The 60,948-nt window shown below is 46.2% G+C and overlaps 1 pseudogene; it reads left to right on the plus strand.

Annotated features, from left to right (window-relative positions):
• Positions 1-1,242: 1,242 nt before the first annotated feature.
• Positions 1,243-43,413, plus strand: LOC147115894 (uncharacterized; annotated as a pseudogene).
• The last annotated feature ends 17,535 nt before the right edge of the window (positions 43,414-60,948 follow it).

The following is a 60,948-nucleotide window of genomic DNA, read 5'->3' on the forward strand; positions in this document are numbered from 1 at the left end:
TCTCCCTGGGAGTGGGAACAGCCATAGCCATCAGGGGATTCACTTGCTTGCAGGTCGCCTCAAAGCCAGCAATGCTGAAAATAAGCATCTGCACAATGATGCAACCTTCCCTTTAAGAGCTGGAAGGAACCAATGTGAAGGATCATTGCTGAATGCATTGCACCTGAAATTCATTAGCGTCCGCTGGTAGCACCCCTGTAGCGCCCCACTGAGGTCATCAGCACTTGATTTAGTGCCCCACTTCCTTCCTGGGGCGCTAACACCCAATTTAATAGAAGTTCAGAATCCTTAGCACCTGGCACTAAATTTTCAAAATTTCAAAAGTTTGTACCCCAAACGGGGCGATACCCAATTTCACCCCCAATATATCTTTAGGCAGGAGGAGTTGATGAAAACTTGTTGTTACTTTGGACGGTGGAATGGGATTGTAGGAATAGACGTATTCCTAACTAATAACTGAGGTCGACTCAGGAGAACAATCAAACAGGTCTTTAATGTAGGATTTGACGAATTCCAGAAAACAGCAGAGATCGACACAGGAGAGCCATTGTACAGGTCTTTACCGAACAGGGATGCCACGAGGACTGGCTAGGCAGTCCCGTGGTTCGCGTCGTGACATCATCGCGTTTGCCCGCGTTTTCCCACGCTTGGGTGGTCACGTGATTTGCGACATGATGTCATCGCGTTTGCCCGCATTTGGGCGGTCACGTGATTTGCGACGTGACGTCATTGCGTTTGCCCGCGTTTGGGTGGTCACGTGATTTGCGACGTGACGTCATCGCGTTTGCCCGTGCTCTTAAAGGGGCCACGCCCCGTACATGCAAACTCTGTATACAAAACCCAGTAATGCCCAACTGAATGGTACAGGTTAAGGCTGGTGTTAGAACATCGTTAAAGGGAATTATATACAGTTAGTTAGCTTAACCCAGTGGTACCACCACAGGATCCTCTTTAAACATCCAAGGTCTGGATGTCCACAGTCCTAATTTTGGTACTTTTTTAAATGTTGGTTTGATTTAATCTGTTCGGAAGTTAGTGTCTTCTTGTAAGTAAATGTCATTTCTTAGGAAACAAAACTGTAATTATAATCGAGAACAACTTTGCAGGCTTCAGTCTGTAGACCCTTCCTATAAAATATGCGGACAGATAGTCGCTCACCCTAGCTCAATGAATTAGTTATAATCGGTACTTTATACTGGGAACAGTGCCGGATTTATCACATTTCAGGCAGAAAATATTAGGATGGGCAGGAATGCAAAGAAAAACCAAAAGGCAAAACGTACGTATACTAAATGTTCGTTTTGGAACAGTTAATAATAAATTAGCAAAGCCATCCAGTAAATTGTTCCTGTCTTTGTTTTTTTTAGGGAAAACGGAAGAGAAACAGTGTAGTGTATGTAACCGTTCCACCTTTAAGAGAACTATTTTAAGGGTTGCACTACTTTATCTTGGCTGCTGTATACTGTAATACCGGTGGTGACCACACTGGTATATAAATGCTGTGTAATGATTTATTGGGCAGTTCCACCCTGACCTTCAACTAGTAAAGACCTGTTAAAGTTTACTCTTGTGGTCTGTGTAGTAATTCTCAATATAACACACAGACTTAACAGTGGCGACGAGTACGATCTTACCCTGCGGCAGAGATACATCCAAGGCAGTTTAACGGGCGTCGAGAAGAGGCATCCGCCCTCATCATTCTGCTGAGAGAAGACTCGAGTCTGCAGAGCAAAGGAAGAATTCTGACACGAAGCCTTCCATCAGCAACAGGCAGTGATCATCCCTTCTATCACGGTGGTGGGTAAGCCGATCAGCGATGAGCAGCAAGTCGGCCACGTTGGCTGTGAAATTGGGGAGGGAAGACCGGAGGAGATAAGGGTGGAGAACTCGACCACGGCCGGGGGGGAAAAGAGCCGGACAGAAGTCGGGGCCAGAGGCGCTGAGACTGGGGCAGCGTAAGGCACGGAAGCCGCGGTGAATACAAACGCAGCCGGTGTGAGAGACCGGGCTGCAAGTGGGCTGGGAGACGCAACAGCGTCGAGAGAGAGCTCGACCGCGACCGGTGAAAAAGGCCGGGCAGCTACCGAGGCCGCGAGGCGCAGCGACCGGGTCAGCGTAAGGCGCGGGAGAAATTTTTTTTAAAAACCGCGGAGAACTCAGCCGCAGCCGGGGGAAAGGACCGGACTGCAAGCTCGACCGTGACCGGTGAAAAAGCCGCGAGGCACAGCGACCAGGTCAGCGTAAGGCGCGGGAGAAAATAAAAAACCGCGGAGAACTCAGCCGCAGCCGGGGGAAAGGACCGGACTGCAAGAGGGGCTGGGAGGCACGATTTGAAAACCGCTGGGGAGGGCGAACGCAGCAATACGGCAATCGCCATTACAGCCAGCGGGGGAGAAAGGCAAACGCGGGAAGCCGCCATTTTAGTAGGCGGGGGAAGAAGACAAGCGCGGGAAACCGCCATTTAAAAAAAAAGAAAAGAAAAATTTCCTTTTGTTTCTCAAGAAGCTTGCGAGGATGCCTAAGCATGGTAACATCAACGATTTCGATCCCGATGTTGAAGATTGGGCCACGTATGTAGAACGCATAGAGATATATTGTAAGGCAAATAAAATATCAAATGAAGATAAAGCACTAACCTTACTAAACTCAATGGGTGCGAAGACATACGGGCTATTGAAGCATCTTCTATCACCAGCTAAACCGGCGGATCAGACTTTCGCTAATATTGTTGCTGTCCTGAAGGATCATTTGAACCCCACACCGCTGATGTTAGTGGAACGATTTAAATTTTATGCGAGAACGCAACTGAAAGAGGAAAGCAACGCAGAGTACTTAATTGAACTGCGTAAGTTAGCAAAATACTGTCAGTTTGGGGAAGGACTGACAGAGGCACTGAGAGACAAATCCATGTGCAGATTGTCGAAAGAAGGAACACAAAAGCGGCTGCTTGAAGAGAATGATCTTACACTTGATAAGGCTGTCACTGTTGCAGCATCGCACGAAGCCGCAGCGAGAGGCACTGCGGAAATGCAGCTGAAGGCAGCGGTACTCAGCGTAGATCAAATGGCTTTGGGTACAACGAAATGTTATCGTTGTGGAAAGACAACACACGATCAGAACCAATGCTGGTTTAAAAACCAGGAATGTAGAAAATGTGGCAAGCTTGGTCACATAGCTAAAGTATGCCGGTCAGGAAAGAAGACCAGCAACAAAAAGTCACCGCAGGAAAAGTGCAGCAAGGTACACAAGGTGGCTGAGAAGAGTTCGGATGAACAGAATTCGGATTCAGACTCCAACAGCAAGGAACTGGGTAGTCTGAGAATTCACAATGTGAGTAAGGAAGCTGACCGACAAACTATTTGGGTCACCCTGCAGATAACAGGAGTCCAAGTGAAGATGGAATTGGACACCGGATCGGCGTTGACGGTCATGAATAAGCAAGATTACAAAAGGTTATTCATACATATTCCCCTACGGGATATGGAGATAGTATTAAAGACATACACGGGGCAAAGAGTATACCCCATCGGAAGGATAAAAGTCAAGGTGGTACACAAGGGCAAAGAACACCAAGGAATGGACATATATGTACTACCTGAGGGAGGTCCACCACTTCTGGGACGGGAGTGGATCAGGAAAATAAATATGGACTGGCACTCCCTAAAAGCAATAACGGGAGATTCCGGAAAAAGAAAAGATGTCAAACATGCACGATTGTCCAGAATATTGGATGAGGGCATATGCAGCAGTGACAGTGACAAAGCAGAGAGTGAGAATTCGGTGAAGACAATCAGCTCAGACCCTGGAACTGATGATGGTAAGACCAGCCCATGTGCAAAAGACAAGTCTAAAATGGACTTGCAGACTAAGGATGGAAAAACGAAGGAGTGTACAAATGCTTCAGGAGAGAACAAAGTATCAGAACAGAATTCCACTGAACAACAACAACATAGTTTGACAGAGAATTCTGAGTCTGTCCAGTCTACAGACATGCACATTTCTGAGGAACATCGGGCTCGAACTCGACTCAATCTCAAACTACAACAGCAATTAGAACAAATGATTCACCGTTTTGAGCAAGAGATGAATGCAAAGAAAAAGTTCTTTGACACAGAGTTGGAGAATCTGGGAAGACAGCAGAAGCAGCTGATTGAGAAAATGGAGCAGGAACACACAAACCGTCTGCGCGAGGAGGCCAAACGAATCAAAGCTGATTCAGTTTCTGAAGGTGCGTGCCCTAATCTGGTGGAGCAGGATGTTCAGCAACTGAAGGCGCTTGTTAGCAGGTTGCAGGCAGGAAAGGCTGATTTGGTTGCCATGAATTCCGAGCTCCCACTGAAGTTGGGTGCAGCATCACCGAACGATTCATTTGTTGAAATTCGAACGGTGGAGGCTGCGGATGATGGCGAATTAAAAGCAACAAAGGACCCCCAGTGCAAGGTTACAAACAGCCCTGCAGCCTATACGTCAAAAACACATGACGACGATACTGGGAAACGTCTGATGTCAGAAGAGTTAACGGTCAGCCAACTCCTTCATATGCTGAGGGACAAGACTCTGAAATTGGAAAAACTTGAACACGAGCTTCAATCTTCAAAGGAAAGGGCTCCGGAGCTCTCAAAAGTTATTGAAACAGCTGAGGTTGCAACACAGACTGAGAAGATTGCAGCAGAGCAGCCCTTGGATGCCAAGAGTACGCTGACTCACGTCAATGTAGAACAACAGAACACTGAAACAGCTGCTCCAGTAGAGGGATTGAATAGTCCGAACAATCAATCTCTGAATGAAGTTGAAGTATTGAAATCACAAGTGATGTCATTAGTAAAAGACTTGCAGGAAGCCCAGAAAAAGCTGGATGAAGCTGAACACATGAAGAAGTCTCTTCAGGAGAGATGTCTGGGTGTGGAACAAAAGCTGGCTAACGTCCAGCTGGGCATGGAGGAGATGAGGCAACTTAAGTTTTCCAATGAAAAGCTGAAGCTGCAAGTGGAAAGCTTACAGTCAGAACAAAAAATTGAGCAGATGAAATTAGCAGATGAAAAATTGAACTTAGCAGATGAAAAATTGAAATTGGCAGAGGCAAAAGCTGAAGTGATGGAGGAAATAGAAGACAATAGAAAAGAAGCAGAAGATGACGACTCATCTGAACCATTATCACCCCTACCAGGTCACACACGTGGTCCCTCCGAACTGAGCCAAATCAGTCTGGAAGTAGAAAAACTTCCCAAGGTACTCGAGCCTTTAGAAGCCAGCAATGCTGGTTCTGAAGTTACGAAAGTTCAAGCTGTTAAGTCCAGTGAAGGACTATTAGATGAGTCAACCCAGCAACGAGAACCTACTACACCACCGAGAACTACTACACCACCGAGGCGTTATCCGGACCGAGTCAGGAAGCGCAGGAGGCGCCTCCGCAGAGACTGAATCTGTGAACTGTTTTTACATGAAGTTGTGTATATATGTTATGATGTTATGTTTAATGGGAATATATACTGTTAACCTAAAAAGGGAGGATTGTAGTGTATGTAACCGTTCCACCTTTAAGAGAACTATTTTAAGGGTTGCACTACTTTATCTTGGCTGCTGTATACTGTAATACCGGTGGTGACCACACCGGTATATAAGTGCTGTGTAATGATTTATTGGGCAGTTCCGCCCTGACCTTCAACTAGTAAAGACCTGTTAAAGTTTACTCTTGTGGCCTGTGTAGTAATTCTCAATATAACACACAGACTTAACAAACAGGAACCTAAATCCAATAAAAGGAAGAACCAGAGGGAGCACAGACAGGATGTCGCCATAAAGAGAAAGAAACAGGACATGGGGAATGGAAACAATACTGGAATAGGTATTCAACGTGTAGCCTATATAGCCCCAGCACAACAGTTTAACCTTTTAGAATAAAAATATCTCGAATAAAATAATGTCCGCGAGACCGACAGCAGCATTTCAGCACCCAAATAAAAAGCGCTTATTGCGCCTGCGTGCATTTTTGTTACAGTAATACTAATCGATTTCCCGTGGTTATAAAGGGGAGTGAAGAACCAATTGCAGTCTTCAGGTGAAAGGACAGGGCAGGGCGTAATTGGATGAGGGTGTGCAGATGTAATTCAGGCTCAATTTTAAAGTCAGACATTCTGTCCATATTTATTATTTTTATGTAATACTTTGACAAAACTTACGGCCATTGGGGAAGCAGAGCAGAGAAGGTTGCAATATAGGAGTTTCTCTGCGGCCCAGGGTTAGATAACAGAGGCGCTGCAACACCGCCACTGAAACGGTGCAATTACAAGGTGACAAGTTTACATGGGCAGTTTCTATATAAATGTGAACATAGGAATTTATAATGAAGCAAGTTGACATAGGAAGTACGTGCCTATTTTTATTTAATATAGATTTAGCGCATGGCATTCCCCAGTTAGCACACAGCAGATTGACACTACCGATTTAAGCCTAAAAATTACTGTTGGTTATATTAGTAGAGGAACAATTGTAATACATTTGTATAATGTTCCTCAATCCATCATTTTAATGCAGGTTTTAAGCCATTTATTTTAAATGGGTTAACGCCAATGCTAAAATAGTGAACAAAGCAATGTTGTATCATCCGCATTAAGCTAATAGCACCAACAGTGCTTTCTAGACTTTAAACTCTCAATAAGGATATTATCACATGGTCTGTACTCGAAACCTTAGCCTATCTTTCCTCTTTTTGGATGCTGACAGACGTGTGCTTCCAGAATTCTTTGGTTTTATTTCCAGCATTTGCAATAGGTCCTTTTAATACCATCACACTTCAGTGGAATAGTGTGTCCTGTGTCAATGTCAACCTACCCATTATACCCATTTATTTAATGTATCTTTTTTCTCATTAGTACTTTTTTAAAACAAGGTGCAAAATTGATCGAGCATAGCTTGCCATGCTTTCCCCATTCAAACAAGAGTGACAGATGCAATACTGAGCTTTTTCCTGTTTCTCCCCAGTTTTTTGCTCTCTGCTCCACAAATCACTGACTCTTGTTCGGATGTGGTTCCACAGGCAGTCCTCTGGAACCTAATCTAAATTGTCCATTCTTCATCTGTGACCCCAGATAATGAGTGTTTTCAGACTAGAATAGTGATTAATATAATGAATGGACTGACCTGTTCAATTCAACCCCAATTAAAACAAATGTTGCTGTTATTTTATTATCCATTAATGATCGCAAAAGAAGTACAATATCATCTGCATTGGATTTGTTGCACTTGCATTGAGTTCTTTCTTTGACTGCTGTGGTTTTACTCTACTGCAGGTTATGTTGGGCTGGTTAACCAAGGAGCCACTTGTTATCTGAACACGTTGCTTCAGACTTTCTTCATGACCCCAGAATTCAAGAAAATTACATGCAGGTTGGTGCAAGTATTATAAGTAAAGTATGCCTGAGTTCATTCAATGCTTTACTTCTTTGGCCCAATATTTCATAAATATCAAAATATGTTATTGCCAGCAATGAAATTTGGTAAATATCTGACTGTAACTCACTAACTCAGGTTACCCTGTAAGGTTGACTGGTAGAGATGTTTGTCATATCACACTGCTGGCCATGGGAGGAGCTCTAGCAAAATATTAAAGAGTTTCTGTAATTCTTGAACTAACTCCTGCTCATCAAACACAACAGACTCCCTGCAGAAAAGAAAAGGAGCTCAAGCATCTGTTACCAACTGCAGAAGCTGTTTAAAGAGATGGAAGAACATCGTGGATATGCTGTGACTACAGATGGCATTCTTTTAAGCCTGGGGATGAACAGACAAGATGGTAAATAAATGTTAAGATGTATTTCTTAATAAAATGTTATTAAGAAAATTACATTGGATTGCGAATAACATCTGACAACTTATATAACACTAAAAAGATTATTTTAAAGGAGTAGCGTAGTAAGTGTTGCTATCGGGGGAGATGTTGAGTGGAGGCTAATGAAGACAAAAGTCAGAGAGAGAGTCATTGCCAGACCACTTTTGTATACTTTGTCACCACAGAGTAACTTTGGTGGAGGCCTGGGAACAAGTCATCTGCACACCGTGCAAGCTGCAGTTGGTGCTTGGCCCAAAGGTATAGCGACAACTTACAATTTTGTAGTGTTTGTTAAATAGAAAGAGACTTCTCAGAGCACTTTACAGGCTGACGGACCCTACCACTTGTACCTGGGTATGTTTGTAGAGCAGTGACTGAGCTATGGCATCTGCTGTGTCATGACTCAGAGACAACATAAACAATTGGCTCTTCCCATTGCTGTCACAGTCACAATGGCTTTAAACTTCTACGCCCGGAGCCTCAGTCCACATCTGCCAGTCCTCAGATCGTATATCAGTATAAAGCAAGTGAGTAATGCTATGTATGCCAGGGGAAACACCTTTATCTCTTTTCCTATGGAAAAAAGACACCCGTTGCAAATGGCACATAACATTTTCTGCTTCCCAAGAGTCCAGGATAGTATAGCTGGAACACATCAATCTGACTTATACCAATAAATATGGGGAAAAAAAGGAATAAACACAACATTGGTAATTATGCCATTAAATATATTAGTTATTTTTGTTTAAGTTTTAGAACAGCAAGACTTAGAAGAATATTTCCGACTCATATTGAACAAAGCCGCCACTGAGCTGGATGGATCAGACATATTCCAGGTATATTTATATCTCTGGCACTTTGGTTCACACCAGACTTGGAATGAATGATTGTTAATTCCGCCTCTATGGAAAAAAATAAATATTTTTTAGAACATCTTATCACGTCTTTCAGAAATGCTCCTAAACATTTCACATGAATTACTTTGAAATTAAGTAACTGTTGCTATGTAGGGAAACATAGCAGCCATTTTGTGCACAGCAAGATCCTACAAACAACAATGAGATTAACGACTGGTTAGCCAATCATTCATTTATTCGGGTCTCCTGGTTAGGTTGGCACTGTCAGCGTGCCACTGGTTATGGCCCTGATAACGGGCCATAACCAGTTCCCATGCTATTATTTGTTTTTTGATTTCACTGTTAACAAGAGTCAGAATAGAGAGATGGTATATCTGAGAGTGATTGGGTGAAAAAGATTTTTGTTTTGATTCTCACTGGATGTAAGCCATCAAAGTAAGAAGTAAAATCCAGGTCTATGGTTTTGCTACCAGGATCAGAAAGCTGAATTTAGTAGTGTAATTGTGGAGAGCCAGCTCACAGATGCCAGACTACTGAAACCCAAACTAAACATGCACCAATGTAAGAAGTCACACAACACCAGGTTATAGTCCAACAGCTTTATTTGAAATCACAAGCTTTCGGAGCGCTGCTCCTTCATCAGGTGAAGTGGAGAAATGCATAAAGACACAGCTTATATAGTCAGAGAATAATGTCAGATGTTTACAGGTAATCTTTCCAACTGCCATTTATCACACCTCGGCAGAGAGATAATCACAGCAATCAAAGGTGTGAATGGTGTCCAAACAGGTCAGTCAGGAAAACATTACACCAAAGAACAATGAGGTGGGGTCACAAGGGGTCAAATGTTGCAGATGTTGGGGTCTGTATGAAAAACAAAAAAACAGACAAAAAACATTTTTTCTGCTGGAAATCACAGCAGGTCCAGCCACATCTGTGTAGAGAGAACAAGCCAATGACGACTCGAGTCTGGATGACCCTACGTCAGGTGGGGTTACATGTAGCGTGACATGAACCCAAGATCCTGGTTGAGGCCGTCCTCATGGGTGCGGAACTTGGCTATCAGTTTCTGCTCAACGATTTTGCGTTGTCGTGTGTCTCGAAGGCCGCCTTGGAGAATGCTTACCCGAAGATCAGAGGCTGAATGTCCTTGACTGCTGAAGTGTTCCCCGACTGGGAGGGAACACTCCTGCCTGGCGATTGTTGCGCGGTGTCCGTTCATCCGTTGTCGCAGTGTCTGCATGGTCTCGCCGATGTACCATGCTCCGGGGCATCCTTTCCTGCAACGTATGAGGTAGACAACGTTGGCCGAGTCACATGAGTATGTACCATGTACCTGGTGGGTGGTGTCCTCACGTGTGATGATGGTATCTGTGTTGATGATCTGGCATGTCTTGCAGAGGTTGCTGTGGCAGGGTTGTGTGGTGTCGTGGTCGCTGTTCTCCTGAAAGCTGGGTAATTTGCTGCGAACGATGGTCTGTTTGAGGTTAGGCGGCTGTTTGAAGGCGAGTAGTGGAGGCATGGGGATAGCCTTAGCGAGGTGTTCGTCATCATCGATGACATGTTGAAGGCTGTGAAGAACATGGCGTAGTTTCTCCGCTCCAGTGAAGTACTGGACGACGAAGGGTACTCTGTTGGTTGTGTCCCGTGTTTGTCTTCTGAGGAGGTCTATGCGATTTTTTGCTGTGGCCCTTTGGAACTGTCGATCGACGAGTCGAGCATCATATCCCGTTCTTACGAGGGCATCTTTCAGCATCTGTAGGTGTCCATCGCGTTCCTCCTCGTCTGAGCAGATCCTGTGTATTTGCAGGGCTTGTCCATAGGGGATGGCTTCTTTAATGTGGCTAGGGTGGAAGCTGGAGAAGTGGAGCATCGTGAGATTGTCCGTGGGCTTGCGGTAGAGTGAAGTGCTGAGGTGTCCGTCTTTGATGGAGCTTCGTGTGTCCAAGAATGAAACCGATTCTGAGGAGTAGTCCATGGTGAGTTTGATGGTGGGATGGAACATGTTGATGTTATCGTGTAGTCTTTTCAGTGATTCTTCGCCGTGGGTCCATAGGAAGAAAATGTCGTCGATGTATCTGGTGTATAGCGTTGGTTGGAGATCCTGTGCAGTGAAGAAGTCTTGCTTGAACTTGTGCATGAAGATGTTGGCATATTGGGGTGCGAATTTGGTCCCCATGGCTGTTCCGTGTGTTTGGGTAAAGAACTGGTTGTCGAAGGTGAAGACATTTTGGTCAAGGATGAAGTGGATGAGTTGTAGGATGGCGTCTGGAGATTGGCTGTTGTTGGTGTTGAGTACTGAGGCTGTCGCAGCGATGCCGTCATTGTGGGAGATACTGGTGCAGAGTGCTGAGACGTCCATCATGGCAAGGAGTGTTCCTGGTTCAACTGGTCCAGCTGCTGACATCTTGGGATTTGTGGAAGAATTCCCGGAGCCTCATTCTCCTAATGAATTCCTCTGTGTCTGCCGCGAGACCGATGGGGTCCATTTTGGTGGTGGGGCAGAAATTGAGCCCTCGGCTGAGAACTTCAAATTTGTCTGGTTGAAGGGTGTGGTCGGACAGGTTGACGATGGACTTCCCTGTGGTTTCATCCATGGTACCGGGGGAGGCTTGGTTGCTGCTGCTGGTGATGCCGAGTTTCTCAAGCTTCCTGTTCTTGGTGTGCATGTAGGCAGCGTAGTTCCGTTGCCTCGTCTGTTTAGCGGTGTCTCATAGCTGGTCTGCTGTGTCCTGAGCACAGGCTGAGAACATGGACTCCATCTTGGCTTCGAGGTTGCGGCGTCTGCTGTAGAGCTGGTGTACGAGATGGAATTCTTCCACAAATCCCACGATGTCGGCAGCGAACCCAATGAGACAATCAATGATCTGGAACAGCAGACAGAGGGATCCGCAGTGCAGCAACCGAAGAAGAAAGAGTCAAATTGGACCCCTCCGGAGGGTCGCTGCCCTAAGCTTGACATGTATGCTCAAGCTGTCAGGCGATGCATCAATGCCAGATTCATCAGCTGCACTCACAAGACAGTCCAGAATGTCACCCAAGCACAATGCAACGCCATCCACGCACTCAAGACCAACCGCAACATCGTCATCAAACCAGGAGACAAAGGAGGAGCCATCGTCATACAGAACAGAACGGACTATTGCAAAGAAGCATACCGACAACTGGACAACCAGGAACACTACAGACAGTTACCCGCAGATCCAACCAAAGAACACACCCGCCAACTCAACAGACTGATCAAGACCTTCGATCCAGACCTTCAAAGCATCCTACGCGCTCTCATCCCATGTACTCCCCGCGTGGGAGTCTTCTACTGCCTCCCAAAGATACAAAAAGCCAACACACCCGGACGTCCTATCGTATCAGGCAACGGAACACTGTGTGAGAACCTCTCTGGATATGTCGAGGGCACCCTGAAACCCATCGTACAGGGAACCCCCAGCTTCTGTCGTGACACTACAGACTTCTTACAGAAACTCAGCACCCACGGATCAGTTGAACCAGGAACACTCCTCGCCACGATGGACGTCTCGGCACTCTACACCAGTATCCCCCACGATGACGGCATCGCTGCGACAGCCTCAGTACTCAACACCAACAACAGCCAATCTCCAGACGCCATCCTACAACTAATCCGCTTCATCCTTGACCACAATGTCTTCACCTTCAACAACCAGTTCTTTACCCAAACACACGGAACAGCCATGGGGACCAAATTTGCACCCCAATACGCCAACATCTTCATGCACAAGTTCGAGCAAGACTTCTTCGCTGCACAGGATCTCCAACCAACGCTATACACCAGATACATCGACGACATTTTCTTCCTATGGACCCACGGCGAAGAATCACTGAAAAGACTACACGATAACATCAACATGTTCCATCCCACCATCAAACTCACCATGGACTACTCCTCAGAATCGGTTCCATTCTTGGACACACAAATCTCCATCAAAGACGGACACCTCAGCACTTCACTCTACCGCAAGCCCACGGACAACCTCACGATGCTCCACTTCTCCAGCTTCCACCCTAACCATGTTAAAGAAGCCATCCCCTATGGACAAGCCCTGCGAATACACAGGATCTGCTCAGACGAGGAAGAACGTGATGGACACCTACAGATGCTGAAAGACACCCTCGTAAGAACGGGATATGACGCTCGACTCGTCGATCGACAGTTCCAACGGGCCACAGAGAAAAATCGCATAGACCTCCTCAGAAGACAAACACGGGACACAACCAACAGAGTACCCTTCATCGTCCAGTACTTCCCCAGAGCGGAGAAACTACGCCATGTTCTTCGCAGCCTTCAACATGTCATCGATGATGACGAACACCTCGCTAAGGCTATCCCCATGCCTCCACTACTCGCCTTCAAACAGCCGCCTAACCTCAAACAGACCATCGTTCGCAGCAAATTACCCAGCTTTCAGGAGAACAGCGACCACGACACCACACAACCCTGCCACAGCAACCTCTGCAAGACATGCCAGATCATCAACACAGATACCATCATCACACGTGAGGGCACCGCCCACCAGGTACATGGTACATACTCATGTGACTCAGCCAACGTTGTCTACCTCATACATTGCAGGAAAGGATGCCCCGGAGCATGGTACATTGGCAAGACCATGCAGACACTGCGACAACGGACACCACGCAACAATCGCCAGGCAGGAGTGTTCCCTCCCAGTCGGGGAACACTTCAGCAGTCAAGGACATTCAGCCTCTGATCTTCGGGTAAGCATTCTCCAAGGCGGCCTTCGAGACACACGACAATGCAAAATCGTCGAGCAGAACCTGATAGCCAAGTTCCGCACCCATGAGGACGGCCTCAACCAGGATCTTGGGTTCATGTCACGCTACATGTAACCCCACCTGACGTAGGGTCATCCAGACTCGAGTCGTCATTGGCTTGTTCTCTCTACACAGATGCGGCTGGACCTGCTGTGGTTTCCAGCAGAAAAAATGTTTTTTGTCTGTTTTTTTGTTTTTCATACAGACCCCAACATCTGCAACATTTGACCCCTTGTGACCCCACCTCATTGTTCTTTGATGTAATGTTTTCCTGACTGACCTGTTTGGACACCATTCACACCTTTGATTGCTGTGATTATCTCTCTGCCGAGGTGTGATAAATGGCAGTTGGAAAGATTACCTGTAAACATCTGACATTATTCTCTGACTATATAAGCTGTGTCTTTATGCATTTCTCCACTTCACCTGATGAAGGAGCAGCGCTCCGAAAGCTTGTGATTTCAAATAAAGCTGTTGGACTATAACCTGGTGTGTGACTTCTTACATTTGTCCATCCCAGTCCAACACCGACATCTCCACACCATGGCTACTATCGACACCACAAACATGCACCAGTATAACTGCAACAAATAATCCGCTTGACTGCTGGTGTGGATGTTGGGTGAGAACGAGATGAGGTCTGGCTATGATGCCTCTCCAAATGGTTCAATAGCCTCACAACACTCACTCTCTAGGCTCACCGGTGAAGGATGATTACTTGGGTAAGGTACCAAGGTCTGCTGTTGCCTGTGGGATCAGATCCCTTCTAGAGGAGTGGGGAAAGATTAAAATGGCAAAATAAACCAATACTTACAAAAATAGATTTAGTGAGGAGTGCCAGGCACTAGTACAGAGTGCAGATTTATTTGACAATTCTTAATCCAGATTATAAAGAAAGTCTTTCCAAATATTTGTTTGCAGTTGTACCAGAGTAAAGTGACTCATTCCCTGATGTGCCTGAAATGCCATACAGAAAGCTCAGAAGAAAGTTTACTTTTGGACATTCCTTTACCCATTCAGCGCTTCGGTTGTTCTGTGGTGAGTAATAATGTTACTGGTCTCTTTTATAGGCTGCAATTTTCAGGAGGACGGCGGGTTGGGGGTGTGCGGGCTCCGATGCGGTTGGGAAACCTAGGAGGCCAGGTTTCCCAAGGCCTCACATGATTTGCATGTGAGGCCTCGGTTTCCTGCCCGCAGCCAGCCAGATTGAGAGACTGGCTGGCTGCGGGCGGGTAGGCCTGCGGCCGCACAGAACAAATAGAGAGGGTTCACATGTGGACCCGGGGCTGGGCAATGGATCCAGGAGGAGGGAAGAGAGGACCAGCGATCGAGCCAGGCAAACGATCATTGTTGGCGGGGGGGGGGCGGTGAAGAGAGGACCGGGAATCAGGGCCGGGGAAAGCATCGGGGGAGGGACGGTCGGGCAGAGATGGTGGGGGGAGAGTGAAGAGAAGAGATCAGGGCCAGCCACTGGAGGACCGTGGCCGACCTCAGCATCTTCGTTGGGGATGGAGGGGGAAGCCTGGGGGGGTGGAGGGGGAGGCCTGGGGGGGTGGGGCGGGGTGGGGGGGAGGCCTGGGTGGGGCGCGGCGGGGTGGGGGGGAGGCCTGGGGGGGCAGGGTGGGGGGGAGGCCTGGGGGGGGCGGGGCGGGGTGAGGGGGAGGACTGGGGGGCGGGGTGGGGGGGAGGCCTGGGGGGGTGATCGGAGGCCAGGGAGGTGGATCTCCGATCGTGGATTGGTTAGGCAGGGTCTCTGGATCCAGGAGGTAGGTATAAAGCCACTTACCTCCTGGATCCACCAGTTCCCACCTCACTTTAATGGCAGGGTTTTCCAAATTGTGTGAAACCCGTCCACATGCAGTTAAAAACAAAATGGAAGTTAAAAAATAGGCTTCCAGCCTCATTATAATATTTAAATTTACGTTCTGCCTCCTGGGAGTGGGCTGGTCTCCCGCCCCCGTCCAAACCGGAAGTGGGTGGGTTGGGGGCGGGTTCAGGCCGGAATCTCATTTTTAACAATTTAACTACCTCTGTGCTCCAAACCCACCCTTTTTTTAGGTTAAAATTCCCCCCTGTCAATGAAGCTTGTAAAATGTCTGTCAGTGAAAGTTGCTATTTATGCAGACATTGCCCATACCGACAAAGCTTCACTGCATTTTCAATAACTTTTTATTCATTGAGAACCTAACATGCCTTATCAATGTTGTAGTGTATGTACCTTTAAGAGAAAACTACTTTTACAGCTCCTGTATACTGTAGTATCGGCAGTGACCACACCTGTATATAAGCTTTGAGCATGCCTCTGTACTGCAGTCTTGAGACTACCCTACTCCAGTAAACACCTGTTGATTGTTAAGTTACAGCCTCCGTGTAGTTATTGGGAAACATCATACCCTAAGAATCACGGATCTAATAGTGGCGACGAGGTCGATTCGAATCCACCTGCAACTCTGCATTTCCCTTCAAGGATTCGCTCCGGAGGGCGGTGGAAGAAAGTCGAGGCCAGAAGCACGGGCGTCAACCACGAGCAACCGCCCAGTCGTCCGGCAGAGAGTGAACATCGCAGAGGAGGCTCTTGAGAGCCGGGCTTGGTTCCCCAGCCACGACGATCCAGCAACAGACTGGCAACAGGTACAGCACACACCCTTCCCGAACAGCGGCGGCTCGAGCCGACCGACGGCAGAGAAAAAGCCGAGCAGCGTCGATGGGGTAAGAGAGAGGGTGAAGCGCACAGGGCACAGCCGGGGGTTGAAAACCGAGCGGCGTTGAGGAAAAACATAACAGAGAGAGAGAGGGTAAAACAGCAGCCGGGTTCAGGACCGAGCGGCAGAAACGGGAAAGGCGCACAGGAAGACGCGCAGAGCACAGCCAGGGCTCAAGGGCTGAACAGTGTCTGCGGGGAGAAGAAGGGAGAGCGCGGGAGACGCCATTGAGCTGCGGAGAAGAAGGGAGAGCACGGGAGACGCCATTTTTAGAAGCCGCAGCGGAGAAGAAGGGCGAGCGCGGGAAGAAAGGAAAGCGCGGGGGACGCCATTTTGTGCCAGCGGAGAAGAAGGGAGAGCGCGGGAGACGCCATTTTTGACAGTTAAATCACACCCAGGGATGCCGAAGAGTGGCAGTATCTCTACGTTCGACAATGAAGTCGAAGATTGGGTGACATATGTGGAACGCATTGAGGTGTACTGCCAGGTGAATGAAATGCCAGATGCTAGGAAAGCACTGGTTTTGTTAAATTCCATGGGTGCAAAAGCTTATGGCTTACTGCGAAACCTAATAGCCCCAGAGAAGCCCGTGGATAAGAATTTCGAAAGCATAGTAGAAATCCTACAGGACCACTTAAACCCCACACCGCTGCTGATAGCAGAAAGATTTAAGTTCCACAAAAGGAACCAGCATAAAGATGAAAGTAATGCTGAGTACTTAACGGAACTGCGCAAGCTATCGAAACACTGCCAGTTTGGAGTGGGACTAGCAGATACATTAAGGGACAAGTTTTTGTGTGGGCTTCAAAGCGAAGGAACCCAGAAAGGGCTTCTATCAGAAAAGGATCTTACGCTGGACAAGGCTTTCAGCATGGCAGTATCACACGAAGCAGCCGCAAGGGGCGCTGCAGAGATACAACGGAGACCGCAAGAATATGGTACCAATGAAATGTCATATGGAGCAGGGAAGTGTTATCGCTGTGGCAGAACAACACATGACCAGAAGGATTGTTGGTTCAAGGACCAAGTGTGCAGACAGTGTGGAAAAGCAGGACACATAGCAAGAGTCTGCAAGTCAGGGAAGAAAACCAACAGCAAGAAATCTCCACAGGTAAAGTACAAAAAGGTACATAAGGTGATGGACAGTAGTTCAGATGAACAGAAAAGTGATACAGACTCCGGAAGCAAGGAGCTGGGTTGTCTGAAACTACATAAGGTAACCAAAATGGAGGATCACCAGACTATCTGGGTCACACTCAAGATAGACGGAGTCCAAGTGAAAAAGGAAATGGACACAGGATCAGCCCTAACAGTCATAAACCAAAGGGACTACAAGCGGCTATTTTCACATATACCCTTGAAAGCTACAGAGATTGTCTTGAAGACGTACACGGGGCAAAAAGTCTACCCCAAAGGAAAAATAAGGGTGAAAGTGATATACAAAGGCCAGGAAATACCTAAAATGGACCTATACGTATTGCCAGAGGGAGGACCACCACTACTAGGACGTGAATGGATCCGGAAGATACAATTAGATTGGCATTCCATACAGGCACTGAAGGTTGAGGCCATAAAGGATGACGACGTCACACCTGGACGACTGTCAAAAATGCTAACTGACGCACAAGAAGTGTTCCAGGAGGGACTCGGAACACTAAAAGGCATAACAGCAACGAGTAAAATAGAGGAAAATGCAAGCCCAAAGTTTCTTAAGGCCAGACCAGTGCCTATGCGATCCGACCAGCCGTCGAAGCAGAGCTGGAAGGGTTGGAACGTTCAGGAGTACTGTCCAAAGTAGACTGGAGCGAGTGGGCTACACCCATCGTTCCTGTAATGAAGAGGTCGTTGAGTAATACGCCTGGGGAACCAAAGAAGGTCTGCATCTGTGGGGATTTTAAGGTGACAGTGAACCCAGTCCTTCACACGGTACAATATCCACTTCCACGGATTGAGGATATTTTCGCCTCGCTATCTGGAGGTAAACGCTTCACCAAAATTGATCTAGCCCAGGCATACTTGCAAATGGAGGTAGAAGAAGCCTCGAAACAATACCTCACGATCAACACTCATAAAGGTCTCTGCCAATACAACTGGCTGGTGTTCGGGGTAGCATCAGCTCCGGCTATTTGGCAAAGGGCGATGGATCAAGTCCTGCAAGGGATTCCAGGGACCCAGTGTTATTTGGATGATATCCTGGCCACGGGCGAAAATGACAGTGATCACCTCGCCAACCTGGAGAAGGTGCTCACTAGATTAAAGGAATATGGGCTATGAGCTAATCGCCACAAGTGCGAGTTTTTCCAGAAGCAGATCTCGTATTGTGGCCACGTTATTGATGAAGAGGGGCTACATAAGTCCCCTGAAAAGATTGAGGCAGTAGTCAAGGCTCCAGCACCGGAAAATGTGTCACAACTGAGGTCGTTCCTCGGGCTGGTGAACTACTACCATAAGTTCTTACCAAATTTGTCTACAGTATTACACCCACTGAACACCCTGCTGCAAACGGGGGTACCATGGAAGTGGAATGACGAATGTAAACGAGCTTTCCAGAAGTGCAAAGAATTGATCACATCAAAAGAGGTGTTGGCCCATTTCAACCCGGCACTACCAATTCGTTTGGCATGTGATGCATCACCCTATGGTATTGGAGCGGTGCTGTCGCACAAATTCCCAGACGGGTTGGAGAGGCCAGTTGCCTTTGCGTCTCGGTCGCTAACCTCAGCCGAGCGCAACTACGCCCAGATTGACAGGGAGGCCCTCAGCCTAATATGGGGAGTAAAAAAATGCAACCACTATCTGCATGGGCAGAAGTTCACCTTGCTGACTGACCACCAACCACTGGTCCCCATCTTTAATCCAAAGAAGGGCGTTTCGGTGATGACTGCACAACGGTTAGAAAGATGGTCCCTTTTTCTAGGGGCGCACCAATATGAAATAGAATATAAAGGCACGAAACAGCATGGAAACGCTGATGGGCTGTCATGCCTGCCACTGCCTACTGTGGAGGAAGCACCAGCAGTGGACCCTGTCGAGATATTTTATTCGTCAATAATTGAACGATTGCCAGTAACTAACGCGGATATAGAGAAGGAGACCCGCAATGATCCGACACTGTCTCGGGTATATGATTTGACGGTGAGGGGATGGCCAACACATGGTGACTCACTGTTGCCAGCATTCTCATCCAGAAGAGAACAGCTGTCAGTATGCCAGGGGACAGTGATGTGTGGATCCCGAGTGGTAATTCCACCCAAGTTAAGGGAAAGAGTGCTAAATGAGCTTCACGAAGGTCATCTGGGAGGGGTGAAAATCAAAAGCCTTGCTAGGGCTTATGTGTGGTGGCCGGGGATCGATCAACAAATCGAGGACCTAACCAAGAGCTGCTCAGGATGCCAGAAGGTCCAAAATGCACCACCACATGCCCCTCTACACCCATGGGAGTGGCCCTCCTCTCCATGGCAATGGGTGCATATTGATTTTGCTGGTCCATTTATGGACTCAATGTTCTTAATAGCAGTGGATGCTCACTCGAAATGGCCTGAGGTGATAAAAATGTCCTCAACCACTACAGAGAAAATGATTGCAGTCCTACGGACCATATTTGCCAGGAACGGCTTGCCAGAGCAGATTTGCTCTGATAATGGACCACAGTTTGTGTCCAAAGAGTTTCGAAAATTTATGAAAAGGAATGGGGTAAGGCATTACACATCCAGTATCATCCAGCCACAAATGGATTGGCTGAGAGGTTCGTACAAACCTTTAAAAAGGCGATAAAGGCCATGTGCGATGATGAAATTCCATTACAGCATAAGGTGGACAATTTCCTGTTAGCCTACAGAAATGCGACACATGCAGTTACCAACCAGACCCCGGCCATGATGTTCTTTAACCGAAGGTTGAGATCTCATCTGGATTTGCTCAGGCCAAATGTGCAAAGAAATGTTGAGGATAAACAATTCCAGCACATCAATGAGAAACCGACAAGGAGCTTCAATGTAGGACAACCAGTCTTGGCCCGTGACTACCGAACAGAGAAATGGCAACCCGGAATGATATGCACACGGCAGGGGCCATTAATGTACACAGTGGATGTCGGGGAGAACATTGTGAGACGCCACGTCGACCAGATCTTAGCGTCACAGGAACGAGTCAACCCCATGTCTCGCGTACCTGGGGATGAACCCGACATACCGGTAGCATCTACCTCAGAAACAGTAGCAGTGGAAACTGATGAATTAACCGACGAAAGGGGGCCAGAATCGCCTCCGCACCAAGAACAAGAACCTCAGGAAAGGCGCTATCCAGAAAGGATCAGGAAGCCGCCCCAAAGACTGAATCTATAAATGGACTATTTCTGTTTAATGTGCATGTTAAAGTGTTAATTGTTATTTGAATATTATGGTTACTGCTAATCTAAAAGGGGAGGAATTGTAGTGTATGTACCTTTAAGAGAGAACTACTTTTACAGCTCCCGTATACTGTAGTACCGGCAGTGACCACACCTGTATATAAGCTTTGAGCATGCCTCTGTACTGCACTCTTGAGACTACCCTACTCCAGTAAACACCTGTTGATTGTTAAGTTACAGCCTCCGTGTAGTTATTGGGAAACATCATACCCTAAGAATCATGGATCTAATAAATGTGAAGTCACATGTTGCCCTCTATGTCACCTCTTCCCACTCTCTTTTCCCATACTCACTTCTTCACCCCTTCTGCATATCATTCTATGATACACTATAGATGCCACTACAGATGCTATATATTCATTATCAGCATATTTGCTTTTCTAGTTTTTCCAAGCAAATTCTACAGTGATGAGGCAGCTGCATTAACATGCTGCTGAAAGGACAAATTTATTGACACTGTCTGGGTCAATGATTGTGGCTTAAAAATTCTTTTTGGATGTAGCATTAGTACAGTCTGGGCATGGGTGGGGATTGTGGGGGAGAATATTGGACCCATTTCTGCTGTGTTTATACCTCTTCCTGGCCTTTATGGGAAATTCCAACAGAGTTAAATGTCTGCAAGTGGTGCCAAATATTTATTTCAGCACTATCAAGCTTCAAAATCAATTTCAGATATTGGTGGACCTTGGCCAAGGCTTGTGGGTGGGGAGTGCGAGGGGGTGGAAAGGAGACCAGTGTCAGCCATAAATCAAGCGAAAGGAAACCCAATGTGGAACCATAAAACTCATACTGTGAGCAAGTGACTGAGTAGAACAGCCCCTGCTGCCCTATTTCAGAGATGGCTAAATGGACATGCAGCTGCCTGCAGTGGGTTGCCAAATTTGGCATTGCAGGGCATCCTGTCCAGAGGTCACAAGACCACCAGAGGTCACAGGTGATAAGCAGGCTCCATGCGTGTACTGTACATGTGGAATATGGGGCCAGATGAAGAAGAAGACAGTGTAGAAAGGAATCTGTCAAGTGAACAGCACACAACAACTTGTATCTTGTGAATGGCCCAAAGATTGCTTGCTGCAAAGTGTTGCCTGTTCCGCATGTACTCGTCACATGGCATAGCAGTTCATTCTTTGCATCTGTACATATCCATATCTCAGGAGGATGGTTCAATGATGCAATGTTGAATTTGTAAACCAGATACTAGTGAGAGGAACACTCAGAGTTCTTGTCCCTGATTACCTCAACTAATTTCAAAAACTATCTGGCTTCATGATGCACAAATTCTTACTGACACTCAGGTTGGATGCAGGTTGTGCTCAGGTATGTCACTCTGCATGTCTCCTTCAACTACCAACCTCTCAAGTCCACTTTTATGCTAGGACAACCAGATACCACCTTGAGCACTCAGTCTCAACCTGGGGAGCAGCCTCTTCATCAAGTCCGCTATGATGTGCCCAAGAAGGTCTGACGGCATCTGTGGATCAGAGTGTCTGGGTAATAGTGGGTCTGTGCTACCAGCCTTAAGTACAAGTCTGATAAATCATATGGGGTAGCCCTCCTTCTCCTCCAGCTCCCCAGAGAAAAAGAGGAATTCCAAAGGAATGTCCTCTTACCAGCAGGAGCTGTTGGACAAACAAACACCCATGACTGGTAGGTGGTAACAGGGGTCAAGTAACTGGAACTGAAAAAGACAAAATAACAATGCTTCAAAATTAGTCTGACAGAAGAAAGCTACAAAGTAATATATATATAAAACCAACTGGAGGGCAATACCCGACCATAACTCCTCCCACCTGCTCTGAAACTCTGCCCCAGTAAATATCGGGGTTGATAATTCAATGGCTTGAGCTGAGGAATAAGAGGGAAAATATGTTGTGCAGGAACAGCAGCTGAATTTCAATTGCACAGATTTTTGCCTCGGCTTTATTCTACAAGCTGAAACTTTTCAAACTCTTATTCATTGGAAATTCAGAAGGTTCCTTTCATGGACATTAATATTATACAAGCTTGGTCACAGGCACGATGAAAAGATTTTTTAAAGGGAACATTTGCTCAGGCACACATTGTTTTCTAATGCGTTGTTTGCAGCAAGACCGATAAAAAGGGGAAATTCTGCTCACTGTTGAGGTGTTTCTGTTAAGAAAGGTCTACTATATTAATATGTGCAATACGGCTTTAAGAGGTACAGGGAGGCACTTGAGGTGGCTGTGTACCAACAGGCCTGCCCTCAGCTTAAATTCTTTATGGTGCACCTGGATGAGTTTCAACCAACGGCTCAAAACATCAGAATTTCCAGGGCACACAAGACACAGCCCAAAATACCTCAAATACTGATAGTAATGAGACTTCTACCATGGAGCAATACATGCCTCTTGTACCTACAGCAAAGATCCAGCAGAAAATCCAGGGCTGGTACAAAACTGGTGCAAGGACATTGTCCTGGTTTTCTGCCTCCCTGCACCAGATACCTGCCTATGCTGGAAGCGTACAGGAGCAGAATTTGAGCCCCATTGTTGGCAAAGTACAGCGAGAACTTTCCTCTACAGCTGTCCTAAACTTTCCCTGATTTGGGAAAGTGGAAATGTATTCTATTCCCTAGTGCTAGTATCTTTTACAAAAAAAGTTGAACAACCAACAGAAAAACACAATTACTAATCATTTCATCAGACAAATGTCTATTTTCCAATCATTACTCATGAGATCAATCCTAATCTTTTTATTTAAAGGAAAAATCGTTTGAAGAATTTTTGAAAGCTGAAATCTTGAATGGATCCAACATGTGCTACTGTGACAACTGCAATGTGAAAACTGAAACCAAATCAGTAAGTTTTGTTTCTCTAGCTGAAGCTATGCGTTCAAGGAAACAATTTCACAAGAGTTTGTATGTCAACAACAGTTAAAATGAAACCTGTTGCTCATGACATTGTCCAGATTTTAAAAAACTAATCATTTACTGAATGTGAACTGCAGCTTCCTTTCACCTGATAGAAAAGGAATCACTGAGCTCAGGATAGTACATGGTGACAGTTGCCTCTTTGGAGGTATTGCTCATTGCTCACTATTTAATTTCATAGACTCAGTGGAGTAGAACAGAAATAGATGATAACACATCTGGGGAAGGTTTACACAAATTAGTCTGTTCCTAGTGCTGTTTCTAAAGAGTAGTTAATTTAAAGCATAAGTCATGGCAATAATGGGGAGGGGAGCATGATTGATTGAAAGCCATTGATAAAGTCAGATGATTCTTCCTTTGCAGATTTTGGATTATGTGACCTTTACTTCTCCTTAATTGATGAAGTTCAGACATGCAAGCCACAACAGCTTCGTGTACTTGTAGGACATTACTCAGTCCATTACTTTTAGGACATTGTTAATCAATTTAAAATAAATAGGGTAATGCACATTTTAAAATAGAGGAATATCATAGGAATAGGTTAAATATTCATCCACTATTATCATCAATAGTAATTTCTAGGCTGTAATGCCTTAACCTGCAGAATGAAACACTTATTTAGATACTAAGGAAATTGATTGCTATGCATTTTGTAGTCTGGCAAATGTCTTGCAACATATTTCCAAACCAGGGAACAGAGCCCGTCTTAGGATATTGGGGGCCAACAGTATTCAACGGAGATTATCTTTGGGTACCCTCCTCAACTTTGGATTGATTCCAAAAATTCCACAGTTTTTTATTGGAGGGCGTCTGTATCACATTGAGTTCAGTGTCATAAATCAGTTTCACGTCTATTTTATTTCATATAAGAATGATTTATACACTGGTGTGATTTATAATCTAGATTGTATGGTATAACTGAAATCCTACTTTCATAATTCGAGAGCCATTTGTTTTAAGAAATAGGAGTAGGCCATACGGTCCCTCGAGCCTGTTCCGCCATTCAATAAGATCATGGCCGATCATCGACCTCAACTCCACTTTCCCGCCCGATCCCTTGATTTCCTTGGAGTCTATCGATTTCAACCTTGAATATTCTCAACGACTCAGCATCCACAGCCCTCTGGGGTAGAGAATTCCAAAGATTCACAACCCTCTGAGAGAAGAAATTTCTCCTCATTTCAGTCCTAAATGGCCGACCCCTTGTCCTGAGACAATGCCCCCTAGTTCCACACTCTCCAGCCATGGGAAACAACCTCTCAGCATCATACCTGTAAAAGTTGGATAGCCAGGTGGTGATGGACAGAACACTAGATACACATACACACATTGCCCTGTCAAGTCCTCTCAGAATCTTATATGTTTCAATGAGATCATCTCTCATTCTTCTAAACTTCAGAGAGTATAGGCCCAATCTACACAATCTCTCATCATAGGACAACCCCCACTTCCCAGGAATCAATCTAGTGAACCTTTGTTGCATATCCTCTAAGACAAATATATCCTTCCATAGGTACAGAGACCAAGGCCTAGATTTTCAGTGTGCCGTGAGGCAGGCTTTTAGGCGTGCGGGGGGCTAAAATCCCGAATTCGGGGGTTCCGACACCATCCCGCCCAAAACCCGCCTCCACGTAAGTTTTAAAGGAGGCGGGTACCCGCCCCGCACTGGGACCTGCCGACCCAAGGCGGGAAGGGATTAGTGCCAATTAACTACCTGTTAACAGGTAGTTAACAGGCAGTTTTCAGCCTAATCCCTATTTTGAAGGGTGTCATGTGGGATTCCCGACGGCTCCAAACCACGCCAGGTTAGAGCAGGCGGGCCATCAGGTTGAAGGACTTGGCGGGGTCGAGATGTCAGTGTTCAGGTGAGTGATGGGTGCATGAGTGCAAAGGTAAGTGTGTTTGGTGTGTCTAAAGTGTGTAAAGAAGTTTAAATTACCTGTACTTACCTTTACAGCCTTTCTTCCTCTAGGCTTCGGGAGTCCATCATTCAGCCGGCACTGAAAGCAGAACGGCTGCGAGCTGTCATAAGTGACAGCCTTCAGCTTTCAGTGCCGGCGAGAGTTCTAACTGAGTCTGCGTAGAAGGACTCAGGTTAGAAGTCAAACTGTCAGTGTTTGACAGCTTCAAACAGCTGTGAAACACTGATATTTCATCTGTCAGCACGTCTTGACAGATGAAATTTCAGTCTGTGACATCACCTGTTGCCGGGTGGCCCTTAATTGGCCTGCTGAGCCCACTGGGCGGGCTCAACAAGGTCAATCAAGGGAAAATCGCGTGGATTGGCCGGACGTTGATGGAGGCGGGACTAAAACCCAAAAGTTGTAGTCCCGCCTCCTTCCCGACTGCTGAATGAAAATCCAGCCCCAAAACTGTACACAATACTCCAGATGTGGTCTCAATTACAGCAAGACTTCCTTATTCTTGTACTTCAACTCCTTTGCAATAAAGGCCAACAAACTATTTGCCTTCCTAATTGTTTGCTGTACCTGCATGTTAACTTTCTGTGTTTCATGTATAAGGACACCCAAATCCTTCTGAACCAACATTTAATAGTTCCTCACCGTTTTTTTTTAAATTCTGTTTTCTATTCTTCCTATCAAAGTGAATAACCTCACATTTCCCCACATTATTACTCCACCTGCCACCATTTTGCCCACACACTTAACCTGTCTATATCTCTTTGCAGATTCTTTGGGGGTCTATTTTCACATAAAAAATGGGTGGGTTCGAGGCGGGCAAGAAAAAAATCTATAACCCGACCCCAACCCGCCCACTTTCACCTTTTACTCAGGTATGATGGGGGGCGGACAGCCAACTCACTGCCAGGAGGCGGGTTGTCATTTTAAATATTATAATGAGGCCTTGAAGCCTCTGCTTTAACCTGCTGTTCCGGTTTAACTGAAGGCCGCTAGGAATCCTGGAGCTCGGGACTGGTGATCGGACCCCCCGGGATTGCGACTCAGTCCCAGGGTCGGGGATCAGACCCCTCCTGTGATTGCCACCTGCCCGCCGCCCCCCCCCCCCCGCCCCCACCAGGGTCGGGAACCGGACTCCCCCGGGATCACAACTCAACCCCAGGGTCGGGAATCGGACCCCCCGGGCTTGGACCCCCACCTCCCCACCCCCCCCCCCGCCCATCACCACCACCACCTGAACCCAGCACCTACCCGTTGCTGTGGTGTCCTGGTCAGTGTTCACCACCTGACTGGAAGCCAGCCTGTCAATCAGGCTGACATCCGGGTGGGGAACCCATCCATTACGTCACACATAATGTGACGTAATGGGCAGGTTTCCCGCAGTCTACCGGGTCCCCCTGCTCCGTGCGGGTGAGAAACTGGAAAATCCCAGCCTTTGTATCCACCTCACAGCTTACTCTCCCACCTAGCTTTGTATCGTAAATGAACTTGGATACATTACAATGTCATTAATATAGATTGTAAATAGCTGAGGCCCCAGCACTGATCCTTGCTGCACCCCACTAGTAACAGCCTGCCAACCTGAAAATGACCTGTTTATTCCTACTCTGTTTTCTGTCCTTTAACCAATCCTCTATCCAGACTAATATATTAACCCCAACCCCATGAGCCCTTATCTTGTGTAGCAACCTTTCGTGTAGCACATTATCGAATGCCTTTTGGAAATCCAAATATACTATATCCAGTGGTTCCCCTTTTATCTACCCTGCTAGTTACATCCTCAAAAAACTCTAATAGATTTGTCGAACAAGATTTCCCTTTCATAAAACCATGTTGACTCCGCCTAATCATACTATGATTTTCTAAGTGCCCTGTTACCACTTCCTTAATAATGGATTCCAGCATTTTCCCGAGGACTGATGTCGGGGTAACTGGTTTTTATTCTTGCACAGCAGCCAACTCCTTTATTATGAATTTAATTTTCAGAGATACTATTTTGAACAATTGCCAAAGATACTGACTCTGCATCTGAAAAGGTTCATGTATGATGCCTACAGAATGAATTACATAAAGCTGAATACTTCCATAGATATTCCAGCAACATTGGCATTTTTGAAGAAAAACAAGGTATTCTGTTTTATATAATAACTGATTATGTCTGCCTTGCTGTTCCATGTCCTTCAGTGGTTGCTTACCTAATTTGAGTGGGAGAGTAAACAAGTCACAAGACACTAATATGATTTCCACCTGCTATATAATTGTCTTGTGATTACTGTACTGAGATAGCAGGTGATATGTGCATAGATTAATGAACTTCGAGTTTATTACTGAGACGCGTTCATTTCCGTGGGGTTTTTAAGCATAAAGGTGAGCCACTCAATGAACCAAAATGTTACCTTGCTTAGTTTTCAGTTGTATTGATTTCACTAAAATTGCCAGTAGCTCTTCACAGTCCACCAACATGTCCAATATTGCAATGGACCAATTGGGACAAACGGCCTACGTTATTTGTGTAAAAGGCAATTAGAAAATAATGTCATTGTTCTTTCTATCTGCCAGCTAGTCAGTTATTCAATGCAAACCCATTTCTTAAAAAACAAGAACACAAGATAGAATATATTTCTAACCAACTTCCAACCTTATCCCTTTGTTATGCATAGAATCAGAATGCTGGCAAAGCAGAATGGTACCTGAGTCCTGTAGCAGCCCAGGTAAGATTGGTAGCATCTACCATCACCTTTTGTCATCAAGTTCCTATTACTGTGCAGTACATTGCTGCCATTTGTTTGTGTTAAGTCAAACGATAATATTGTCTGGTTGCACAGTTGCTGTGTAATTGAAGTTAGGTAGTTTGATTGAAGGGGGAGACCACAGTTAAATTATTTCAGTCAAAATTCTGAGCATAATTGCAACTTTATGCATGGCTTGAATTTTTAAGTTGCAATCTAATTGGAATCGCTTTAAAAGGTGAATATATGTAAAATAAAGGGTTTGTGCTTTTAAAAAAATGGTAGCTTTATTAATTCTGCCAGTAACTTATTCAATTGTAATATGACAAATGATTATATTAAATAAACCAATTCCTGCAGTTTCAGTAAACTTTCCATTTTACACTTCTGCCTCTGAGTCCATTGATCTGTTTCAATATTTCTGTGTAGCAAATCGTCTCCCATCAGTGGGCAACACTGACCAGGCCACATCTCTGATTGTCCTGAGGAGGTAGTGTGCTGATTCTGTCGCAATTGTTTTTATGACTGAGTAGTTTGCTAGAACCTTTCAGGAGACATAAAATGTGGGACTGGAGTCACATGTAGGCCAGTCTGGTTAGGGGCAGTAGATTCCCTTCCCTGAAGGACATTAGTGAACCAGTTGGGTTTCTACAATGATACAGCCGCTTTTATGGCCATCTATTTTTCTGGTGCTAGCCCACAAATTACCAGATTTATTGAATTTCACAACTTGCCATGGTGGAATTTAAACTCACAACCTCTGGATTTCTAGTCCTGTACCATAACGCCTTTAAACTCTAAAATTCAGCTATTCATACGCCATCCTTGCAGTATCCCTTCGTCATTGCTGGATTCTGAGTATCCTCTTAGAAAACAAATAGAAAATAAACCCATTTTGTGTATGTTTGTGTGCGTGTATATGTATATATACATTTATTGGAAGAAGATAGCAGAACTGTTTATTTTTCCTTCAGAATTGGTATTGGATTGGACAACTACAGGATCCTACATTAACAAACATAACAATTGCATCAGTTAGCCTTCAATGCAATTTTTAAAAACATTCATTTTTGGGATGTGGGCATCACTGGCCTTCCCTAGTTGCCCTGGAGGGCCTTTTTCTTGAACTGCTGGTATTGATTTGATATAACTGAGTGGCGTGCTAGGCCTCCGTTCTCTGGATTACTCGTCCAGAAACATAACCACTGCACCACCGCACCCGCATATAATTGACTGAGAATGCTTTGCATAAAATTCCCCCAAGTTTTTTTTCTTATTTAGGTCCCTCTAATACCAAACACTACTCCCTAACAAAGAGAGCAGGCTGAAAATAAGGTCGCTGCAAATGCAACTCTATAACCAGCTGCAGGGAAAGTATGTACTCTCATTAACCAGACAATTTCCATTACACAACATCATATTAACAACAGAAACACCAGCAAGCTTTTAATAAAAATGCAGTATCCCACTCAAAACAAGCTTAGATTTAAAAAAAAAATATTGATGGCCTGATTAGTTTGTCAGATATATTTGATTATGTAGTTAGAATGAAGGTCCTCCTTTGGTTTGTCAAAAGCTCATCATGTGACTTTTTATTTTTAATTATGTTCTTTCTGTTTTCTTATCCCTTTTCAGAGTACTGTGGTGTATGAGCTGTTTGCAATATGTGACCATTTGGGTGGATATGGCACTGGCCATTATGTTTCGTGCATTAACTCTTGCACAAACAAGTGGTATTGTTTTAATGATTCAAAGGTCATTGAGGTATATGCATTTTAATTAATTTATTTCTATTCTATTGAATTCATCTTAGCTCTTACAATATGTCTACACTACCAAATATGTGAAAATGTAAACGTAATCATGAAATTATAATTTCTTTAACGGGTCCTACCCAGGAGGTTTCCAGTAATTCTAATTCTATTGTAGAACAATCTGTTTGGTCACCCATTTACCCATTATTCCATTAATGAACCAATTTTAAATGGAATAAGAAAGGTCAGTGGTAACACCTTTGTTCAAGGGAGAGAAGGATAAAATAGGTAACTACAGAACAGTTAGTCTAACGTCAGTTGTATTCAAACTCTTAGAATTGATAATTCGAGATAAAATTAGTGGTCATTTAGAAATGCATAAGTTAATCGAGGACAACCAGTACACACTTAGTTGTGTTTGATAACCTTAATGGCATTCTTTGAAGAAATTACCAATTGGATAAATAAAGGCAATATAGTAGATGCAGTGTATATGGATTTTTAGAAGATGTTTGATAAAGTGTCTCACAAGAGACTTGCTAGAAAATTCAGGCATTTCATATAAGAGGAAATATAATGGCATGGATAGAAGGTTGGTTGAAACAAAGAATTAAGGTAAATGGATGTTGCCTGTATTGGAGAAAGGTTGGAAGTGGTGTGACACAGAGGCCAGTGCTAGGCTAACATTTGTTCTCCGTATACAGGTATATAGATGATTTAGACTTGGGTATAGGGAACACAATCTTGACATTTTCTGATAAAGTGGAGAGTTTAGCAAACAGGTAGGAGGACTGTAAAAGACATAGACAGGCTAGCAGAATGGGCAGACATGTGGCAGATGCAATTTAATGTGGAAAAGTATGAGGTAATACATTTTGGTCAGAAAAATAAGGAATCTGAGTACACACTCAATTGAAAGATGCTGAAATGCGTGGATAAATAGGGAGATTTAGAGGTTCAAATATGTACTACCTTGAAAGTGTTAATGCAGGTAAATAAAGCCATAAAAAAGGCAAACAGCATTTGGGGTTTTATAAATAGGAATATAGAGCACAAGAGTAATGAATAATTTGTACCGAACAATGGTTATGGCACAGATAGAATACTCTATGCAGTTTTGGGCTCCTCATTGTAGAAAGGACATTAAAGACATAGGGAATGTACAATGATGATTAACAAGGATGGTTCCAGGGATGAGAAACTATAGTTGAGGAGAGCCTTGAGATTTTGGAGTAGAGTAGGTTAACAAGTGATTTAATACAGGTTTTTAAAATTATAATGAATTTTGATAGAGTGAACAGGGAAAGACTATTTCCAGGGTTGGGGAGTCAGTGATGAAGGGTCATTAAAATTATAATTGTCACTAAGAGAATGAAGAGAGAGGTTAAGATAAATTTCTTTATTCAGAGGGTTATTGGCGTGTGGGTTGTGCTCAGCCACAGGGAATGGTTGAGATAGCAACTATTGCATCTTTTAAGGAAAAAAATAGATAAATATTTGTCACAGAGGTAGATACAGGAATATGGGGAGAGCTTGGGGCAGTGCAATTAGTTATGTATTGTAGCAGAGACCAAGCACAAACAGAATGGGCTCAATCCTTCTGTACTGTAAATGTCTAAATTATATAGTAGATTTTCAGTTTTAATGTTTTGGGTCAATTCAGTTAAGCTTTCCTTCAGGATTTATTTGTTTTCTTTTTAAATTCCAGAAGTCGATCTGTTAATTTTTTCTTTTTACTTATTCATATTTCACAAAAGCAGTATAAATAATAATTGGATATTTACAGATTAATTCAGACTTTGCAAAACAAAAGGAAACTGACAATGCATCAAATGGATTCCATGTCAGGTATGTTATTTATTAAATTTCCTTATGCAGTGAAAACCTGATGAGATCATATCACAGGAAAAGTGTGAGGTTTTGACCTAATATTTGCATCAGTTTTATTTCCTCCTCCATTAGAAAGAAGAAAGACTCGCATTTCTATAGCGCTTTTCACGACCACCAGACGCCTCAAAGCACTTTACATCCAATGAAGTAGAGTAATGTCGGTAACGTGGCAGCCTAGTTGCACACAGCAAGCTCCCACAAATAGCAATGTGAAAATGACCAGATAATCTGTTTTTCTTACGTTGGTTGAGGGAGAAATATTGGCCAGGACACCGGGGATAACTCCTCTACTCTTCTTCGAAATAGTGCCATGGGATCTTTTATGTCCACCTGAGAGAGCAGACGGGGCCTCGGTTTAACATCTCATCCGAAAGACAGCACCTCCAACAGTGCAGCACTCCCTCAGCACTGCACTGGAGTGTCAGCCTGGTGTGGGACTAGAACCCACAACCTCCTGACTCAGAGGCGAGTGTGCTACCCACTGAGCCACAGCTGACACTCTTAAGATTACATTAAGATGTGTGGGAATAAAACAATAAACAATAGAAAATGCTGGAAACACTCAGCAGGCCAGGCAGCATCCATGGAGAGAAAAACAGAATTAACGTTTCAAGTCTGGGACTCTTCATCAGAACTGAAACGTTAACTCTGTTTCTCTCTCCACAGATGCTGCCTGGCCTGCTGAGTGTTTCCAGCGTTTTCTGTTGTTATTTCAGATTTCCAGCATCCGCAGTACTTTGCTATTGAATAAACAATAGAACTTCATTTTATCATTACACCACTGGTGAATAATGGAAGTTCATGGACGATTGAGAGTCCCCAAATTTTGGTCTTGCACACAACACTCTGACCACAAGATGAAGAAAAGGACAGTGGAAATAACAAAAGAAACAATGGCCCAGAATTTACTGGAATGTCACATTTGGCCCCAAACACCAAGGGGGAAAAATTCGGTATCGCCCCATTTGGGGCGCCATTATTGGCGGTGCGCAAAGTTTAGCGCCTGGTGCTAATTATCGCCTCCGACAGCAAACTTGGCTTTTATCGCCCCTGGAGGTGATTGGAGCGCTAAATCAGGCGCTACACACCTGTCTTAAGGTGCTAAGGCCGAGGAGCGAGGCGCTACCTCAGAGGGCGGGTGAAACTCATGTGATGTCAGCCAGCAATGGAACACAGACACAATGGCACCGGCCAGTTCTTAAAGGGGAGGGTTGATCTTGCTCTCCATCCACATCCTGCTCATTGCAGCCTTGAATCTCGGCCTGGAGAGACCTGTACATCAAATCTGCTGGAAAGAACAATGGAGAGACCCAGGGAAAGAGCTCACAGTGCAGCCCCCACAGTCTCTTCTAAATCGATACAAGGAAGGGCAAATCAAAATGAACCTGCAAATTGCTGCTCAGTACCCTAAACTCCTTTACACAGCGATGAATCTCTCCAGGAGTCTCTCTCTCTCTCTCAGAACGTGTGGTGCAAAAATGTCACCAACAAAAAAAGGCAGGAAGTGGTCGCCTGGTTGGAGATTGCAGATGAGTTGAACAGCAGGGATGTTGTCAGGAGGACCTGGGTACAGTGCGGGAAATGCTTCAATGATCTCATTAGATCAGGAAAGGTGAGTGCAAAGCCACACTTAACTTCATCCTGCTGTGCCTCTCATCACATCCCCATCACTCTGCCTTCCCAACCTTACTCCTGCACATCATTACTCACACCAATGTACCTTGCATGCCCACCCATCCCTCTCTCTCTCTATCTACATTATCACATCCACATCTCACACTCAGCCTCATCCTAATGCACTCATACTAACTAACAACACACAAGGAGACCATTTGGCATTGGTACCCCACTCCATCATAGTCACCCTCTAAAGATGTAACCCATCCATTCCTTACACTCATTCCATCACTCTCACTCAAACTTCTCTTCTTTCAGTCCTTGCAGGAGAAGAGAGCCCACAATAAGAGGGAGCGGGAGAGAACCGGAGTTGGGCCTCCATCGTTGGCCATATTAACTACAGCAGAGGAGGTCACCGTGGAAGTATCAGGAGTCGCAGAGCATCTGCCGATGGGAGACGGAGAGAGGGGGACAGCAACTTGGTGACAGAATTGCATCTCATACAGCCACATGGCATGCAGCGGTCACTCATGTGGGGACTGATGTCAACAGCCAGTGAATGTTCATCATGTGCATAATGGTATCGTTACCCATTTTTGATATGACATTTCTAAATCATCTCTTTATTCTCCCACAGGTCCATCAAGAGCGCCTCCCCCATTGTTCAGGAGAAAGAGGAAGACGACTCCTTGGTGGAGCCTCCAGCCTCTGAGGGTGCACCATCACCAGACATAAGCGCACCCAGCACCAGCGCAGATACTTACATCTTGGTGGGTCCCAGGCGAGATAGAGTAGTGTTGTCACCTGGTGTGTCACAAGTCACAAGTGAGCAAGAGGAAATGGTGGAGACAGGGACAGCAGTGGAGACTCCTTGCCAGAGGGCACAGGACACCTCCAAGCTCTGCTGAGCTGCATGCAGACGCTGAGCCTCAGGGGCCTTCCAGAAAGAGGGCGATCCTGGAGGTGCAGCAAGAAGTGCAGGAGGCTTTGACAGGTTTTACGACCTTGATGTCTGCAAATGCGCAGAGAATGGAGGAGTCCATCTCCAACATGAGCATCATCTTGTCACAGGCGATGGCAACTGTAGGCTCTTCCATGGAAAGGATGGCCACCTGCATGGAGCAGCTAATGCGCCACTCACAGGAGCACGTGGTATCTATGGAGAATAGATGGCAGACGCTCATAGACCTCCTCTGTAGGAGGGATGTCAATGTAGACGGGTCCTCATGGCCCCACTGCTGTGCAGCAAGGTGCTCTCCAGCTCCTTGCTAGCAGGGAAGTGCAGGTGGCCCATGAGAGGGATGATGCTGAGAGGGGACATGGATGTGGGGGCTCCTCTCAAAGCACACACACACCTCCCCCATTGCCTCCTCCTCACTCAGAGCCCCACATGCCTCCTGGGATCCCAATGGCTGAGTCTGCCCCTGCACAGTCACAGGAGGAGCAGTCTTTGGCGAGGCCATCACAGGCTCCAAGATCCAGAGGACATCCGCCAAAAGTGTCTGTGCAGTGGCAGCAGGGAAGTTAGCTGGCTGCCTCCACCACTGCTGAAGCCATAGGGGTAGCACCTAGTAGAAGGACGCATAAGAGAAAGTTGAAACACAAGTAGATGCACAAGGGTAAGCACTTGGGTGTTTTAATAACTGTTAAGTTCCTGTTACTGTGATGTCACAGATAAAGATAATTATTTTCATCACATGGCCAATTTCGTCTGTAACTTTGGAAGTGGCTTAGTGAGTTGGAGTGAATGGTGGTCAGTGTGAAAGGAATGGCTTGGTCACTGTCGGGATGCTTTATGGTGTTGCTGTGGGGTGTTGGGAACCTGGCGCATCATATGGCAGCCATATGGGTGTAATGCCTGAAGTTAAGTAAATCTGGCTATGATAAGGCCATCCCTGCCTCCCGGGCAGCAATGTGCTCGGGTTCTGGTGGGATCTGGACCACAGGTTCCTCCTGCTCCTCCTCCTTCTCGTCTTCCAGCTGATGCTCCTACTCTTCCTCCTCCTCCTCTGAAGAGGCTGTGTGCTCAGAGCCTTTCTCCTCATGCAGCGCTAATCCTCACTGCTGCGCTATGTTGTACAGGGCACAGCAGACCAGGATGATTCTGGAGACCTTGGTCGGTGCGTACTGAAGGGCTCCTCCAGATCTGTCAAGGCATCTGAAGTGCATTTTCAGCATTGTCTGCTCTATGACACATCTGGTGGAAATGTGGCTTTCATTATATCTCTCCTCGGTCTCAGTATTTGGCCTCCTCAAGGGTGTCATGAGCCTTGCCTTCAGTGGATAGCCCTTGTCTCCAAGTAGCCAGCCGGAAAGTCTATTTGGAGGAGCGACGAGCTGAGGGAGGGTGGACTGGCGCATGACAAAAGAGTCATGGCAGCTGCCAGAGAATTTGGCGCGCACATGCATGACAATCTTCCTATGGTTGCAGACGAGCTGCACATTGAGGGAGTGGAAGCCTTTGCGGTTGACAAACACTCCTGGGTGATGATGGGGTCCCTGATGGCCACATGTGTGCAGTCGATGACGCCCTGCACCTGTGGGAAGCCAGCCAGAGTGGCAAAGCCAAGGGCCCGCTCAGCAACACTGACCTTATCAGTGGCAAAGTTGATATAATTGGCTGACTTATCAAACAGAGCATCAGTGACCTGTGTAATGCATTTGTGGGCGGCCGAGTGCGAGATGCCACAAATGTCTGCTGCAGATCCTGGAAAGGGCCTGAGGTGAAGAAGTGGAGGGAGCTGATGACTTTGACAGCCACTGGTAAGGCGTGTCCACCCGCAGCTCTGGGCTGCAGGTCTTGCTCGAGCAATGTGTAAATGTCTGCAATGTCCTGGCGCGATAGCCTGAGTCTCCTTTGGCACTGCTGCTCAGTCATGTTGAGGAAGCTCATCCTCTGCCTGTATGCCCTGTGTTGCGGGTATCACCTCCGGCGTGGTGCAGCCCTGTGTTGATGTCCTCTGTCCTGTGCAGCATCAGATGGTTGAGGAGGAGGTTGGTGGTGTTGTTGTTGGTGCTGCTGGTGTGCCTGCTGCTGCTGATGTTGGGGCTCATCGTGGTCTGAATCTGAGGACCAAGGTGAGACAGTATAAACGGCACCCATGCTTATGTAATAGATGGCAGGACAAGTAGAGTTGACAGAAGCAATCTGTCAATGGTGTGATAGGTTCTACCAATGAGGTGACAGTGGATCCCGACTTTGCTGAAAACACTTGTAACCTCTAGAAAGCTAAATCTGTGCTGACAATGCACTTGGCACAGCATCTGCCTTAACAAAGTTACCAGGTGTCAGGTGGGAGTATTTATTGTGCTTTCCATGCTCTGCACTAATGAGTTCTATCAATGGCCACTGAACTTCCGCCTCAGCTTCACAGATGTGGGTCCTGAGCTGCGTGATTCCCATGGTCATCTAGTGAAATTGGAAAGGTAGGGTTAAAAAGACGCTTAAGTGTCTGACAAGTACCTAGTAATAATGATCTAAGTTAGCTCGGCCGTCTCTGCCGTTTGGGTCGTGGCCGCACTGGCAAACGTGCCTGAGGGAAAGGCATGTGGAGGCGGGATGATGGCGGGATCCCAAACCACTCCGAGTTATTTCAACTTTCACTCCCGATCCGCCTCCAATCCCGCCCGCACGGACACCAGAAAATTCTGGCCAAAGTCTTGTTTAAGGTTGTGTTCCTGGAAAATTTGAATGTATATTTGGAGTGAGCATAATAAAGGTTCCTCTGTACTTTAAATTGGTGATATAAAATGATGAATGATCTTATTAATGTTTGACTGTATATCACTCCAGAGATTTCTTCATAGAAACATAGAAGATAGGAGCAGGAGTAGGCCATTCGGCCCCTCGAGCCTGCTCCGCCATTCAATGAGATCATGGCTGATCATCCAAATTCAGTACCTTCTTCCTGCCTTCTCTCCATATCCCTTGATCCCTTTAGCCTTAAGAAATATATCTAACTCCTTCTTGAATATATTTAATGAATTGGCCTCTACTGCCTTCTGTGGTAGAGAATTCCACAGGTTCACCACTCTCTGGGTGAAGAAATTCCTCCTCATCTCTGTCCTAAGTGGCTTACCCCTTATCCTTAGACTGTGACCCCTGGTTCTGGACTCCCCGGCCATCGGAAACATCCTTCCTGCATCTAGTCTGCCTAGTCCTGTTAGAATTTTTTAAGTTTCAATGAGATCCCCTCTCATTCTTCTAAACTCCAGCGAATATAAGCCCAGTCGACCCAATCTCTCCTCATACATCATTCCTGCCATCCCAGGTATCAGCCTGGTGAATCTTCGCTGCACTCCCTCCATGGCAAGAACATCCTTCCTCAGATAAGGCGACCAAAACTGCACACAATACTCAAGATGTGGTCTCACCAAGGCCCTGTACAACTGCAGCAAGACATCCTTGTTCCTGTACTCGAACCCTCTCGCTACGAAGGCCAACATACCATTTGCCTTCTTAACCGCCTGCTGCACCTGCATGCTTACCTTCAGCGACTGGTGCACAAGGACACCCAGGTCTCATTGCACTTCCCCTTCTCCCAATCTATTGCCATTCAGATAATAATCTGCCTTCCTGTTTTTGCCACCAAAGTGGATAACCTCGCATTTATCCACATTATACTGCATCTGCCATGCATCTGCCCAATCACCCAACCTGTCCGAATCTTACTGGAGTTTCTCAGCATCCTCCTCACTGCACACACGCCCACCCAGCTCTGTGTCGTCTGCAAACTTGGAGATATTACATCTAGTTCCCTCGTCTAGATCATGAAGATATATAGTGTGAATAGCTGGGGTCCTAGCATCGATCCCTGCGGTACCCCACTAGTCACTGCCTGCCACTCGGAAAAAGACCCGTTTATTCCAACTCTTTGCTTCCTGTCTGCCAACCAGTTCTCTATCCAAGTCAGTACCTTGCCCCCAATCCTATGTGCTTTAACTTTACACGCTAATATCTTATGCGGGACCTTATCGAAAGCCTTTTGAAAGTCCAAATACACCACATCCACTGGTTCTCCCTTATCTATTCTACCAGTTACATCCTCAAAAAATTCCAGTAGATTAGTCAAGCACGATTTACCTTATATCTTTGTTTCCCTTTCCTCTGTCTCCCTGCTCAGGTTCCCAAACCCCTGCCATTTTAGTTTAATAATAGTTTCATAACACTATGAATTTTTAGAACTTCAACTATAACACGCATGGGACATATTCTTTCTCTTTGTTGAAATTTAAGGAAAAACTATTTTACAAAACTATTAAAAAATTGGAGACTCCCAGTGCAGAGTTTAATTCGGTGGAAATGCTGATTGGAGAATCGGTCACAGAGATCAGAGTGCATGATCCACAGGAACAAATTTCTGGGCATTCATTTTTTATTTTAATGACCAGAAAATTGGGAGCATATGAATTGCGAACTCTGACCGCTGTACCTATTCTCTGATCCACACTCCTGGCGAACAAAACTCCACACCAAGAGTGGAATCTCTGAGAATTTGCCCAGCTCTGTGGTTCCCTTTCTAATAAAGAGTGTAAATTAAACCCATGCCTTTTTGTATGGTTCCCATGGTGTGGGCAGGGGATGGAAGTCCTATATTTAGCTGATCAAAATTGCTTCATGTAAATTCAGTGCCTCGCACTGAGTCTGCAAACTCTGGTGGGGTCAGCGCTGCACTGATGGGCGTGAACCTGACAGTCTGCAGATTTTAGGGGGCATATTTTAAAATTCATAGGAACATAGGAACAGGAGTCAGCCCCTCAAGCCTGTTCTGCCATTCAATGAGATCATGGCTGCTCTGCGACCTAACTCCATATACCCGCCTTTGCCCCATATCCCTTAATACCTTTGGTTAACAAAAATCTATCAATCTCAGATTTAAAATTAACAATTGATCTAGAGTCAATTGCCATTTGCAGAAGAGAGTTCCAAACTTCTGCCACCCTTTGTGGGGAGAAGTGTTTCTTAATTTCACTCCTGAAAGGTCTGTCTCTAATTTTTAGACTATGCCCCCTAGTCCTAGAATCCCCAACCAGCAGAAATAGTTTCTCTCTATCTACCCTATCTGTTCCCCTTAATATCTTGAAAACTTCAATCAAATCACCCCTTAACCTTCTAAATTCTGTGGAATACAACCCTAGTTTGTGTAATCTCTCATAAAGAATTCTCATTCTTTTGCATTAAAAGAAATGTAAAACGGCTGTTGCAACAGCAGTAAAGAGTCACTTCAGCGATACTGCTCCTGACAAAATGGTGTTGGAGTATACACATACTTTAATCATCACATTTGATCAAAAGGATCGTTCTGATCATTTAGATGATATGCATTATAATCACGTTATTTTTCGCAGTGTACAGCAATGTAATGCGAGTTATATATATTAGATTATGAAACTCCTCATCAGCGTGCACAGGTAAATTGGTATGGGCAATGTTTAGAGCTTTGGGATTAGCTTTCTTTCATGAAAGTTTTGTGAACTAACTGAACATTGATAGATCTTCAGAAGCCAAAGTGTGATGTTAAACCTAATTTTTAATTACTGCTTTACCTTTTACACAGTTCCTCTACCGCTTACATGCTGATGTATAGGAGAAAGGATCAGAACACCAACTCAGGTAGGTAAGACCCACTATATGAAAACAAAAATTAAGCTGAAGTTGTACCTACTCAGCAATCGTACCATGTGCCTTCATTCCTGTATAGTAGATTTCTGGTGCCAGGTTGTGTTTGCAACCAACTACAGTCTGCCACACTGTGCCATAACAGTGGGTTAGAGTTACATCATTTTTCACACAACCTGGTAATGGAATATTGTAGCCCTGTTGGCAGGCTACATAGAATGTCTGTGTTCTTTGAGTCTATTTATTTCTTGAAGATTACACTCAGTAATTACAGTATGGATAATGTATCACTAACAACCCACCTGATAAAGTTCTGGCTAATGTCTGTTGAATATCTTTGAGGACCACCATCTAATCTAAAGTGTGAAGTATGTGTGGTGGAGTGGTACGCTGTTAGTGAATTATGTTTTTCATGACATTTAATCATTTTTAGCTAAAAAAAATTGAAATGCACAAAGTGAACGTACTTTTGCATTGTAAATACTCCCTCATAACATATTGTTGCAGTTAACGAGAAGCCCAGTGCCCCTACCACCAGCCATAAAGACATTCATAGTCCTTACAAATAACTCTAGGGACCTCTAATCTTCAGATAATTTTGCGTCCTTCTAATCAGTCTTGCTGGTCAGCTGTTTGGTTCTTTTAGGCTCTCCCTTTCTCTAATACAGTAGAAATCCTCCTGTAAAGAAGGACTTTGTTTATCTCTCAGTTCTTTGAATGCTCATGTTGTTTTGAAAATAATTCTCATCACAGGCATGAGAGGAAAAATTCCTCAGGGGTTCCAGCAGGTCTCTGCTGTTTCCAGAAGTTTAGGAATTGCCTTGTAGTGGAAAGAACCTCCAGAGATGGAGTCAGAGGTGGGGATGCCCTACACCTGCTCCAGTGGCTGAGTTGGGACTCAGCATACTCTGGATGTCGGTACACTAAGTGAGTTGAAGCATACTGGCCTCGAAATGGGCAAAAGTGGGTCCCACCAGTGGAATCCAGCAGCCTGGACCCTCCGGAAAAAAATTGTTTACTAATCAGCCCCCTTACTCAGGAGGACATGGTGGCAGTTGCGGGAGGGGGAGGGCCTTGGCAACCCTTCATCCCCCGCCTCCAATAGCAGGTGGGCACCAGAGTTTCTGGCTGCATGTTGCAGGTGAACACTGGAGATGCAACCATAGAGGTGCCTATACCCATCTGCCCCATGCAAATGAGGTGCCATCCCACTGACCCCACAGACTCTAGCAGGGAGCCACTGCTTGGCAAGATGCCGGCATAACCACCCAGTTCATGTCGTGAGAAATTTCGGGACCATTATCTTTATTTACTTAAAGGCAATACTGTAAACATAGTGGATGATGGCATTGACACGAAGCACCATGAGTGGTAGAAGCAGTTTATCCCTGACCAAATAATGAGTTCCTTATCTCAAGCCATCTATTTAAGTGGCAAACAATGGTGAGGGAATGCCTTTAAAAGTGGCAAGTCAATCCAAACCATTCTCACATGCCTTCTACCGCCTACATTAACAAAGGGTTGTCCTCATAATCAAGGATCAGTGGGGCTGATAATGTAGCCCATGGGTCACACTGCCAGTGCTCTGCAGGCACTGCACAATCCTGAGGTCGTGAACGTCTGTTCACTGGCTCTTATGCGGCAGGCACTTTGCTGGCATAGGGGAAGAGGACACCAGGCATGGGGCATTAGTGCTTGAGGGGTGCTGGGCAGCAGTGAGCAGGAATTTATTTTGCTAAAAACAGTGTAACTTCCTCTTTAACACATGTTTCAAACAGAGAACTGTTTAGCTAGAGTGTTGCTCAGGCCCTCCAGTCACCCGATGAGGCTACCATCTAATTTACATTAAAATCGGGAGTCTATAGTGTCTAGAGCATGGCTTGTGTGCAGGCCTCCTGCTCCCTTCACGCTCACTGCCCAATTTGCAATGCACTATGTGGCTCGGGTGTGTTGTAAGCCTCAAGCAGCAATTTTCTGGGCCATGGTTGCACGATGTGCCCCAGTATTTGATGTGGTGTGGCCAACAGGGGGAGGACAAAATAACTTCTAAAATAACAGAAAAATGTATTTATTTTAACAAATTAAGAAATAATACATTACAGCCTTCTGTAGTAATACTTAATGCAAAAAGATAAATATTGTTGGTTGCTTTCAGAATGTGGCGAACGAGAAAATAAACAAACTGCAGAGAAGGTGAAGCACATGCCCGAAGACAAAGAGATAAAAGATGGAGAAGGGAAGGCAAAGGGGAAAGAAGAAGGAGAAGAGGAGAAATCACGAGAGCTAACTGAAAGGAGAGCATTAAAGAGCAATAGGAGTAACATGAAAACAACGGCGAATGCAATGGGAGATAAAGAACATAGTAACTTGGACAATTCGACAACAATCATGGTTCTTTTATTCTTTTGTCCGATCGCAGCCCTGCCTTCGATCTAGTTCCTTTTCTCTCCAGTTTTGAAGAAGGGTCAAACCCGAAACGTCAACTCAAATTTCTCTCCACGGATGTTGCCTGACTTGCTGAGTTTTTCCAGCATTTTCTGTTGTTATTATGGAAAGAGAAAAGTTGTTTCAGGCAGATGAACAGGAAAAGCTTGTGAAGAGTATGTTACAGGAAAAAGGAAAACTAGAACAGAGCAATCCAAAGGACATGGAAAAGGCAAGAAAGTCAGTCAAAGAAAATAGGACTAAAATAGGGAAAATAGGAAAAAACACAGTGAAGGCAGAAGGAAATGCAGAGGAACTGATTGTGTGTGAAGTTACTGCAGTAGAAACAGGTGACGAGCCAAGAGAGGAAGGTAAAGGAGATATTTCAGGGGGAAATGAACAAATGGTTGAAGATGACTTAAGAATGAGAAACCAAGAGAAAATAGTGGTAGGTTGCAAAACATTAAGGTATGAAGCATGTTCCAAAAGCGGGATACTCTGTTGTAGCTTTATAGTTATCTTTTGTGTTAGTATCCTTTCACATCCTTTTCATCCCTATTTGCTCTCGCTGCAAATACCTCTAGTCATTAGCAACCTTTCTTCAGCCACAAAGGTGCAGCACTCTGGGTTGGAACCCTATCCATCACAGCTGTTGATCCCACTCCATGTTCAGCTAGTAGAAGGACAAGACAGCAAAAAGGACATTAAATCCACTCAGGTTGAAACTCATCATTTGAATGAATCACTTTCATGTGGTGAGCAACCTTGCTGCCCAGCTAGGGACTGACAAAATTCACTCAACAGGCAACCTTAAGACTTTGTGGCCTAGAAATTCAGTGGTGTTAGCGCCCACTTAGCGCCTAAAGAGGTCTTTTGCGCCGGCGCTGTTGGTAGCCTGGAATTCAGTGTAGCGCAAATGGTGGCGTTAGCCGGTAGCGCTGCGCCGGCACCGATGACGTCATCGGTGTGCGCAGCGCCCCGGTTCCAACGCGATGCTGGCCCGACGCCCAAATTCAGTTGCCGCCGCCTCTCCCGTAGCGGGCGCAAAGAGCGTTTGTAAAACGGGGCCTTGCAGCTCCAAGAGGCCGGGACGTAAAGGTGGAGGTGCGGCCGGCCGCTTTCATGGCGGCCGCTTGGCCACACCTTCCTCCCCGGACTCCCACACCACCCCCCCCCCCACGGCATTGGTCTCTGACCCCCGCGAGCCCGGCACTTCTCCGTGGTGCCGGGCTCATTTGCCGGGGGAATCCAGCGGCGATCTCACGGCTGCAGGCAGCTCCTCCTTAAGAGAAGGAGGAGGCCTGCAGTACCCCAGCCTGCCGCACCGCATCGGGTGGCGCTGCGGCAGCTGGACGCCTGAAATTGACTTTCAGCGCCCCAAGCGGAGGCGGCCAAACCCTGCAATAGCGCCCGCCTCCGTCTTGGGGCGCTGCAACTGAATTTCAGGCGGGCGCTACGGGAATCCGGCCGTGCGCTAACTTTCGGGCGCTAAAGACCTGGTGCGGCGATAGCGAATTTCTAGGCCTGTGTGTTTTATGGCTGAATTTATTGCCTTGTTTTAAGGAGGTTACATCGAATGACATAGAATATACAGCACAGAAACAGGCCATTCAGCCCAACCAGTCCATGCTTGTGATCCAATTAGTTTCTTCATTCATTTGCAATTGAGCAATATTCAGTGGAGGGAAGTAAAAGCTATTTATAAAAGTTTCAACTAATAGATCACCAAATTTCATCAGAAATATTGAGTTATAATTTCTATAGAAGCTGCAAATGTACGTTAAATGTTTTCTATTAATGAAATGTAGCCCTGTTATAGTGCAGCCCAGTCACTGATTGAGCAAACAATGTAAGCAAACTAATACTCTCTATGGATGCTTAATAATTTCTGTGGTTTTCAAATATGATGATAACATTGGCAACCAAACTTCATAATAGTGACACAAAAGCAAAATACTGCGGATGCTGGAAATCTGAAATAAAAACAAAAAATGCTGGAAATACTCAACAGGTCAGGCAGCATCTGTGGAGAGAGAAACAGAATTAACGTTTCAGGTTGATGACCTTTCATCAGGTCATCGACCTGAAACATTAATTCTGTTTCTCTCTCCACAGATACTGTCTGACCTGTTGAGTATTTCCAGCATTTTCTATTTTTATTTCATAATAGTGATATTGCCTCTTTGGTAGATGTTGTTCAATTACCCTTATTTTAGGGGCACCAAAGTCCTTTCATTGGGTGAGAATAATTGATTACTCTACATTTTTAGGATTGTGCAAACATCAATCTGCGCAGTAAATATTCCTAGACGCAACTTGCTTGTTTTTTATGGGTTTGGATACATTCTGCATATAATGAATCTGTATATAATGTAAGAGAATAAACATGAATTTGTTGACAGACTTGTATTGGTACGTACTTCACTTCTTTCAAGACTTATCATTCCAAGGACAGTCATTTTACCTGCTTCCAAAGTGTGTCAGTACATGGATGGATGGGTAGGAGAGTATACAGTGTGGAAGATGGAAAATGAGGAGAGCATGGAATGTAAAGGAGAAGGCAGGCTCATATGGGTCTGGGGAGTGATGACAGTTTCTGCATTAAAGCACTGAGGTCCTTGCAATGAGACAATGAGAAATAAACCATCACTCCTCTAACCAGCTTGAATTCTACAAAGTAATATGGTGATATTCAGAGGAAAGCCATGTGCAGTCTACTCAGTGACTGAAAACCAAAGACCGGATTTTAGAAAACCATTATTCTGACTTTAACATAGTTTAAGAGAATATTTGAAAGTCAATTGTGAATGGCTAGATTACAATGCTTCGAATCAAAGTGCTTCTGACATTACAGGGCTCTCTCACAACTCAACCAGTGTGATGCAAATTTAGGTTATGCACTGCCTGAAAGGTTGGTGGATGCAGATTCAATGTTAACTTTCAAAAGGGAATTGGATATAACCTTGAATAGGAAGAAATTGTAGGACTGTGGGGAAAGAGCAAAGGAAAGGGACTAATTGGATAGCTTTTTTCAAAGAACTGGCACAGACACAATGGGCTGAATGGCCTCGTGCTGTATGATTCTATTGTGGGGGACTACGGTCTCCCGCGTAAAGAAATAGGCAACACAGCGAGCTACAAGAAATAGGTCTTTACTCCAACTCTCACAATACAGTACTGAATTCGTAAAGCCCGCGAACCTGTGATGACTCACGGATTGGTCACCTGCTGGAACCTGATTGGTTTTCCTTCTCTAAGCAGCAGGCAAGTCTGAACATGCCTTATTCCTCTCAGCTTGCAACTGTCTTGCGGGGGGAGGGGAATACAGCAGTTAAAAGGGGATTATACAGGTTTATCTACATACACACAGTGTTTCCCCAATGTGGCAACGCCACATACGCCCCCCCAGAATCCTCGTTAACTGTAAAAGTCAGTCTCTGCGGAGGTTTGACCAAGCGGCCGTAGCGGCTGTAGTAGCCATCTGGCGTGTGAGGAGGGCTGTCTGGGAGGTTTGCCGGTTGGTTCGTCGGCTGGTCTGGCGGCTGGTCTGCCGGTGGGCTGGCTGGACGGGCTGCCAGCGAAGGTGGGGCGGCGGCCGGGAAGTAAGGTTCTGGCGTGTCTTGGTCCTCTTGTGGGGCTGCCGCCAATGCGGGAGGTCTGCCCCGCCGTGGGGGAAGAGCCGGCTGAAACGGGAAGCTGAGGTCCAGGTGCGCCGGTTTGAGGCGGCCTACTGAAATAAGGTCCAGCTTCCCGCCGACGTCGATAAGAAAAGCTTTGTCCCCCGTCTCCAATACCGGGAAGGGGCCGGTGTATGGTGCCTGCAGTGGGCCTCTGTGCGCGTCCCGGCGCACGAAGACGAACTCCGCATGTCGTAAGTCTCGAGGCACGTAGGATGGCTGCGGGCCGTGTTGCGAAGTGGGCACTGGACGGAATTGCTGGGGCGCGTCCTGGTGCAGGGAAAGCTGTCTGGCAGCCGACCATGGCTCCGTTGTCAGGGGGAGGAAGTCGCCTGGTACTCTGAGCGGTTGGCCGTAGACCATCTCGGCTGCGGAGGCGCGGAGGTCCTCTTTGGGTGCGGTGCGCAATCCCAGGAGGATCCAGGGTAGTTTGTCGATCCAACTGGTGTCGGCCAGGCTGGCGCGGAGGGAGGCTTTCAAGGAACGATGAAAGCGCTCGCAGAGCCCGTTGGCCTGCGGGTGGTAGGCTGTTGTCCTGTGCAACTTGGTGCCGAGGCCGGCGGTGATGGCATTCCACAAGTGGGAGGTGAACTGGGGGCCTCTGTCCAAGGATATGTCGGTCGGCACGCCGAACCGGGCCACCCATGTCGAGACGAATGCTCGCGCGACGTCGGTCGTAGTGGTGGAGGCGAGGGGAATCAACTCGGGCCATCTGGTGGTGCGGTCGACAATCGTGAGCAGGTGTGTGAAACCGTGCGACGGCGGCAAGGGGCCTACCAGATCGACGTGGACGTGGTCGAAACGCCTCTCGGGCACCGGGAAACACTCCAATGGTGCCTTGGTGTGTTGCTGGACCTTAGCGCGCTGACACGCCACGCATGTGTTGGTCCAGTCTCTCACATCCTTGTGGAGTCCAGGCCAGACGAACTTGGCGGACATGAGTTTCTGAGACGCACGCATCCCTGGATGTGAGAGACCGTGGATGATGTCGAAAACTCGCTTGCGCCAGGCGGATGGGACGACCAGCCTAGGCGAGGGGACTGAGACGTCGCACAGGAGGGTTGTGCCTGCTGCGTGGAAGTGGATGTTGGCCAGAGTGAGGCTGGTGGTTGATGTGCTGAGGGCCTGGATCTCCGCGTCGGCGGCCTGGTCTCTCGCCATGCTGGCGTAGTCGACGCCCAGGTGCACTGCGTGGAGCAAGGGTCTTGAGAGGCAGTCGGCCACCAAATTGTCCTTGCCGGCGACGTGGCGGATGTCCGTGGTGAACTCCGAGATGAAGTTGAGTTGGCGCTGTTGGCGCGCGGACCAGGGTTCGGTTACTTTGACCATGGCGAAAGTGAGCGGCTTGTGGTCCATGAATGCAGTGAACGGCCGGCCTTCCAGGAGGAAACGGAAGTGCCGGATTGCCAGGAACAGGGCCAGGAGCTCTCTGTCGAACGTGCTGTAGGCCTGCTCGTTCTTGCGCAGCTGTCGGCTGAAAAATGCCAGTGGCTGCCACGCGCCTTCGACCCACTGTTGCTGGACGGCGCCAACGGCGTAATCCGAGGCGTCCGTGGTGAGGGCGGTCTTGGCGCCCGGGATGGGGTGGGCCAGTAGTGTGGCGTTGGCCAAGGCACTTTTGGTCTGGTGGAAGACTGTCGCCATCTCGCTGGACCAGGTGAGTTGCTCTTTGCCCGTTTTGCCCCTGGTGGCTTCGTAGAGGGGGCGCATGAGTGAGGCGGCCTTGGGCACAAAACGGTGATAGAAATTGACCATCCCCAAAAATTCCTGCAGCACCTTGACCAAGGTGGGCTGGGGAAAGTCCGCCACCGCCTGTACCTTGGAAGGTAGAGGAATGGCTCCCCTTGGCGAGATTCTGTGGCCGAGAAAGTCAATTTGGGCTGCTCCGAACTGGCATTTGGCCGGGTTGACGATTAGCCCGTGTTGGCTGAGGCGCTGGAAAAGAGAGCGCAAATGCGCGATGTGCTCGGCCTTGCTGGTGCTGGCCACGAGGATATCGTCCAGATAGATGAACAGGAAGCTCAGGTCCCGTAGGACGGAGTCCATGAGCCGTTGGAAGGCCTGTGCGGCGTTCTTGAGCCCGAAGGGCATGCGCAGGAACTCGAAAAGTCCGAAGGGGGTGATGACCGCCGTCTTCTGGACGTCTGCGTGGTGGACGGGGACCTGATGGTAGCCGCGAATCAGGTCGACCTTGGAAAAGACCGACTTTCCTGCTAGGTGTGCCAAGAAGTCTTGGATGTGCGGAATGGGGTATCTATCGGGCGTGGTGGCGTCGTTGAGCCGTCTGTAGTCGCCGCAGGGGCGCCAGCCACCGCCCGGCTTGGGCACAATGTGGAGGGGGGACGACCAGGGGCTGTTCAAGCGGCGGATGATGCCCAGTTTCTCCATCATGGCGAATTCTTCCTTGGCCACCGCCATCTTGGCTGGGTCCAGGCGTCTGGCTCGGGCGAACACTGGTGGTCCCGTAGTGGCGAGGTGGTGCTTGACACCATGCTTGGCTGCCGCGGCTGAGAAGGTCGGTTGTGTGAGCCTCGGGAAATCTGCGAGTAGGCGGGCGTAGTCGTCATGCGCTGGGGCGGAGCAGGAGCTGACGAGGGCCGGGCTGTTGCTCTGCTGGCAGGCCAGTGAAGCGAAAGTTGCTGCGTCGATCAGGCGCCTGTTGCGGATGCCGACCAGGAGTCCGTGGGCGCAAAGAAAATCGGCGCCCAGCAAGGGATGTGCCACCGAGGCCGTCACGAAATGCCACGTAAATCGCTGGCCGTTGAAACAAACCTCGGCCCGTCGCTTTCCGAAAGTAGCGGTGGCTGCGCCATTTGCCGCCACGAGGGGTGGGCCGCTGCGGCCTGCCTGGATGTCGAGCTGGGAGGCAGGAATTATGCTGCATTGGGCTCCGGTGTCGCAAAGGAATCTGCGCCCTGAAAGGGAGTCGGTTATGTACAGCAGTTTACCTGCGGTGCCGATGGCCATCGTGGCGGCGGGGGTGCGGTTGAGCGGGCCTAGGCGGCGGCGCGGGGCTGGTGCGTTGGGCCAGGCAGCCATCTTGGTTTGATCGAAAGAGCAGGGTGCTCTGCAGCGTTGGGCCTTGTGGCCGAAATGCGCATGGTAGTAGCATAGCTCTGCGGCCTGGTGTGGCGGTGCGTGCTCGGTGGTGTCGGGGAGCCTCGCGGCTGCACAGCCGAGTTGGGTGACGGCGAAGACTTTGTCCGCGGTGGCTGCCAGTTGTATGCAGTCCATGATCGGGGACTCCACGAGGGCAGTCTGTACTTGCTGAGGAAGCAGGCTGAGGAAAAGGGCCCGAAACAAGAAGCACTGCGGCTCTGAGCCCAGGAGCGCAAGCGTCCGGCTCATCAACTGGGTCGGGGTAGAGTCGCCGAGGCCTGGTAGTGAGAGAAGCCTGCGGGCCCTCTCTTCACTGGACAGGCCGTAAGCCTGCAGCAAGCGGCCCTTAATGGTTGAGTACTTGCCGGTCTGTGGTGGGTTCCCCAGCAGGTCGAGAATTTCGGCGGCGGTGGAGCTTGCTAGTGCTGAGACTACGGGGAGGTACCTTTCTTCATCGTCTTGAACCCTGCGAAGGGTGAATTGGGCCTCCGTGTGCACGAACCAAGCTGGTGCTTGGTGTTCCCAGAAGGTGGGGAGCTTCAAGGACATGGCGCCGGCCGACATCGGGCTGCTGCTGGTTGCCGTCGGGTCGTTGCTGGCCTCTGTTGGGCTGCGTGAGTCGGGGGCTTTGGCCGCCGACATTCGGGGTCACCAATGTGGGGGACTACGGTCTCCCGCGTAAAGAAATAGGCAACACAGCGAGCTACAAAAATAGGTCTTTATTCCAACTCTCACAATACAGTACTGAATTCGTAAAGCCCGCGAACCTATGATGACTCACGGATTGGTCACCTCCTGGAACCTGATTGGTTTTCCTTCTCTAAGCAGCAGGCAAGTCTGAACATGCCTTATTCCTCTCAGCTTGCAACTGTCTTGCGGGGGGAGGGGAATACAGCAGTTAAAAGGGGATTATACAGGTTTATCTACATACACACAGTGTTTCCCCAATGTGGCAACGCCACACTATGATTTTAAAGAGCCATTCCCTCTTCCAACAGCCTTTCCAGACTTCTCTTAAGCAGGCCACATGTCCCCTGCAAAGTAGAAGCTACAGCCCTGCAGTTTTCTATCCCTGTAAAGAACTTTAGGTCTCATATAAATTTAGAATGCTAACTATTCAGGAAAACCATATTATCAACACACCCCACATGAGCTGGGCTCAGATTCTGAATTAACGAACTAGATTTATTTATTTGATTAAACAAGTAGGAAATCTACAATCCAACGCTAACTCTGACATAAGGACAGCAGTAAAAGGCCTCAGCCAGTATATCCCACAGAGGTTCTTCTGATCGTCTGCCATAGCTTCAGTGGAAACCTTGGAGAAATGGCATGAAAAGCCAGTTGCTGTCTGATTTACTCCAAAATAACAGTGAGCACTGTTAGCTTCACCATTATTATTAAAGCAAAATCTGACCAATATTTCCTCTGACTGTCCCATTCCCAGGTTGGATAACTTACAGATAGGTATTGTCCAGATTCATCCAAGCAAGGCCTTCCTGGCATCTTTAATGCTGTCTGGATGCTGAAGACAAAACCACCTTCTAGAATCCAGACACACTATAGGAGGGACAGCCATCTTTGACCTTCCTGAGCCTTAGCTTTGCATTTATACCATCCTGACTTGGAAGTATATCGCCGTTCCTTTGTCACTGGGTCAAAATCCTGGAACTCCCTCCCTAACAGCACTATGTGTGTACCTTCACCATATGGACTGCAGCAGTTCAAGAAGGTGGCTCATAAAGGGCAATTTGAGATGGGCAATAAGTGCTGGCCTTGCTAGCGATGTCCACATCCCAGGAACGAATAAATAACAAGGTACTGATTATATTTAGACACAGAGCTAATTCTGTGTCTAGGTACCCATGTACAATGCCAGTACAATGGGATTTGTCACAGTTCTCCTGAAAACTTTGAACCTGATTTTACAGAGTTTTGTTGAAAATAAGTTCAAAGTCCTCACTCGTAACACATGCCAAAGAGAAATGAAGACAAAACAGGGTATAAACTAGCAGTATGTAAAAGCTGTATTTTAAATGCTTTGTTCCTTGAATATACAATTTGGCAAATTTGACAACATGTTGGTTACACAAGCTATTATTATTAGTTCAAAAAGATTTATGGCATTGAGATTGAAATTGTTATAATCTAATGCAAACATTATTTCAAAATTCATGTTTGCACTCTTACTAAATTTAAATCTAAAACAATTATTGGAAAGTCTTGGCTCTGCTTGATTTCTATCAACTTAATATTAATATAAATGTAATAACTTTACTTCCATGCTTCAAATAATTTGCATTTTTTTGTTTTAAAGTTTACATTTTTAAACTAGTTGAGTCCACAAAGGTATTGAACTTTGCCTTGGTGCAATATCTTTGGCACAAATTTTGAAATATGATCCCGGTTTGCTCTTTGTGCATTCTTGTCCAATTTCAAGATAAGCAAAGCAAAACTGAACTTTACATCTTATGCACACCACATACTTGCACCCTTGCAATGTGTGCTCAATGAGTATTCCACAGGTTGGACAGGCTGTGACTAACTTTTTTTTCTTTTTTAAAGGACAACTTTTAATCTCACTATTTGATAAACTAACCATTGGGCACTGTTTTAATTGTTCTAGCTCAACATTGAAACAGTTAGAATTCCCACAGGTGTCCGGGCCATTCCCAGTGCTTTTCCATGGTCCAAGGCACTGCCAGCAGAATCTGTAATTTCTCCCTGTGTTAGCTGTGCAGATTGAGCAGTTAACGTTGTTCTTTTCCATGTCTTCTCGTCCAATAAAGGAGCCACAACCGGGATACTTTAAAAGACAGAAACAAAATTAAATGATACGATGGCCCAGTAATTCGGGTCCCAACGCGTGAGTACGGACGGGGTACTCACGCGTGAGCCCGATGGAATTGCCGGTTTTCAGGATGCACAGCGCATGCGCTGAAAACCGGCATTTCCTGTCCTCGGAACCAAGGGGTTAAGAGGCGGAATGCGTGCGTCGTTTCAGGCAGCGCGTGCGCATTAAACTTCGGCATTTTCATGAATGGTTTGAGTGAGGGTAAGTCCCCAAATTTTACACATGAAAAAAGGATGAGTAAAGCCACCGAGAAGCTGCGGAGGAAGAACTATTTAATTAGTTGTGCTTCTGAACAGCACATTTTTGGTTGGGAAAGGGAGGAATCTTATTTTAATAAAGTCTGAGGTAAGTTTTAAACTTTAATTTTTTTTTATGGGTTTTGAGTAATGTAGGTATAAGGAGCAATTGTGGCTGTGTGCAAGGCCTAATTGAATTTGATGTGTTTATTAAATGTGAAAATGACTTTAAAAATGAATAAAATGCTTAAAAAATGAAACTGTCATCAGTAATATATCTTATTTTTAGTAAGTATGTATGTATGATTGTATGTATGTCTGTATATATTCCTTGAAGGATGTGCATTTATGTATGTATTCCTTTCAGTATGTGGATGAATGTATGTATGTAATGATGACTTTCTGAAAAAGTAAGTTATTGGAAAAGGATCTCGGCCTGTGATACTCATCAGGCGGGTAAGATGTGTTCGCAAGCCGTTAAAGCATGTTTCCTGGCATAGGCCGAGTTGATTTTATAGCCACTCAGTTTAGTAAAACAACTGTAACAACTATTTCCATTTCCTCCTTACAGGTACGCCTGTGTAAAGAGGAGTCCTGTGAGCGAGAAACATGCCCTCTTATAGAAATGTTGCTGTGATGCTCTGTGTGGTTTTGCTTCAAAGAAATCGGAACGCCAGGGAACAACGTAGAAGAGTGAGGAACCATAACCGTCTCCTGATCAGAAGGAACAACTACCCACCCCACAGAGTGTACAGGGAGAGGCGATCATTTGAGATGCTGTCGGAGGAGTTGTGTGTCAGGAGGCTGCGCTTCAGTAAAGAGGCAATTGGCCGACTATGTGACATGTTGAAGGCGGACCTGGAACCATGCTCGAAGACCCGCACTGCCTTGTCAGTGAACATGAAGGTAACCACAGCATTGAACTTCTTTGCAAGTGGGTCATTTCAAGCAGGCACCGGTGACATAAGCAACATCTCCAAGAATGCTGCGAGGGTCTGCATTCACCAGGTCACAGAAGCCATTTGCCGTAGGCTTTTAGATTTCATTAAGTATGACTTGTCCACTCGACATCAAAAGGAGATGGCCTTAGCATTTCATCGCATTGCTAGATTCCCCAAAGTGATTGGGGCCGTCGATGGAACCCATATTGCATTGAAGGCACCAATGGATGCACCTGTGACATATATAAACAGGAAGGGGTATCATTCATTGAATGTTATGATATTATGTGATGCGCACCTCAGGATCCTAAACGTGAATGCAGGGCACCAGGGAAGTAATCATGACTCCTTCGTCCTCCGTAACTCTAAATTGTATGATGCTCTCAGCAAATTGCCTACAGGATCCGCATGGATATTGGGCGACAAGGGCTACCCGCTAAGACCATGGCTGATGACCCCCTACCGCAAGACCAATAATCAGTCTCAGGAGAGATACAACCAGGCACACGTGTCCACACGTCAAGTGGTGGAGAGGACAATAGGACTTCTGAAATCACGCTTCCCGTGCCTGGATAGGTCAGGGGGGACCTTGCAGTACTCTCACCAGAAAGTGGCAAGGATTGTGCTGGCCTGTTGTGCTTTGCACAACCTTGCCCTGCAGGAAGGACTGACCCTTAACACTGCAGAACAGCTGCCTGTTGAAGTGGAGGATGAAGGCGATGGCAATGTGCATGTTGCCAGGCCTCATGGGGAGGAGCCAAGTGCCGCCGAAAATAAGGCTGCTCGAGAACTGCTGATAGCCAACACCTTCACGAGGTAGTGTCGCCTTGTACCTACCCCTCCCCCCGCAAGGCAAAGACAGGAGCAGACACATATTGAAGTGAAACAGTGACCTTTTATTGCATCATCAAAAAGTTTTCAGCTTCAGTTTCGATGTATAAAGTTAATAACTTGTAAATTTTAAGTAGCGCTTCTCTACTTTTAAAACATTTGTGAACAGGAACAGTTAAGAAAAAAATTTGTAAACAGTTTGTATTTACTTGTCTTTCTTTCTTCGTGCAAGTAAGACATTGAGGATGTTAACTGCCTCTTTTCTGCAATTGAAAAATATGAAAACGTTAAAAGTTTGGTAACACTTTGTAAACAGGTTTAAGTCTTTTTTTTGGTTTCTTAGTGCAATTACAAAATTGAAGATGTTAACCACCTATTTTTAAGTTTTCAAACATGTGCAAACTGATAAATGTTAGAAAAAAAATTGTAAACATTTTACAGTAATTATTTTTACTTTCTTACTGCAATACAGACATTCAAGGTGTAAACTAGCTATTTTCTACTTTGGTAACAGTTGTCAAAATTTTTTTACTGGAATAAAAGTTGAAATTCTTTTCACATTGACTGCTGGGTGTACTGCTTAAACAAAAAGGTTACATATCCTTTCATTCAAAAATAAGCATTTGAATTTAAATATGTAAGAAAACATTTAACATTTAAATAAAATGAAAAATTGAACAATTGAACGATTTGGCCACTCGCTTCTGTGACTGAGGGTTGAAGGAGGCGCAGTGAGCTGAAGGTGCCACCCTAACGTTTCCTGCGCCTTTTCACTCCCCGTGACTGGAGCCCTCCGGAGCTACTTGCAAGGCCCCTCTGTGACTTTTCCTGCTCTTCAGCAGTTGCCTCATGAAAGGGTTGTTGCTGATGCAAGTCTACGTTTCCCTGCATCATGACTGGCGCAGCTGCTGGCTCCTGTGACCAAAGTGGCTCTGCACTGTGAGCTGGGAAGGGCCCTTCTGCTGGAGTCAGAGTAATGGCAGTAGTTATAGGTTCATGCAAATGAACTAATGCAACCATATTCTCATTAAGCGCCGTCAACTGCAATGTCACCTGATTAAGTGAATTCTCATTAAGCACTACTAACTGCGATGATACCTGGTTAAGTGAATTCTCATTAAGCACCACCAACTGCGATGCTATCTGATTTAGTGTAATGCCAAGATTATCGATTCCCTGCCTGATAGAGTCTCTAGAGTCAACATCCTTCTCAGTAAGAGATCTCAGCAATTGACTGAAACCTGCAATATGTTGCTCCTCATCTTGTAGGTGCTGTTGTACTGAATGTCTTTCTGCTCCTCCCACCTGCGCTGAAGTGTCAATATGGTGTCTGTCCGTGGAGCTACAGTCAGCAGTGACTCGCACAGAGCCACAGAGGCCAGGAGATGGTGAGATACTGGGCAGCGATACGGGGTCCATGCACTCCTGCTGCACTTGCTGACATAGGACAAGTTCCTCCTGTTCCTCAACCACCTCAGCAACTGCTGCCACTGCATCAGAAACACCTTCCCCAATGCCCTCTGCGGCCGTTGACTCCACGCACTGCTCATCCCGTGTGTGAGAGGTATTCTGTCCAGCTGTGGGAAGGAAGCAGAAAACATTTGCAAAGGTAAAGCAGGATGTGCCACATCACAGATATTCAGCACACACCTAACCTTCTTTAACATATAGCTGGCCAGGCCAACTCACGGTCAGGTTCAACAATGTCTGATTGAGATTCATCCGCGGGCCGATTGCTAGTAAATCCGAACATCTGCTGGACCCGTTCCTCATGTTCAGTCAAAACCCTCAGCGTGGCAACACCACCGCCTGTGAGTGTAAGTTCCCTGGAGTTGTGAGCACTTTTACTCTGAAATGGCAACAGAAAAAAGAGAATCGCACAGCTGCATTTCTGACATGGTCAGCAAAGGCTTGGAAGACTGGGTTGGGTGTTTCTTTAAATCTCTGATTGAAGATTTACAGCTCAAAGCACTGGAATCAAGATAAGAGAACAATAGATAACCCTGAGCTGGCCCCAAAGCCATAAAGTTGTATTGCTATCTCAGGTGACTTGACCAAGAAGTCACTTGACTAAAGTACATGCATTGAAAGCCTTTTGAAATCTAGTTAACTTAAACTCTAAGCAATGTTAAAGTACACTTTTGCAATAACTGTACAAACCTTGACAGATCGCAACAAGTAACTGAATTTCTTGCGGCATTGTTCCGCTGTACGTGGAATGGTGGAGGTCACGCTGACAGCCTGGGCAACTTCCGACCAAGCTACCATCTGACCTTTTCGCGGTACCCTCGACTGCTCATTCCCAATGATGCGCAGGCGCTTCGCCTCCACCTCGTTGAGGAGATTGCTGAGGTCATCTTCAGTGAAGTTTTGAGTTCTTTTAATCACGTGAATTGTGCTCAGTCCAGCCATTTCACTTTGCTAATTAAATGAAATGAATGAAAATAATGTTTTCAAGGCTTTCAAAACTGTTTAAATAGCTTCAAATCTCTTCAAAACTATCTCAGAGTCATCAAAATCATGTAAACGTACTTAAAAGTTTTAAAAAGTTACCAAAACATTCATAAAAATACAAAGAACCTACTTGCACTGCTGCTCTGTAAGTACGAAACCTCTCCAGCTGTTTAGAAAGATTGGGGGCGTGTCCTATTAAAATGAGACCTCAAGGGGCGTGTCTCACTTACACTCCGCGCTCCAGGCTTCGCGCTGGCTGCACTCCTGGGTGGTGTGACGTCAGACGCTGCCCGGGGGGAGTCATCTGAAAAAAGGAATTCCACGCGTCCTGGGAGCAGAACGGCCGGCGCGCCAGGTAAGTGCACATCGGGGGCTTGCACGCGCGGCAAGCCCCCAAACCTAATTTCTGGGCCGATGTTTTTTTCTGTTGTTAACTCACAGATAAAAGTGAGCAGTGGCAAACAGATATCTGAACTTATCAGGCTCCCACAGTGATGCAGCTGCCTAGTCCAAATCCAACCCAATTGTAATTGGAAGAGAGACAGAAAGCAGAACAAGGTTAAATACAGGGACAAGTAATTACTGGTCATACAAAATCAGTAGAAACATAACTATAGTCACACATCTGGGACAAAATTAATTGGCACTTTGAAGTGGAGCTGCGGCACCCTTCAGGAATTAAGGGGTTAACAATGCAGCTTGCACACCAGAAACGGTTGAGACAGCAACCGGCAGAGATCAGACATGTTGACCACAAGGTCTCGATGCTTTTGCAAGATTAGATGAAATTAGCTCAGAAGCACCAACCACAAACTATGGAAGTGAAACCACATGGGGCACAACAAGACAGAAATGCAGACATGTGGTTTTACTGAAGGTTACAAAATATAACAACAGGTGAGATCATAAAGATCATGTGACAATAAAATATAGGTGAAAGTTTGTGTGACGCGAGGTAGGGAATTAGCCAAACAGCAACTGTGCACGCGGGCTTTAAGCCAATTAAAACAGTGTAACAGAATATGCAGGAGGTTACCACGACTTTTGAACACATAAATATGTAACGCTTACTGTGTAATTTCAGAGAAGTCTGCTGGTGTGCCAGTTAAAGATTATCTCCCCACCGGTGCAATAAAGACCATTTGACTATCGATCTAAAAACCTTGTGTCGAGTGTTGGTTTAAAATACTCCACAACAATTGGCGTCACGAACAGGATTCCATACGGACGGAAGGCACGAGTGAGTGAAACAAAGCCAAAAACGTGAGTACTTTTAAATTACCACGTTCAGTTAGGGCAAGACAACACCGCTCCGTGTCCACTGCCCCCTAGGAATCAAAGAAACCTGAAGGTTTGTGTCGAGTGTTGGTTTAAAATACTCCACAACACACTTGGAAAATTGTGGGCTAATAAATGAAAGTCAGCATGGATTTCTTAAAGGCAAATCGTGTTTGACTAATTTGATTGAGTTCTTTGACAAAGTAATGAAGAGGGTTGATGAGGGTAGCATGCTTTGTATAGGGTCTTTCAAAAGGCGTTTGATAATAAAGTACCACAAAATAGACTTGTAAGCAAAATTAAAGCCCATGGGATTCAAGGGACAGTGGCAGCATGGATACAAAATTGGCTAAGGGACAAAAAGTTGTAAATGGTTGTTTTTCAGACTGGAGAGCACATACGGTACAAAAGCAAGGAAGTTATGCTAAACCTTTATAAAACACTGGTTAGCCCTCAGCTGGAGTATTGTGTTCAATTCAATTGTGTTCAAATTTTGGAAGGATATCAAGGCCTTAGAGAGGGTGCAGAAGAGATTTACTGGAATGGCACCAGGGATAAGGGACTTTGGCTATGTGGAGAGAGTGAAGAAGTTGTAGTTGTTCTCCTTAGAGCAGAAAAGGTTAAGAGGAGATTTAATAGACGTGTTCAAAATCATCAACAGTTTTGATAGTAGATAAGGAGACACTGTTTCCAGTAGCAGATGGGTCGGTAACCAAAAGACACAGATTTAAGGCAAAAGAACCAGAGGCCACGTGAGGGGAAAAAAATTACACAGCGAGTTGTTATGATCTGGAATGCACTGCCTAAAAGGGTGGTGGAAGCAGATTCAATAGTAACTTTCAAAAGGGAATTGGATAAATACTTGAAGGGGAAAAAATTACAGGGCTTTGGGGAAAGAGCAGGAGAGTGGGACTAATTGGATAGCTCTACCAAAGAGCTGGCACGATAGGCCAAATGGCCTCCTTCTGTGCTGTATCATTCTATGATAGGTATATCACCTCACAAACTGATTATACATATGACATTATAAATAAGTCCAATAAATCAGTCTGTGAAAGATGTGAAACAATCTTATAGGTTGGAGTCAGTTAGCAGGTCCGGAGCCCGAAGAAGTGAACAGCGCATTCCCCACTGCAACTTTCAGTTAATGGCCCATTAAACTAGTCATGCATGTTTGCCGGCCCTATTAAATGGTGTGGGTCTGATGACGTCAGCAGAGGAGGTGGCCCTGGAGGTCTCGAGAGTTGCAGAGCTGATGACGGTGGTAGACGGAGAGAGGGGATCCTCTCAGCAACCTGGTGACAGAATTACATCTCATACAGCCACATGGCATACAGCAGTCACTCATATGGTGACTGATGTCAGCAGCCAGTGAATGTTCATCATGTGCATAATAGCATCGTTATCCATTCTTAATATAACATTTCTAAATTATCACTTTACTCTCCCACAGGTCCATCAAGGGCTCCCCACCCCCGCCACCCCCCCACCACTCTCCAGCTGGAGGAGGAAGCCGACTCCTCAGAGGAACCTCCAGCCTCTGGGGGTGCACCATCAGCAGACCCAAGCGCACCCAGCACCAGGGCAGATACGCACACCTCGGTGAGTCCTACACAACAGAGTAGTGTTGTCACCTGGTGTCTCACAAGTCACAAGTGAGCCAGAGCAGATGGTGATGACAGAGACAGCAGTGGAGACTCCTCGCTGGAGGGCACAGGATGCTCCAAGCTCTGCTCAGCTGTATGCAGACGCTGAGCCTCAGAGGCCATCGAGAAAGAGGCTGATCCTGGAGGGGCAGCAAGAAATGCAGGAGGCTTTGACAGGTTTTGCAGCCACGATGTCTGCAAATGTGCAGAGAATGGAGGAGTCCATCTCCAACATGAGCAACACCATGTCACAGGCAATAGCGACAACGTGCTCTTCCATGGAAAGGATGGCCATCTGCATGGAGCAGTTAATGCGCCCCTCACATGAGCACATGCCAGCTATGGACAACAGATGGCAGAGGCTCATAGACCTGATCTGTAGGAGGGATCTAAACGTAGACTTGGGTCCTCATGGCCCCACTGCTGTGCAGCAAGGTGCTCTCCAGCTCCTTGCTAGCAGGGAAGTGCGGGTGGCGTATTAGAGGGATGATGGTGAGAGGGGACATTAAAACGGGGTTCCTCTCAAAGCATTCCCACTTCTCCCCCATTGCCTCCCCTTCAGTCAGAGCCCAAGATGCTTCCTTGGATTGTGATGGCCGAGTCTGCCCTTGCACAGTCGCAGGAGGAGCATTCTTCCGCGGGGCCCTCACAGGCTCCCAAACCCAGAGGACATCCGCCAAAAGTGTCTATGCAGTCGCAGCAGGGAAGTGAGCAGTCTGCCTTTACCTCTGCTGAAGTTACAGGGGTTGCACCTCATTGAAGCACACGTAAAAGAAAAAAGCCACTAAAATAATTGCACAAAGGTATCCACATGGGTTTATAAAGAAGTGTTATTGTTAAGGTTCCATTACTGTTATCACACATATAAAAGTATTTATTTTCACCATTTTCTGGTCATGCCCATTGTTGTCTACTACATTGGAAGTGGCTTTGTGAGTTGGAGTGAATGGTGCGCCATTACATAACTTCAGGCCATTATGTAACCAGGTCATCGCAGACATTTGCAGCTTGCTGGAGCAAAACCTGCAGCCCAGAGGAGCAGGTGCACACACTTTACCAGTGGCTCTCAAAGTCATCAGCACCCTCAACTTTTTCACCTCAGGCTCCTTCCAGGGTTCTGCAGCAGACATTTGTGGCATCTCGCAGTCGGCTGCCCACAGATACATTACTCAGGTCACCGATGCCATGTTTAACAAGTCAGCCAGTTATGTAAACTTTGCCACTGATGAAGCCAGTGTTACTGAGCGAGCACTTGGCTGGCTTCCCACGGGTGCAGGGCATCATCGACTGCACACTGATGGTCATCAGGGCACCCCCACATCACCCATGAGTGTTTGTGAACTGCAAGAGCTTCCACTCCCTCAATGTGCAGCTGGTCTGTAACCATAGGAAGATCATCATGCATGTGTGCGCTAAATCCCCTGGCAGCTGTCATAACTCTTGTGCTGCACCAGTCCACCCTCCTGTAATGATATCAGCAAATAGA

This window comes from Somniosus microcephalus, chromosome 6, assembly GCF_052327205.1.
Source record: "Somniosus microcephalus isolate GS21.2 chromosome 6, FLI_Smic_1.0, whole genome shotgun sequence".
NCBI lineage: Eukaryota > Metazoa > Chordata > Chondrichthyes > Squaliformes > Somniosidae > Somniosus > Somniosus microcephalus.